This window comes from Electrona antarctica (assembly GCF_951216825.1).
Source record: "Electrona antarctica genome assembly, chromosome: 6".
NCBI classification, from domain to species: domain Eukaryota; kingdom Metazoa; phylum Chordata; class Actinopteri; order Myctophiformes; family Myctophidae; genus Electrona; species Electrona antarctica.
In genome coordinates this window covers 6,190,760-6,262,848 of record NC_136811.1, presented here as the reverse complement: position 1 = coordinate 6,262,848, position 72,089 = coordinate 6,190,760, and the positions used below count along the sequence as shown (strand labels likewise).

At 42.0% G+C, this 72,089-nt stretch overlaps 3 protein-coding genes across 7 annotated transcripts; all 3 read right to left on the bottom strand.

Moving 5' to 3' along the window:
• Positions 1-6,873: 6,873 nt before the first annotated feature.
• LOC306925724 (actin, cytoplasmic 1-like) lies at positions 6,874-8,001 on the bottom strand (the record flags this gene model as incomplete). Its single annotated transcript, XM_079504753.1, has 1 exon — positions 6,874-8,001. One exon carries the CDS (start codon positions 7,999-8,001, stop codon positions 6,874-6,876), a length of 1,128 nt encoding a protein of 375 aa, XP_079360879.1.
• Positions 8,002-44,371: 36,370 nt separating this feature from the next.
• khdc4 (KH domain containing 4, pre-mRNA splicing factor) lies at positions 44,372-65,974 on the bottom strand. 2 transcript variants are annotated; one of them, XM_079504739.1, is made up of 14 exons: positions 65,798-65,974; positions 64,247-64,448; positions 63,133-63,276; positions 60,276-60,355; positions 59,452-59,504; positions 58,682-58,869; positions 55,284-55,495; positions 53,924-53,984; positions 52,470-52,527; positions 49,815-50,020; positions 48,634-48,777; positions 46,670-46,779; positions 46,127-46,212; positions 44,372-45,092 (listed from the first exon to the last, which is right to left on the bottom strand). In XM_079504739.1, the coding sequence occupies exons 1-14, from the start codon at positions 65,824-65,826 to the stop codon at positions 44,821-44,823; spliced, it is 1,845 nt and encodes a 614-aa protein (XP_079360865.1). In that variant the 5' UTR covers positions 65,827-65,974; the 3' UTR covers positions 44,372-44,820. The 2 variants fall into 2 exon arrangements, with proteins under 2 accessions (XP_079360865.1, XP_079360866.1); XM_079504740.1 differs by having other exon boundaries at positions 46,127-46,209.
• A 1,019-nt stretch (positions 65,975-66,993) lies between these two features.
• On the bottom strand, positions 66,994-71,054 carry LOC306925721 (E3 ubiquitin-protein ligase TRIM39-like). 4 transcript variants are annotated; one of them, XM_079504750.1, is made up of 2 exons: positions 70,928-71,054; positions 66,994-69,007 (listed from the first exon to the last, which is right to left on the bottom strand). In XM_079504750.1, the coding sequence occupies exon 2, from the start codon at positions 69,003-69,005 to the stop codon at positions 67,404-67,406; it is 1,602 nt and encodes a 533-aa protein (XP_079360876.1). In that variant the 5' UTR covers positions 69,006-69,007; positions 70,928-71,054; the 3' UTR covers positions 66,994-67,403. The 4 variants fall into 4 exon arrangements, with proteins under 4 accessions (XP_079360876.1, XP_079360873.1, XP_079360874.1 ...); XM_079504747.1 differs by lacking the exon at positions 70,928-71,054 and adding an exon at positions 70,409-70,742; XM_079504748.1 differs by lacking the exon at positions 70,928-71,054 and adding an exon at positions 70,480-70,742.
• Between the last annotated feature and the right edge of the window lie 1,035 nt (positions 71,055-72,089).

The window sequence follows — 72,089 nt, the reverse complement described above, 5'->3', positions numbered from 1 at the left end:
ACGATCTCGACGACTAAAGCCATAGGAGCGAAAGACAATCTAGGCAGTGGGTGAGTTAAAGTGCAGTAACACTTGAAGGAAGATGTTTGACCTCCTTTGCCTTCCATGTTGTCCCCAGGTGTGGACAGCTCTGCGTTTCCTGGCGGGCCAGTGGCTCTGGGTGGACGGGGAACCACAGCAGTACCAGAACCTGCCACCGTGTCCGGCCTGGGGGCGGCACTGTGGAACCCTACCCAAAGACCACAGCACCCAGTGGCAGATCAGGGACTGCATGGAGAGAAGGAACTTCCTCTGCATCAAAACCCCAGCAAAACAGCCAGAGCAAGTTTTGATTTAGTTGTAGTCATATTCTTTAGAATAAAATGTCATTCAGGACTTACTCATATTTTAGTCATCTGACATAACAGAGGAGGCAAAATTGGCCGGCAGTTCAGCACAGCGGACTGACCGTCAGAACACAATGATAGATTACGGCAGGGGTGGGCAACTGGCGACATCACTTAATGCGGCACGCAGGTTAATATCAGAATAGGCTACCGTAATCCATGGGTGGGCAACTTTGACGATAGAGAGGGCCACTATAGTTCCACACTCACTCCAGAGGGCCACTATAGTTCCACACTCACTCCAGAGGGCCACTATAGTTCCACACTCACTCCAGAGGGCCACTAATATAGCTCCACACTCACTCCAGAGGGCCACAATAACTATAGTTCCACACTCACTCCAGAGGGCCACTATACTGTAGCTCCACACTCACTCCAGAGGGCCACAATAACTATAGTTCCACACTCACTCCAGAGGGCCACTATAGTTCCACACTCACTCCAGAGGGCCACTATAGTTCCACACTCACTCCAGAGAGCCACATTGCATATTACTGGCGTAGCAAAACGTGTCGGCTATTTTTGCTATATTTGAATTGAAATCCTGAATTATTTTTTGCTATTTTTGAATTGGAATCCTAGAAATGCAACCAAATGCATTTAGTTATAGTTGTGTTAACTTTATGAACTGAATACAAATATATTGGACGTAAAAAATATATACTAATACTAGTAATTAAGCTACATATAGACTGAAGCAATTAAAGCGGGTCATGTTTGCACGTTTGGATTTGGAACAGCTGAAATCAATAATATATCAGTAGGCCTATACCATTACCTGCTAATTACCCCTACTTGCCTGCACGGTCATGTAGATATCTCTGCTGTCGGGCAGACACCAGCAAACTCCAAAATGTTTTATTTTATTTCTATTATTTCTCAGGAAATGAAGAAAACCTTGTATTTTTAAAACAAAGCAATACCAGTTGGTATTGTGACTTTATATATTGCAAGAGAGGGAGGGGGTGGAGTTAGCTGCTTTAGCAGACTACTAGTTTGAGGGTCCAATGGAGTTAGCTGGTTTTGTCAGAAGCACTTTTTAATACTATTCATTGGTTCAATATTTTTTAACCTACACACAGACGCAAAGGGTGTAAAATAGCATTGATTCATGAAAAATAATGAAAGACCTGAAAAACCTGAAAAATGGAGATTTTTCTGGTTTCTGCCGGACAGCGATGATATACAATGTGTGATCATTTATACATTTATATAGTTGTGTCATAGATATGCTTTACATATCGTTGCTTATCTCCATATTTTAACTTTTAATGTTTTCATTCCTCCGTACATTAAAAACCCTATTTTGTCAGTGTCAGCCGACGCAACACATTTTGAGCTTTTGATCTGCTATTTTAGCATTTTGTTCCATTTCCTGAAAAGTAACAGTTTATAGTGTTGTAGCAGCAGGGCCTCTCACTCTGAGCACTAGAACTACAAGGATAATTATGTGAGCATCTACAGCTGGGATACTCAAATAGATGAACCTGTGGGACACATTACAACAATGAGAAGTGGCCACGGTTGATAAAATGACGACATTAACGATACTTTTGTTTGCTTTATTTCCACATAACGTATGAAAAGACAAGTGCAATGTGACAAGTGTCAATGACACAATTTGTAATCAAAGTAATTTGATACATTTTCAATCTAATTAGCACATTCAACACAAACAATGGTGTCCATAAAACAAACTAATGGAAATGTGTCTGATGTTTGTCAGTCTGTCTGCTTGCTATCAAGTGGGTTAAGATTACAGATAGCTGAGCTAGTACATCTCTCTTTCAATTGCTTCACAATGTAATTTATGACTTTTGCCTACATTCAACACAAATGGCTTTTTCCATAAAATAAAATTGGGAAAATAAATTGGTATATGGCTAAGGAAAATTACCAAGTGGTTAACATTAATGACACAGTAGTTAAGTAGAGCTACGGTACATCTATTTTGTTCTCCTTCACTGTAATCTGATCGTCTTGTCTGTTTTGTTTTAAGTTCTCTTTTTTATCGTGTTCACGTCCCCTTCCTTACATAATGAGTTTGGTCTTAATGCTCTGTGTCCGCCTTAATGATTGTTTTATGAAAAGCATCTTGACTTTCCTCGTTGTTTAAATTTGCTATACAAATAAACTTGGTTTCCTCTCAGGTTAATGCCTTTTAATTTGACCTTGCACTTGTAAATCTATCATCCTGGATGAGAGTGTCTGCTAGATGCCTAAATGTAATATACCATTACCCTCTAAAGCAGTTGGGGTCTTCAAAGACTCTTTAGCTGAGAGAGAGATGAAGCAGAGACCCCCACCACATATTGTATAGCTGAGAGAGACATTTTACGCAGAGCGGACCCCCATTTGAAAAGATATGCCAACAACCCCCATAAGAGCAGATTTTCACGGCTTTCCCAAACCTTTTCATGTCAAGGTCCCCCAAATTGACACTAATTAGCCCACAAACCCCCATTTGAAAAGATATGCCAGGGACCCCCATAAAGAGAAGGTTTTTACGGCTCTAGCAGTGATTCTCAACCCGTTCAATTTCAAGGACCCCCAGTTTGACATGCATATTAGTCTACAGACGCGCATTTAATGGCATTTCTATCTCTTCAGACCCCAATTTAGGAACCAAATGGACCCGTTCATGGTCCATTTAGTTCCATTTGTACACTCTCAGAGTTACAGACCCATAAGGGTCCATTTGGTTCCAAACTATCATTTAGCTGGGAGACCCCCTGGAACTCCCTCAAGGACCCCTGGGGGACCCCGGACCCCACTTTGGGAACCACTGGTATAGCACACAAGTGACAATTTAGGTTGCCATGGGACCAGATGAGTGCAGTCCAGCCACAGTTCACTGACTCTTAGGAGGACATCAAACTTCCATAGCAGATCTACAAGCTCACAGTGCGGCACTCGGTGCTCGCGCTATGAGCTTGTAGATCTGCTATGGACAAAAGGTGCGCACACCGTGCGTGATAATGTATTAACATGTAATATCGTTAATCATGGAGTAGGCCTACCGTCTGATGGTAAAAAGGTACAGATTTATCCCTAAGAAGAAAATAAAGGGCCGCCTACAAAACCACTACAATAAAAACACACCTGCGTGAAGTGAGGGGCTCTCTTATCATCGTATACATCATCATACGTCATCTCATTCCGGCCAATCAGAATTTGCGTCCTCACCTTTGTCTTCAATGTTTGTGTTACGCAATGTTTGTGTTTACACAAACACTCAAAATTGTCCATTCATTGTCAATGGCATTTAATGTTTGTGTTAGGACAAGGTTTGTGTTTGCAGTGCACACACACACACTAAAGGCTACATACTGTACATATAGGCTCCCCGCGTCACTGCCGGTGGCAATTCATAATTTTTCCCCTCACTGTATGTTTCTTTTTCCTTTTTACCTCCTTTATGATGAATTCCTGTTCTGTTCTGTTCTTTGACTATATAGAAGTGTCTATTTGTACGTCTCTAAATGTGGACGGTGGACCCTCTTGTAAACAAGTGTAATGCTTTATTGGGTCGTCCACTCACAGTTAAGTCTTTGTATTGAGTTTGTGCTTGAAATGTACTGCAAACTGTTAATAAATATTTCAATCAATCAGTCAGTCATGTTGTAGTATTTTTTAGTAGTAGTAGCATTGTTAGTTCTCAGTTGTTTCAAACAAACAAAATAATACTGATGACAAACGAGATCGAAGGAATCTAGAGAAGGTTTTTGACGGAGCGTGACCTGCTTCGCTTGATTTGCTAATGTAGCGTTTAACGCTACTTCCGGGTACCGTCACAGAATTAATACAATTTTCAAAAACAGACTTTACTTTTTATTTATTATTTTATTTGTTTTACATTTTTGGAACACTGTTCCTATATGGTATATGATTTAAAAATCACACCTGTGTGAAGTGAGTGGTGCAACTCCGTGTGGGGGTCACCGGAAGTTCCAGACCCACAGGACCACGGCCAGGGTGCCGGCCCGGTTGCGGCAAGCCGCCCCACATCCGAAATGGTAGAGAAATGAGAGTTAATGTGGGGGTCTCCGGGGGGGTACCCTGAGCATCCAGACCCCCAGGAACGCGCCCAGGGGGCCGGGCCGAATCCGGCGAACCGCTCCACGTCCGAAACGGTTGAGAAATTACAGAGTGACCGTGTGGGGGTCCCTCTGTACCCTCTACTGTACTGTACTGTCACTGTACTGTACTGGCACACCCGAAATCATATATACAGTTAATATGTGCGTGTGTGTTTGTGTGTGTTAGGTTGCGCACAGGTGGTGAAAAACAGTCAAGCTGTTTTCGTGCTCAGACCCAGCCACCTACCCACCCACATAGCTCTGTAAGGGAGTGGTTGCACCACTCAAAAACGTCTATGGGATTTGAATGGGAAAAAAACACATCCGTAACCCAGGGGGCATGGGTAAGACTGGCACTCGGTATAGATTCCATTATGGAGTAGCCTATACAATATAACTGGCATGTAGGCTACTGGAAAACAGGCACCAATTATGAGGTTTGTCACATCCATAATATATTGGAACAAAAAGGATCTCGGAACTCATGTCCAAAACATACTTCACAGGTCCATCATTTAAAAAAAAAGAAAAAAAGGAAATGACGGGACCAATAAGATCTCGGAAACAAATGTCACGGGTCCATTACTGTTGGGGGTCTGCCGTAGCCTGGTAGAACCACTCCCCCTGCTGGACAACATTTGTATTCTGCCAGAGGGTGAGTCTGGTGTCTCTCAGGCAGACACGATGTACTCCGGAGCGATATGCGGCTGTATGAGGCCGCTAGAGGCGGGATCAACGCGAGACTTAGGACATATTGAAGCTGTGCCACAGCGCAAATGTAAACACAACCCAACAAGACTACAACTCGAAATTATTATGGAGATATCAGATTTTTGTCCCGCTGCTTCTGGGTTCATCGTTTCTGCCTGAGAGATCCCAGATGCAGGCAGGAGGAGGGAACTTGTGAACTCAGTACTGCCGTAATCTGGCGGAGTCAGGAATTAGGTCTGTCGTGTTGTTTAAAAAAATGTCAGAACCAATCAGATCTCGGAACAAATTTCACAGGGTCATAACAAGGGTTTGGATCCGTCATTGTGGATTTGTGAAGGCCTCTACTTGAGCAAAAAACATCGTCTACTGGCGCTTATCGGCCAGCCAGCTGTTCTAACTTCATGTACATCACATTGTGAACATCCGGATGCACGGGGGTCCAGTAGAATCGTCAGCTACAAACCCATCAGAATCTTACCTGGACTGGACATGTCCCCTTTTGCAGTTAGGCATAGTGTACTGTACCAGCTCAGTGGCCTTGTGGTTAGAGTGTCCTCCCTGAGACTGGGAGGTTGGGGTTCAATCCCCGGCCGGGTCATACCAAAGACTCTAAGAAATGGGACCCAGTGCCTCCCTGCTTGACACTCAGCATCAAGGGTTGGATTGGGGGTAAGTCCCTGCGACATACTAGCGTCATGTCCAGGGGGTGTACTTGTACATCAAGCTGCCTCACGCTACAGAAACAGGAGATAGGCTCCTGCTCTATGGGCCTCATGGCTCGGCAAGGCTACTTACTTTACTTTATAGTGTACTGTCCCGGCAGTAAAGCGTGCACATGCGACAGTGGCTCAGGGGTAAGAGTGGCCGGTAGAGCAGCCGGATGGGAACCGTGATGTTCCCAGTTCGATCCCGGAATTCCCGTGTCAAAGTGTCCTTGAGCAAGACTCTGAACCGCTAATTTCTCCCGGTGGGCAAGGTTGGTACCTTGCATGGTTTCCTCTGCCATCGGTGTGTGAAATGGGTGAAATGCACAATCGATGAAGAGCGCTTTGGATAAAAGCGCTATTATAAATGCCCCATTAACCATTTACAGGGTGTTGGGGGGGAGGGGGCTTGAGCACCTGTCATGTTGCCCCGGTTGTCAAAAATAAACGTTGTAAAAAAAAAAGAAGAAGAAAATCACACTCGTGTGAAGTGAGCGGCGCTCTTATCATCATCATCATGCATCACATTCCATGCTCAAACGGACAGACGCACAAACACACAAAGCTGTGCCTAGGAGGACGGCTCAAAAAAGACAGAAATAAAAACATTTTCATGTTCAAGGCCTGTCGTGGCTGTCTGAAGTCGGTCAGTTTCGCCTTCGCCTGACGAAGTCGACATCATGTGCCCTCAGTGTTTCGTTTGTGTGATTGATAGTCCTTCACCCATCCATACGTTCTTGCTGTTACACTCAACTTCTTGTGCAGATTAAATAAATGAGGTTTGTTTTAATTTGTGAGAGTTTTTGTTAGCTTTGCACTGTACAGAGTCGGGCTAACCGTTTGCCCTCCCATCTCCAATCGACGTGATCAAACGAGTGAATTGGTCATCTCGTCGATGTCTACTGCCGAGCTCAACTGGCAGAAGCCTGGAGTGGAGCTCAAGGATGTCGTCGTTTCTGCGTTTGTTCAGGGAAGAAAAAAGACTAGGTCTATTTAGAAGCATTTGCGGTGGACAATAGAAGGTCCGGACTCATCGTATTCCTGTTTGCTGATCCACATCTGCTGGAAGGTGGACAGGGAGGCCAGGATGGAACCTCCAATCCAGACAGAGAACTTGCGCTCTGGCGGGGCAATGATCTTGATCTTCATGGTGGATGGGGCCAGGGCTGTGATCTCCTTCTGCATCCTGTCGGAAATTCCTTGGTACATGGTGGTACCTCCGGACAGCACAATGTTGGCGTACAAGTCCTTTCGGATGTCGATGTCACACTTCATGATGCTGTTGTAGGTGGTCTCGTGGATACCCGCAGTCTCCAAACCAAGGAAGTTAGGCTGGAAGAGAGCCTCTGGACAGCGGAATCTTTCATTGCCAATGGTGATGACCACTCCATCAGGCAGTTCATAGCTCTTCTCTACGGAGGAAGAGTTGGCAGCGGTGTTCATGTCCTGCTCAAAGTCCAGGGCGACATAGCACAGATTCTCCTTGATGTCACGCACAATTTCCCTCTCAGCCGTGGTGGTGAAAGAGTAACCACGCTCTGTCATGATCTTCATGAGGTAACCTGTGAGGTCGCGTCCGGCCAGATCCAGACGCAGGATGGCGTGTGGAAGGGCGTGGCCCTCGTAGATGGGCACTGTGTGGGTCACGCCGTCCCCGGAGTCCATGACGATACCGGTGTTACGACCAGAGGCGTACAGGGACAGCACTGCCTGGATGGCCACGTACATCGCTTGAGTGTTGAAGGTCTCGAACATGATCTGTGTCATCTTCTCTCTGTTGGCTTTGGGGTTCAAGGGGGCCTCCGTGAGCAGGATGCTGTAGTCTTCAGGGGTGATTCTCAACTCGTTGTAAAATGTGTGGTGCCATATTTTCTCCATGTCGTCCCAGTTGGTGACAATTCCGTGCTCTATGGGGTACTTCAGGGTAAGGATACCTCTCTTGCTCTGGGCTTCGTCTCCTACGTAACTATCTTTCTGGGCCATACCCAGCATCACTCCTTGGTGCCTGGCACGACCGACGATAGAGGGGAAGACGGCGCGAGGCGTGTCGTCCCCGGCGAAACCAGCTTTGCACATTCCTGAGCCATTGTCAATGACCAGTGCGAGGACGTCGTCATCCATGACTGAGCTTGGGTTAGGTGGGGTTCTGCTTTACGTGAAGCTGTTTCAGGGGTAAAGATTTTATTCTAAGGCTCTTTTATCTGCGTCCTATACAAATATCTAACCTGTGATGTGGGAGGACTTTAAATATACCTGTCGGTGACATCACCGTGGCGTCATGTGAATATCCAAGCTTGCCCGAGTTTGACATGCCAGTGCAGAAAATCACCATGCAAATTCACTAAATGAATTATTTTAACTGGGGCATTTGTAAGGGTTACCCCTGCCCCTGGGCCAATGAAGTGAAATATGTTTTCATAATTATTATTTACTAGCCCTTACCCGTTGTGAGATATTGCCCCCCACTTGTGGCCGCTGGGGGTACTGCACCCTGGGTGAGTTTTCATATTTTTAATTCACTAATAAATTCATTATTAATTTATAATTTGTTAAATTGGGAAAAGGGCTTCGTTAAGACCTCCATATTATTATGGTCAATGCCTGTGAAAAGTGGGAGCGATTGGTGGAGGCGGTGAGGAGATAACACAGTGTTTCTGACATTCAGACAGACAGACAGACAGACAGACAGACAGACAGACAGACAGACAGACAGACAGACAGACATTGACTGAATAGTATGATTTAAATAGATTATGTTGTAATATTCATGAAATGCAGAATTGTATGTTCCTTAATATAAAGAAAGATTGCCTGTTGATACATGGTACTGTACAAAGCCAAACTAAGAACATAATCGTCTTATTGAGAAAAATTATGGATTTGAACCATATGTCACACAAAAAGTATCCAAAGGCCAAATTTCTGGTACCATGCAGCTAGGGAGGTAAGATGGTAGCCTGGCTAATAAACCAGACTCAAATCACACTGTCGTGTGGTATTTGAGTCTGGAGATGCTGTGTATGGATCTTGTTTCCCGGGGGGGCGGGTTCAAACATTTTCTCTTTGACGCAATTGGTCAGAGCTACTGTCAGTCAAAGGTCTCAAGCATTGAACGTCACTGTACCAAAGCCCGCCCATATTGCATACCGTGTCCCGATTGGCCACACCAGTTCTCTGGTGTAGGAAATGGGCGTACAATTGAGCCTCTCCAGACCGTAATCCGCCGGCAGGCAATTTTTTTTTGCCAACGGCTGATTCGGTCTGGCTTATTAGCCAGGCTAGTAAGATGGGACCTCCGATCCAGACAGAATTTATAGGCTCTGGTGGGTCAATTATGTTGATCTTCATTATTTGTGAACGTAATCTCCCTCTGCATCCTGTCAACAATGTGTAAATGGTGGTACCCTAAAGGCCTATTCATACTCCAGTTTTAGGTGATAAGGTGACCACCGAAAACTACAACATGACGTCACACCGCGGTGGTAAGTGACTCACCTCTCATGATAAAATACCACAATTTATTTTCTACTCAAGTCTGTGTATCATTAGCCTGGAGGAACTCACCTATGCTTTTTATGGCATAGGCAGCTGCCGGCAGGATCCGCCAGCAGAAACTATGCGCAGCTGCTAGACATGAGACTAATTCATTAGAGCGACAGAGAGAGAGAGGAGTGTGTGTGTGTGTGTGTGTGTATATGTGTGCGTGTGTGCGTGCGTGTGTGCCGTGTGAACTGAGTGGTGTAAGGTCTTATATAACCTGTCTGACGTAATGAAATCATGTCTGACGTAATGAAATCACACCCGGGTGAACAGGGTGAACATAGCAACCATGCTCATTTTTTCTGCACTAACAAAGCCAGTTGTATAGGAGTGGTTTACACCACTCAAAAAATATCACTTACCCTGCTACCTTTATGTCAGAGTAATATTATAGTAAGACTGTAAGAGAGTGGCAACACTAGCGTTGACTCCCATTGTAACAATGGAATGCGGAAGTGCTCATTCTATCTCAATGGGACTTTGCATATCCTTGTCTTAATAGCTCCTAGGCATATAAATAGCACTGCTATTTATCTGCCCAGACCAAAACCACACTTTGACCAGTGGTGGTGTGACAGAAGCAGCTGATATTTCATCTACTGCTATTTGAAATTGGACACAGTAGGTGGGGAACTTACTCTGCAGTTTTTCTGCACATCTGTATTCCTTTTAGTAATATTTCTGTCTTTCTACTATTTCTGTCTTTCTGTCTGTTTTTCTTTGTTCGTTCCTAACCCAATCTGTCCTCTTGATCTGAAACAAAGGGCTAGCAGGATATACAATCACCATTAGGCTATAATTTCCCCCTCATGCCGTCCTAGTCACTACTTCCCCCGTCTCAGAAATCCCTCAAATCTCATCTATCCAGCTCGTTCACCCAGTCACCACATGGTGGTGGAGGGAGGCCTCTGGAACTGCCATGCAGCTACCAAAAAGAAAATGCCTGAATTCATTTCAGGCCACGCCTCCCTCAAGTCTCTGCATTTCCTTGCTCTGACTGAAACCTGGATTACCCCAGACAACACTTCAACCCCGGCCGCCCTCTCTGTTTCCCACAAGTTTACCCACACCCCTCGCCCAACAGGTGCAGGGGGTGGCACAGGACTACTAATGTCCCCCAAATGGAATTTCCGTGTCTTAAATCTCTCTCACCTTTCTCTGTCCACATTTGAATTCCATGCTATCTCAATATCACAACCAGTCCCCCTCACCCTCATTGTGCTCTATCGCCCCCCAGGAACTCTTGGGAACTTCCTGGAAGAACTAGATTCCCTGATTAGTTCATTTCCAGAAGATGGCACCCCCCTGATCCTACTGGGCGATTTCAACCTACCTACAGCAGAGAAGTATCTTCCCGTTACATCCCTTCTGGCCTCATTTGACCTCTCACTATCTCCCTCCCCTCCCACTCACAAGGCTGGTAATGTTTTGGACCTTGTGTTCTCCAGAGCCTGCTCTCCTTCTACACTCTCTGTTACTCCGTTAATTAGGTCTGACCACCACTTCATAGCCTTCTCCCTCTCTCTCCACCCTCCCGCCTAAACCCACTAACCCTCCTAACGCCACCACCCGACGCAATCTCAAATCCCTAAACCCCTCCTCCCTCTCATCCTCTATTCTCTCCTCTCTACCCTCCCTGGAGTCCTTCCTCTCTCTCTCACCTGACTCTGCAACCTCATCCTTCCTCTCCTCTATCTCATCTGCATTCGACCAACACTGCCCGCTCTCATCCAGGCCAGCTCGCTCATGTCCACCGGCTCCCTGGTTATCTGAAGCTCTCAGATCTGAACGAACACCTCTAAGGGCAGCCGAAAGGAAGTGGCGCAAGACAAAGCTACCTGATGACCTATCCCACTTTCACTCACTCCTCTCTGCCTTCTCCCTCTCACTAACCACTGCTAAAACCTCTTTCTACCACACCAAAATCCAATCCTGTACTTCTAACCCAAGGAAGCTCTTCTCCACTTTCTCCTCCCTCCTTAAGCCCCCTCCCCCCACCCAACCTTCATCCCTCACTGCTGATGTTTTTGTCAACTACTTCGAGAAGAAGGTTGACGATATCAGCAGCTCCTTCCCCCCTCTCCCCCATAAAGTGGCATCTGACTCAACCAACACTAACCCCAACACACCATGCATGTCCTCCTTCTCTCCTCTTTCCCCAGACGAGGTCCTACAACTAGTGACTTCCACTAGACCTACCACCTGTCCTCTCGACCCTGTCCCGTCCCCAATCTTCCAGACCATCGCACCTGATCTGCTCCCCTTCATCACCTCCATCATCAACACCTCAGTAACCTCAGGCTGCGTCCCATCTGCCCTCAAGTCAGCCAGAGTAACACCACTCCTCAAGAAACCAACCCTTGACCCCTCAGATGTCAAGAACTACAGACCGGTATCACTCCTTTCATTTCTATCAAAAAGCATTGAACGTGTTGTCTCCAACCAGCTCTCTCTCCATCTCTCACATAACAACCTGCTGGATCCCAACCAGTCCGGATTCAAAAAGGCCCACTCCACAGAAACTGCCCTGCTGGCAGTCACAGAAGCACTACATGCTGCCCAGGCTGCTTCCCACTCTGCAGTCCTGATTCTCCTAGACCTATCAGCAGCATTTGACACAGTGAACCACCAGCTGCTCCTAGACACCCTAGCGGATCTAGGCATCGGCGGGACAGCACTAAAGTGGTTCTCCTCTTACCTCACCGACCGGACCTACCAGGTCTCCTGGAAAGGTCTGTTATCATCCCCCCGAACCCTCCAAACTGGGGTCCCACAGGGATCCGTACTTGGTCCCCTCCTTTTCTCACTGTACACTAAATCCCTTGGCACTATCATCTCTGCTCACAACATATCCTATCACTGTTATGCCGATGACACACAACTGTTTCTATCCTTCCCCCCCTCTGCCACCCAGGTGGAAGAGCGCATCACTGCTTGCCTGGCTGACATCTCACAGTGGATGTCCTCCAACCACCTCAAGCTGAACCCAGACAAGACTGAGCTTCTCTTCTTCCCAGCTAAGTCCTGCCCGATGCGGGAGCTAACTATTTCCGTAGACAACGCCCTGGTAACGTCTGTCCCAACAGCCAGGAACCTTGGTGTTGTCCTGGACAGTCAGCTCTCGTTCAAAACTCACATCACAGCTGTCACTCGATCCTGTAGGTTCACACTCTATAACATACGACGAATTAGACCGTTCCTCACCCAGGAATCATCCCAGCTCCTAATCCAGACAACAGTCCTGTCAAAACTTGACTATTGTAACTCTCTCCTTACTGGCCTACCGGCATGTGCACTGAAGCCTCTCCAACTGATCCAAAATGCCGCAGCTCGCTTGGTCTTCAACCAGCCAAAATTCTCACATGTCTCCCCCCTGCTCCGCTCCCTGCACTGGCTCCCGGTCGCTGCCCGCACAGAATACAAAACTCTGATGTTGGCATTTAAAGCAACCAAAGGTATGGCTCCCCCATATCTTGCCAGCATGATTGAACCCTACAAACCCTCCCGCGCACTCAGATCAGCCAACGCAGGGAAGCTGGAAGTACCCTCACTAAAAACGCCGGGACAACGCTCCACACGTCCCAAACTCTTCTCCCTTCTGGCCCCAAAACTGTGGAATGCACTTCCCGTTGCAATCAGAACTGCAGCATCACTCCCGATCTTCCGCCGTAGTCTGAAAACCCACCTTTTCAGACTCCATCATGGCCCATAGCACTTACCCTACCCCCCTTAGACAGCACTTCATAGACTTATATAGCATTTGAAACAGACTTATAGCATGTCATGTAGACAGCACAATAAGTGCATTGTATGTAGTCATAGCACTTCATAGTATATATGTACAGCATAGTATAGCATATATGTGTAGTTTATATGTATAGTGTCATTATATAGATATGTTCTAGTTATAGTTTATATGTATAGTGTCATTATATAGATATGTTCTAGTCACGTTCTTAGCTTACGCATGTTTCGCGATAAATGCATTTTTTACATATGTGATGTATTCCCATGCTTTTTGTTCTTGCTTATTGTAAGTCGCTCTGGATTAAGAGCGTCTGCTAAATGCCTAAATTGTAAATTGTAAATTGTAAATGGGATAGTTCCAGTCATAGGAGCAATGTTTGGAACTGTAGCCCATAGGCACACGCTTTGCGGCGAGATCAAAGCGTGTCACTACTCTCCTACACTACACTCTGCTTTGGATGCATGCTTCTGTGGGATCAGCAGCATAGCAGAGTATGTGGATTGCCTGGCTCCAGCCCATTGACCCTGCCAATGCCAAACAGTCTACATCAGGGCCGGCCTGGGTCTTCAACAGGTGCGTGCGTGGCGTGCGCGAGTGTGTTTTATTTAACCAGTAAAAAGTGTGAACTGGCCAAAAGAGGCAACATAAGTAACACAGCTGTGCCAGTAACAATAAATACAAGACAAATAAGAAATAACATGGACAGACATATAAGCACAGACAGTAGGGGAGAGCCATAAGATGAGCCAGCGGGTAAGTTGAACCACCCCCTTTATCTAGAAAACTAGAAAACTGTGTTGCCAACTTGCCATGTTACCTTAAATCTAATAATAAGCAATTAAGCATCCATCATTTACACCTGGCTGTGAAGTTAGTTAGCACATGGGGAAAGTAGAAAACATTCTTTTACACAAAGAAAATTTCGACACATCATATAAAATGACAGAATGCAGAATGTACCCAGGTCTAAAGCATGTGAATAATTTAGCAAATTGTCTGAAGTATTATTCTAGTCATTGTTTTCCTAAATGGTGGCTGTGGGTAACCTGACTCCGCCAGATGGGGCAGCAGAGAGTACACTGGGTTCCCCCCTCCTGCTCTCATCTGGGAACTCTTAGGCAGACTTGATGCCCGGCCACAAAACGGCCTGGCCAATCAGCAGCAGCTAGAAGCTAGAAGCTGCTGCTATAAGCTGCTAGAAGCTGCTGCTGATAGGCCTATCTCACAGCCCGCTTTCCACGCCCACTTCCGGTAGATAGTGGTGTCATTTAACATTAGCATTTACAAGTTTCTTTCTCTGGAGAATCTAAGTACATTTCCTAATGTAAAAATGTGACAGACCAATATTATTATGAAGCAAACAAGATGGTAAATCAGCTCGAACAGATAGAACAAACCTTACCTTGAGAAAACAAAAGTTGTAGACTTCTTAAATAACGTCTGTTAACATGTAGTGTCTATGGAGTGACGTCACGCTATCACCACTAGTCCCGAAAGGGGGCGTAAAAAGGGGGCGGGGAAATTCTGTGAGATAGGCCTATTGGCCAGGCCGTTTTGTGGCCGGGCATCAAGTCTGCCTGAGAGTTCCCAGATGGGAGCAGGAGGGGGGAACCCAGTGTACTCTCTGCTGCCCCATCTGGCGGAGTCAGGTTAGGCTGTGGGTAAGATGAACCAAATGTCCGGGGGTAAATTGAGCCAATTGTCTTAATGTGAATCACTATTCATATTTTTTTATTAAGTCTTTGCTACTCAAATTATACTGAATGACCTTTAATTTGCATGTTTTCAAATGTTTGCAAATTTGCTATATTGTATTAACAATATTGCAAATGTTATAAGGTTCTGAATAACAAACTTTATTTAATTGTCTTTATATTGTTTAAATCTAAACACTATTAGATTTATTTATTAGATTTAACTATTTGCAAAAGGGAAAACTGTTATTAAATTAATTTCAATAAGTGAATACATTATCTGTTCAAGTTGAAGCTCTTTACATTAAAATATCATGTGGTTCAGCTTACCCCTTGACTTGGATCAACTTACCGCTTACCTGGGGCAAATTGAGCCACATGACCATATTTCATTGATAGAAGACATCCTGAAATATGTGTAGATCGTTAGATTTTACTGCCATCTCATTTTGCCTTGCTTCCAGGACAACTTAAGCAAAAAGTGGTTCATCTTACCCCGTTCTCCCCTACCCACTAGCCTACTAATTAATATTGCGACCAATAAAAGCTAATGTAAAAAAAGTGTGTGTGTGCGTGTGCGTGTGTGTGTGTGCGTGCGTGTGTGCGCGCGAGTGTCATGCCGGAGTCATCTGACAAACGGCATAAAAGGGGAAGTTGTTATTGTTCCGCTCTCTGGCACGCGCGAACACATGTATTTACGGAGAGACTCGCCTTCACATCATCAAACTAACAACTTCCAGTGAGAGTGAGGACCTACCTCCACAGCCATAGCAGATAATTATTACTTAGACTTGTTGCTGGAGTTTAACGCAACAGTTACAAGAAAGAACCAGGATTCACAGAGTGAAAGTAAACTTAGTGTTGCATTCTAGACAGGAGACCTCAGACAGACTCACCACGATGGCTTCTTCCACCCCCACAGCGCCTGTTCCAGAAGAGGATTATTCCTGTCCTGTGTGTCGAGACGTCTTTAAAGATCCCGTTCTCCTGTCGTGTAGCCACAGCTTCTGCAACGTCTGTGTGCAGGAATGTTGGCGAACTAAGAACACGGAGGAATGTCCGCTTTGCAAGGAAGTCCATATCACCACGGGTCACCCACCACCCCGTACCCTGGCGCTGAGGAACCTGTGTGAGGCCTTCGAGCAGGAGAGAGGTCGTCAGAGAGCCGCAAAATGTAAGAGAACTTCACCTGCGGGGCCTGAGGATCTCTGCGGTCTGCACGCCGAGAAACACAAGCTGTTCTGCCTGGAATGTCAACAGCCAGTGTGTGTCCATTCAGAGAAACACGCCAGCCACAGTTTCAAACCCATCGACAAAGCTGCTCTGGAGCACAAGAATGCAGCCCAGAAATCACTGAAGACCTTACGGGAAAGAATTAAGGTATTTAATGAAGTTAAAAGAAACAGTGACCAAACGGCATCACACTTTAAGGCCAAGGTCCGTCACACAGAGTGGCACATTAAGGAACAGTTTAAGAAGCTGCATCAGTTTCTACGAGGGGAAGAGGAGGCCAGCATCGCTGCACTGAGGGAGGAAGAGCGGCAGAAGAGTCAGATGATGAAGGAGAGGATTGAGGGTCTTAACAGAGACATATTGACGCTTTCAAACCACATCACAGCCACGGAGGAGGAGCTGAGAGCCGAACACGTCTCATTCCTGCAGAACTACAAGACCACGATGGAAAGAGCCCAGTTCACCCTGCAGGACCCACAGCCGGTCTCAGCACTGATAGACGTGGCCAAACACCTGGGCAACCTGGCCTTCAGAGTCTGGGACAAGATGAAGGACATGGTCTCCTACGCTCCTGTCACCCTGGACCCCAGCACCGCACAACCCTTATACACCCTCTCTGATGATCTGACCAGTGCGAGATGGGGAGAATGGCAGCCGCTCCCCGACAGCAGCTTTCCTTTTAACTTTATTAAGTTTGACCGCTTTCCCTTCGTCCTGGGCTCTGAGGGCTTTGACTCGGGGGCTCACAGCTGGGACGTGGAGGTGCGAGACAGTGCGAGCTGGTTACTGGGTGCCGCTCAGAGAAGGGGAGACCGCCAGGGGAACCACTGGGGAATAAGCTTGTTCAAAGGGAACTACGTAGCCCGCTTCTTCCGAGCACAGCCCGGAAGTGCAAAATGCACCGTTCTCTCAGTGAAGAAACAACCTCACAGGATCAGAGTCCAGCTGGACTGGAATGAAAGAACGCTGTCATTCTCGGATCCTGATACTGACACACACATACACACCTTCGAAGACAAACACACGTTCACCGAAGCACTCTTTCCATTCATTGCCACTGGTCATGTCCCTCTGAAGATGCTACCAGGGAAGATCAGTGTAACTGTGGAACAATGCAGTTAGTCATGATGATGGATATCTTGTTGAGATAATGACCGACTACTGTCTATTTTCATCAATAATAACATTTCAATGTACGTTAGTAGTTACATTTCTTGATACTTTATTGTACAATAAAGAGAACTTATCCATATTTCCACTTATTTGGTATTTTTCCTAAATGAATGCCCTATGGGATCATTCTACACTACAGCATCACACACAAGTATCAAAGGTAGCAGATCTGCAAGCTCGAAATGTGGTGCGAAGAGACACATTTTGAGCTTGTAGATCTTATGTTTGCTATTTTGTATTTTGAAATCCTGAAACAGTTTTGGACATATATCAGTGTTGGGTCAGCTACATTGCTGACCCAAGCTTAACCAGTGTTTTAGCTTAACTTGCTTAAAACACTGGTTTTAATTAATTGTTATCTGCAGTGTTGGGCAAGTTTAGCTACATGTAGCTGACCCAACACTGTATATAATCAATTATATCAGTGGTTTCCAAACTTTTTCATGTCAAGGACCCTCAAATTGACACTAATCAGGCCACGGAAAAGATATGCCAGGGACCCACATAAGAAGATTTTTACGGCTCTAGCAGTGATTACAATTTAGGCATTTAGCAGACGCTCTTAATCCAGAGCGATTTACATTAAGCAAGAACAAAAAAGCATGGGAATACATCACATATGTAAAATGCATTTATCACGAAACATGCGTAAGCTAAGAACGTAACTAGAACATATCTATATAATGACACTATACATAATGCTATACTATGCTGTACATATATACTATGAAGTGCTATGACTACATACAATGCAATTATTGTGCTGTCTACATCACATGCTACGTCTGTTTAAAATGCTATCTAAGTCTAAAAAGTGCTGTCTAAGGGGGTAGACAGGAGACAGGATGTGAAGGAGGCCTACTATACTGGGGGGCTGCCATACTGTGTGTCATAGGCTCAATATGTCAGTTTGACACATTCAGTAGATCCTGTGATCTTTTGTGGCCAGATGTAATTTCCTGGGGTCTAGTAGGACTATAGTAAATAATAAAATAAATCGCTATAACATTTTGTAAAAACATACATATTTAGCCCCATGCTCGAATGCCCCCGCCCCCTGTCAAAAACAGCTAAAATCCCTAAAACGAAAGAAAGCAGCAAATGAAAAAAAGATTAACACTCATCTTTTACTTTCCCTAAGGTTCACCTAAAACATGAACCTTGGTTGAAAAAAACTAAAGTTGTCCTTTAATGGCATTTCTATCTCTGGGACCCCAATTTATATTGTAAAATCAATGTTAATTTAACTCTGAGTGTACAACATGTTTGTACACTCAGTTACTCTGAGTTACAGACCCATATTAAGGGTCCATTTGGTTCCTAAATATCATTTAGCTGGGTACCCCCTGGAACTCCCTCAAGGACCCCACTTTCGGAACCACTGCCCTAGGAGAATGTGACAGCTGCTGAAAGTTGGGGTACCATTAATAAAATTGTTCTGATAATATTCCCATCATAATAATATAGCTACTGTTGTAAATGCAGACAGCTGATGTCTCCCAAATGTCATGTTGTTTCAACTTTAAACTCCTAAAATTAAAAGGGCAGGCGCCGAGTCTAGGAATAGGCCTGAGATACTGTAGCTCTCTGACATCAGGAGTCGGGGGTTCGAATAATAGTTATATCTTCAATGCTCTGTTTAGCATGTATTTAAATTCTTTCCTGTGGTTTCAAATTACCACCTGGAGTGTTCGCTTCTGAGAGCTGTTCTCTGTCCGGGGGTAAATTGAGCCAATTGTCTTAATGTGAATCACTATTGATATTTTTTTATTAAGTCTTTGCTACTCAAATTATACTGAATGACCTTTAATTTGCATGTTTTCAAATGTTTGCAAATTTGCTATATCGTATTAACAATATTGCAAATGTTATAAGGTTCTGAATAACAAACTTTATTTAATTGTCTTTATATTGTTTAAATAAAAAATAAACAAATAAATAAGACTATTTGCAAAAGGGAAAACTGTTATTAAATTAATTTCAATAAGTGAATACATTATCTGTTCAAGTTGAAGCTCTTTACATTAAAATATCATGTGGTTCAACTTACCGCTTACCTGGGGCAAATTGAGCCACATGACCTTTTTTAAAGGTCATATTTTCATGGCCCTTTGTCATAGATCATGCTTACTCATCATTTCAATTGATAGAAGACATCCTGAAATATGTGTAGATCGTTAGATTTTACTGCCATCTCATTTTGCCTTGCTTCCAGGACAACTTAAGCAAAAAGTGCTTAATCTTACCCCGTTCTCCCGAATACGAGACGGCTCGCCCCTTTTCCAACTCGCCCAAAGCGGCGAAGATCGGTCGCCTCAACAGGAAGAACGGTCGCCCCAACGGGAAGAGCGGTCGCCCCAACACGTGGAGAATTCGCCCCCAAAAGTCTGGAGAATTCGCCCAAAAAACCGGAGAAGTCGCCCCAACAAAGAGAGAGAGAGATTTTTTACATGTAGCTGTTATGTCTCACTGACAGCTGTTTGATTGTGCTGCGCTCTTGCATATTCCTGTGTTGTTTGTGATGATTGGGGGGATTATCTGGGATCGACTACTTCAGTCTTGACATACAACATGATGTGTGATGATGTTGCTTTGCCTTATTATTGACTCTGAGTTTTGAAAGTAAAGAAGAGTTGTGTTTAAGCTGTCATGGTCCACTGATTCACAATAGTAGCCTACTTTTAAACAGAGAGAGAGAGAGATTTTTACCTGTACTATATTTGTACATGTACTTTGAGATTTTTCCTGTACTTTTAAACAGAGAGAGAGGGGGGGGGGGGTATGTGTCTAGTTATAGTGAGAGTGGAGGGGGCCCAAGGGGGGTCATCAGCCTCTTTTGTTTGAGTGTGCTGGGTCGTTACAAGAACAACAACAACAGATCAACTGTAGGAATGTAACCATTTATTTGAGAGAAATAATATATACAGATGCCACTTTAAAAAATAGTTGAACAAAAAAATTATATACAACGCTTCTTCAATACTAGAAGAAAAAAAGTTGAACAAAAATATATACACAACGCTACTTCAATACTAGCAGCAAAAAACAAATTTCAAGTACTGTACTTATGTAAACATGAGTGCATATAATTTCAAGTACTGTACTTGGAATGGGATTTCCAGAACAATGGAGGGGAGTAAGCCATTCATTATCCATGCATAATTTTAATTTGACCAACAACAAACGAACGGGTTCTAACTGGTTCTAAATGTTCTCCTTTGACAAACAATGTTCTAATATGATAAATAAGGTAAAATAAACATGAAATAAACACGGGGCGAGATATCCGTGCGTTGGGGCGAGATATCCACGCTGTGGGGCGAGCTGTCCACACTATGGGGGCGGGCTCTCCACGGCTCGGGGCGAGCCGTCATCACTTTTCAAAATTCTGTGGCGAGCCGTCTTCACTTTTCGCGAGGGCGAGTTGGAAAAGGGGCGAGTCGTCTCGGTACCGCCTAGAATGTGTGAAATGATGATGGCTCATTTGCAATTGCTTGGTCTATAGTTTTACTTTTGAGATGTAAGTGAGTCACTAACTTAGTACTAGAAGTTTAAATGATATGGTTTGTGATCAATATGCAATAAAGGCCTACATGTCACTAACTTAGGGTACCAGGTCATCTCGCCCCTTTTCCATCTCGCCCCCGCGAAAAGTGAAGACGGCTCGCCACAGAATTTCAAAAAGTGAAGACGGCTCGCCACAGAATTTCGAATAGTCATAGCACTTTATAGTACACATGTATACTACTAGAATTTCCGCTCATCCTAGCGCCATGCGATACGCAAATGGGAAGAAGGCAATGGCAACCCATGATGTTTTCATTTATGCATTTGCTTGGAAAGCGCAAAGTTGCCAAGCTGGCTGAGTGACCTTGTTTGGTTTTGTGTATTTGTGTATGAAAGCGAGCATGGCAAGGCGCAGGAACAGTATACTGTACTGTACTGTGCTGTACTGTAAGTCTTTGTACTGTACTGTACTCATGTGTACTGTATTGTTCTCTGTACTGTTGTTATTAGTGTTGTGTTCTTATTTTTTATTATTATGATTATTATTATTATTATTACATGGATTAATATTCTGATGTACTGTACTGTACTCTGTACTGTTGATATTATAGTTGTTATTAGTGTTGTGTTCTTATTTTTTATTATTATTATTATTATTACATGGATTAATATTCTGATGTGAGCTTTCTTTCTGTACTGTACTGTAGTCATGTGTACTGTACTGTTCTCTGTACTGTTGATATTATTGTTGTTATTAGTGTAGTGTTCTTATTTTGTATTATTATTATTAGCGTTTTGTGCCATTTGCGCTGCATCGCGAGGCGATCCAAAATCCCCCCCCCCCGCGCACGCACGCACGCACGCACGCACGCACACACACACACACACTGTACGTAGCTGTTTTGTGTTGCAGCGCGTTGTTGCAGCGCGTTGTTGCAGCGCGCGCGTGTGCGTGTAGTGTTGGTGTTGTTGTTGTTATCCATATATGCGCCTCGGTTCGTCCCGCTTGTACCACGCCAGGTGTCGACGCGGTCGTGTTATTTTAACTGTGTATGTATGTAATCGCAGCGCTCTCCGTCCAAGTTAGAATCAGTGTGTGCGGTGTGTTGTTGTTCTTCTTCTTCTACTTTTGGTATGTGTGTGTGGGTCACGTGGTGGGCTTTGAGCAAATGGGAGAGGGAATGTAGTGTTGCCAGGTCCGCGTATTGTAAGCGAGTGGTAGTGTGTGTAAGTAGCGTGTTGAATGGCATTTTTTCTGTGCTTGTTTTCATAGACGTGGCAACAAATTAGGCGGGGGTGTCGGTGCTTGTGGCGTGTTTGTGTTTGTTATTGATATTGATATTGTTTGTGAGTCTGGACGGGAGGCGGCTTTAGTGGCAGTGCAATGACAATTTTTACGCGGGTGGTGTTGAGTGTGGGCGTGCTGCGCGACATGAGGAGATAGCCGTGGATCGACGCGGAGGGTAAGTCTGTGACGTGTTAGTGTATTTAGTGGGTTGTTGCAGTGTGTGTTGCAGTGTGTCAGTGACGTAGTAGCTGGTGACTTTTTTTCCTGGGTTGCGTACAGCTTTTTGGGTACACCTTTTCAATTGTATAATAGATATAATATAGTATAGTATGTATAGTATAGTATAGTAGTAGGCTATTATCTGTACATTATGCTATAAGTCTAAAAGGGGGTAATAAGTCTAACTTCTAAGGTTTTAAATTCTCGGTCCGTTGGGGCGACCGCTCTTCCCGTTTGGGCGACCGATCTTCGCCGCTTTGGGCGAGTTGGAAAAGGGGCGAGCCGTCTCGTATTCCTAACTTAGTACTAGAAGTTAAAATGATATGGTTTTTTAATCAATATGCAATAAAGGCCTACATGTCACTAACTTAGTAGTAGAAGTTAAAATGATATGGTTTGTGATCAATATGCAATAAAGGCCTACATGTCACTAACTTAGTACTAGTAGTTAAAATGATATGGTTTGTGATCAATATGCAATAAAGGCCTACATGTCACTAACTTAGTACTAGAAGTTAAAATGATATGGTTTGTGATCAATATGCAATAAAGGCCTACATGATTGAGAGTGAGAAACTTGTCCTTGTTCATCATGTTCCTCTCCATGAACAATCCTGTTGGATTTTACAGTAGAATATTTATTGAATCTCCACCACTTTAGACCTACGCAGGGTATCTGCACATTTCTACATTTAAGACCTTTTTAATACCAAATGGACAAACATTGTGTATGAAAGAGGCAAACATGAAAATGGCAGATCTACAAGCTCAGAACTGAACCCTTACCCGATGCAAACAATGTCACTACATTGAACGAACACCATAATTATGCTCTTACAAGACCGACGTTCAATAAGTAAAATATGTTATGATAAACTATGACCTACTGTTTATGCCATTCTTAAATCTGTTCAAGTCTATTCCTACTGTAACTGTACAACAACTATAGAATGTAGTGTTTTCTTGCATTCTGTGGTTTGGTTTATGGGTGAGCTTAGTGAGGGGAATATTGGGAATGGAAGGAAAACATACAAAGCCAAATCCAACAAAGGCACAGTGAGCTTTACCTACAGCCATGGTGGCAAAATGTTTAGCTTGTTTGAGTAAAGCTGGTATTGACAAAAATGTGATCTATTATTCTGCATATTCTGTTGTGAGTTACATTTGGATTACATTTAAACCCATATTCATGTCCTTGTCTGAGTCTTCCTCACGTTCCACTTGCTATTCAAGCAGAACCATTCAGATAGATGTGACAATCAAGTACACATAGAAACCTAATTTGCACTTGATTGCTCCAAATGAAGCTGTTACATTGTGCTCATAGTAGGTTATTGTTCAACAGCATCTTCATTTATCTTGCTGTTACATGGTGTGTTATTGCCTTCTAAATGGTATTTCATGTGATTGACTGGAATTACCACACAGTGCAAAAAAGTAAATAACAAACAAACAAAAGAAAAACAGAAAACACCTCTGACTTGTTTGCCTTTATTTGTGACTGCACAACCATTATTTATGCTAAGTTTACTTAACATTAATCAAAAAATACATCATCATGCAACACTTTTATGTAGATGTGCTGATATGTACTGGAATATTGACTGGAATTACCACAGTGCAAAAAAGTAAATAACAAACAGAAAACCCCTCTGACTTGTTTGCCTTTATTTGTGAGACAGTTTTCTGGTTTCACAGGACTTTGTGTTGTTTTGTACAGAATATCATAAAATGACTGCTTAGCCCACATACAAGACAGTGAAGACTTGTACACCATGTATGAGGAAATAAAAGCTACAATTAAATTAGCAAACATGTTTCAGCATTTACTCAAATCAGCAAGGAATGCACAAGACCAATACTTTATAGCAGAGGAAATTAGATTGAAAATCACATTCATAGCAAGTGGAAATATTTCAAACATGAATCTGTTTAATGTATAGTTTGCCTGCTATTTCACCATTTGACCCAAGTTACACTGATTCATTGTTGATGTGTGTATGGGCGGGGGGTCTATATGGCTATGCTATAGAGATTCAGTCAGACCATTGACTCATTGAGAATAAAGTAGTGTTTTACATAGCTGTGTGTATGGGACAGTAGCCTATAATTGTGTGAAATGATGACGGCTCATTTGCAATTGCTTGGTCTATAGTTTTACTTTTGAGATGTAAGTGAGTCACTAACTTAGTACTAGAAGTTAAAATGATATGGTTTGTGATCAATATGCAATAAAGACCTACATGATTGAGGGTGAGAAACTTGTCCTTGTTCATCATGTTCTTCTTATAAAATCTCCAGTGTTTGTTATATGTTGATCATTTCGCAACAAATCCAACAAAGGCACAGTGAGCTTTACCTACAGCCACGGTGGCAAAATGTTTAGCTTGTTTTAGTAAAGCTGGTATTGACAAGAATGTGATCTATTATTCTGCATATTCTGTTGTGAGTTACATTTGGATTACATTTAAACCCATATTCATGTCCTTGTCTGAGTCTTCCTCACGTTCCACTTGCTATTCAAGCAGAACCATTCAGATAGATGTGACAATCAAGTACACAGATAAACCTAATTTGCACCTGATTGCTCCAAATGAAGCTGTTAAATTGTCTTTATAGTTCATAACAGCATCTTCATTTATCTTGCTATTACATGGTGTTTTATTTCCTTCAAAATGGTATTTTAAGGGATTGACTGGAATTACCACACAGTGCAAGTGTAGTAAGTGCAGTGTTACCGGTAATAACAAACAAACAAAATAAAAACAGAAAACACCTCTGACTTGTTTGCCTTTATTTGTGACTGCACAACCATTATTTATGCTAAGTTTACTTGCAATTAATCAACACACATAAATCATCATGTAACACATTGTAGATGTGCCGATATTTATCGGCCTCTGTTTAATCAGATTGTTTATGGATACTGTTCACACTAAACATTATGTATATGGTATGTGTACAGCTGTACAACATGACATTTTCAGTTTGCTTGAAGTAGTAAAACTATTTCCACATTGACCACAAGGGAACAGTTTAAATACATTGTGTACAACCTTGTGAAAGTATCCAAAATGTGAGCAACTGAACACTTTTCTACTCACATATAGGGTTTCTCTCCAGTGTGAATTTTCTGGTGCCTTTTAAGGTGGGACATTCTAGAGAAGTGTTGTCCACACTGATCACATCCATAGGGTTTCTCCCCAGTGTGAATTTTATGGTGCCTTTTAAGGCTGGACAATTGTGAGAACTGTTGTCCACACTGATCACATCCATAGGGTTTCTCTCCAGTGTGAATTGTCTGGTGCTTTTTAAGGCTGGACAATTCAGAAAAGTGTTGTCCACAATGATCACATCCATATGGTTTCTCTCCAGTGTGAATTTTCTGGTGCTTTTTAAGGCTGGACAATTCAGAAAAGTGTTGTCCACAATGATCACATCCATAGGGTTTCTCTCCAGTGTGAATTCTCTGGTGCTTTTTAAGGTGGGACATTCTAGAGAAGTGTTGTCCACACTGTTCACATCCATAGGGTTTCTCTCCAGTGTGAATTTTCTGGTGGCTTTTAAGGCCTGCCAATAGAGAGAAGTGTTGTCCACACTGATCACATCCATATGGTTTCTCTCCAGTGTGAATTTTCTGGTGCGTTTTAAGGCTGGACATTTGAGAGAAGTGTTGTCCACACTGATCACATCCATAGGGTTTCTCTCCAGTGTGAATTCTCTGGTGCTTTTTAAGGCTGGACAGTTCAGAGAAGTGTTGTCCACACTGATCACATCCATAGGGTTTCTCCCCTGTGTGAATTCTCTGGTGCGTTTTAAGGCTGGACATTTCAGAGAAGTGTTGTCCACACCGATCACACCCATAGGGTTTCTCTCCAGTGTGAATTCTCTGGTGCTTTTTAAGGCTGGACATTTCAGAAAAGTGTTGTCCACACTGTTCACATCCATAGGGTTTCTCTCCAGTGTGAATTCTCTGGTGTCTTGTAAGGTTGGACAGTTCAGAGAAGTGTTGTCCACACTGATCACATCCATAGGTTTTCTCTCCAGTGTGAATTCTCTGGTGTCTTGTAAGGTTGGACAGTTCAGAGAAGTGTTGTCCACACTGATCACATCCATAGGGTTTCTCTCCAGTGTGAATTATCTGGTGTCTTTTAAGGTGAGATTTGTAATGGAAGCGTTGTCCACACTGATCACAGTCGTGCTGTTTCGGTTTAACCAAGCCTATATGTTCATTTACTGTTGGTAAGACAGGGAGGCCAGACTGATGATGCAACACTGGATTGGAAACAAAGATAAAGGAAAAACACATTGAGAGGTTGAAAGACAGACTTGTATGGACATATGTGACCACACGCGATATAGAGACTGCCATCGCGGGGGTGGCAACTGTCGAGGACAGCTGAAAAACTATTTTTTTTGTCCTTTTTTATTTTTCTGTCTAAAATAATCTGAAGCTATATTATTATTCATGTCATGTTAGAGCAGGTCTGAAATAAATGTCAGAGCTGATATCGACATATAAATATGAAATAAATGCTTAAACATGTCACTATGTCTAATGTTATAACCATTGGGTTAACCAATGCTAACTAGACATACGGCTTCCCTGCTATAAGTATGCAAATTCCGCTAAAATCCGCCTTTTTGTACACAATCGTTTTGGAAGATAATACTAGTCTTTTACTAACTGGCTAACAGAAATAGCACAGAAAGAAGTATTAACAACGTTATTTTGTAAAAAGTGTGTTTATTTTGGTCCGCCTAAAGCTAATTCATGCTAATGTTCCAGCTGGGGGCACTGCTGACCACAACAATGGAAAATGCGTAAATGGCTTCCTATTTCCAATAGTAGAAGAAGAAGACTCGAATGAATGTATTGTAAACATTGTAACATTATGTCACCATAACGTGGTTATTATTAGTTGCTTTGGAATGTACCTGCCATGAAAATTAAGGTCATAATAACGCAGATCGCATCGATATGTAATATAGCGCGATAATGTACTTGTTTTAGCTACACGATTGATATCAATATATTAGCTAAATGTAGCTAACGGCTATCATTGCGGTGTTGCGAGTTTCTGCGAGAGAAATAAGCAACCCGGTATATGAAAACAAGCCCAAAATAAGCGATCTACATGCATACAAACAACACAAATCTTGTGTCTGGCATAAATTATTTACAAATGGGGGTCTGCAGACAAATAATAATAATAACAGGCTAATGAAACAGATTAAGAGAAGAGCCAAGAGGGCACAATTTGTGGGTTTGAGAGCAAACTGTCCTGTTGTCTGTTGGTTACTGTTTTTTTAATTATGTGTCCATAATCAACTACACTTTAAAAACAAGCCCAAATAATCAACTACACTTTATTTTTGTCAAATACATTTTTATATAGCCTAACAGGTTATACATTATTATAAAATTGGTACAGTAGGCCTATGCATTATTTTTCTTTAGAAACAAGGCCAACTAATTATAATAAGCAGACATGGCAACACTGCTGGTTGACTAATGGAGGAATGAAGGGAAAACAGCGCCCCCTAAAGTCACAGATCACTGAACTAAAGCTTAGAAGTCCATTTTCTCTGCTTGGTCTTTTTTCCACTACTCCTGCAAGACATTTTTCTATAAGCCATATCTCCAAAACTGGTGGGTCAAACTGAACAACCAATATGTCAATTTGAAGCTATGATTCCCTGCTTTCATATGACATGAAAAAACGAAAATTCAAAAAAATCCAATGGCAGTCCTTCGATCAAATCTAGTCACATATAGTACATCTAGTTCCCTAATTAATACCAGCAAATGAATCCCAAAATTGTATTTAAGAAATAGTGTGTCAGCTGTCTATTTATTTCTAAATACCAAATAATAATAATCTAAGCTATGTTCATTGCACAATGCATATGGTACATACCATGGTCTTTGGGTTCCTCCTGTTCAGCTGAGTTGAGGTTGATCATCTTCTCAGAGTTCATCTTCTCCTGAAGTCTGGAGTCCACAGTCAGATCTGATCAGAAATGATTGATATCCTGGAGCAGTTGTGGAGAAGTGACACAGAGCAACTCTTCTTATACTAGAGAGCCTGAGGTGGAGCCACTAACTGCTTGGATTGATAGGCCGAAGAGGAGAACAATAGAACCATCTCTCAGCCAATCACAACCTAACAAACTTCTGCATGCCCCACCCCTCCCTCCTCCCCCAGGCATGCTCTGTCTATATCAAATACATATATGTATGGACATTAGGTACATAGTATTAAAAGCATATATGTATGGACATTAGGTACATAGTATTAAAAGCATATATGTATGGACATTAGGTACATAGTATTACAAGCATAAATGTATGTACTTTAATCAGTACAGTGAATTGTTACTGAAGCAGAGACATATTCCTTCAGTCACAACAGAACCAAGTAGAACCAGCTCTGATGAAGAAACAACTGCTCCTTATACTGTGATATTCATGTATCTTACAAAATGTTATATGCTTTAATATTACAAAGTTTACTATTGACTCTATTTTATGTTACTCACTAAATGTGTGAACACACAGCACTCCTACAAACCACAGATTAACAACAACTCTTGACTCTGAACATTTAACCAAGATAAATACATCACAAGTAAAAACAATGAGTCTACCAGTCATTTGTTTTCCAAGACACAAACTGCCACCCACCCCTGCACTAAATAGTACACAAGTCACACACATTGACTTGTAAACGATTCTACATTATTATAATTAAGTTGCTTTATTATCTAGAAACAGTTTTCTAGTTTCAGCATTTACTCAAATCAGCAAGGAATGCACAAGTCCAATACTTTACAGCAGAGGAAAAAAGACATTAGATTGAAAATCACATTCATAGCAAGTGGAAATATTTCAAACATGAATCTGTTTAATGTATAGTCTCCCTGCTATTTCACCATTAGACCCAAGTTACACTGATTCGTTGTTGATGTGTGTATGGGCGGGGGGGGGGGGGGTGTCTATATGGCTATGCTATTGAGATGCAATTCAGTCAGACCATTGACTCATTGAGAATAAAGTAGTGATTTACATAGCTGTGTGTATGGGACAGTAGCCTATAATGTGTGAAATGATGATGGCTCATTTGCAATTGCTTGGTCTATAGTTTTACTTTTGAGATGTAAGTGAGTCACTAACTTAGTACTAGAAGTTAAAATGACATGGTTTGTGATCAATATGCAATAAAGACCTACATGATTGAGAGTGAGAAACTTGTCCTTGTTCATCATGTTCTTCTTATAAAATCTCCAGTGTTTGTTATGTGTTGATTTCGCAACAAATCCAACAAAGGCACAGTGAGCTTTACCTACAGCCATGGTGACAACATGTTTAGCTTGTTTTAGTAAAGCTGGTATTGACAATAATGTGATCTATTATTCTGCTGTGAGTTACATTTGGATTACATTTAAACCTCAGATTCATGTCCTTGTATGAGTCTTCCTCACGTTCCACTTGCTATTCAAGAATATCATAAAATGACCGCTTAGCCCACATACAAGACAGTGAAGACTTGTACACCATGTATGAGGAAATTAGATTGAAAATCACATTCATAGCATGTGGAAATATTTCAAACATCAATCTGTTTAATGTATAGGGTCTATATGGCTATGCTATTGAGATTCAGTCAGACCATTGACTCATTGAGAATAAAGTAGTGATTTACATAGCTGTGTGTATGGGACAGTAGCCTATCATGTGTGGAGGTGTGGAGGTGCGAGACAGTGCGAGCTGGTTACTGGGTGCCGCTCAGAGAAGGGGAGACCGCCAGGGGAACCACTGGGGAATAAGCTTGTTCAAAGGGAACTACGTTGCCCGCATCTTCCGAGCACAGCCCGGAATTGCAAAATGCACCGTTCTCTCAGTGAAGAAACAACCTCACAGGATCAGAGTCCAGCTGGACTGGAATGAAAGAACGCTGTCATTCTCGGATCCTGATACTGACACGCACATACACACCTTCGAAGACGAACACACGTTCACCGAAGCACTCTTTCCATTCATTGCCACTGGTCATGTCCCTCTGAAGATGCTACCAGGGAAGATCAGTGTAACTGTGGAACAATGCAGTTAGTCATGATGATGGATATCTTGTTTAGATAATGACCGACTACTGTCTATTTTCATCAATAATAACATTTCAATGTACGTTAGTAGTTACATTTATTGATACTTTATTGTACAATAAAGAGAACTTATCCATATTTCCACTTATTTGGTATTTTTCCTAAATGAATGCCCTATGTGATCATTCTACACTACAGCATCACACACAAGTATCAAAGGTAGCAGATCTGCAAGCTCGAAATGTGGTGCGAAGAGACACATTTTGAGCTTGTAGATCTTATGTTTGCTATTTTGTATTTTGAAATCCTGAAACAACAGTTTTGGACATATATCAGTGTTGGGTCAGCTACATTGCTGACCCAAGCTTAACCAGTGTTTTAGCTTAACTTGCTTAAAACACTGGTTTTAATTAATTGTTATCTGCAGTGTTGGGCAAGTTTAGCTACATGTAGCTGACCCAACACTGTATATAATCAATTATATCAGTGGTTTCCAAACTTTTTCATGTCAAGGACCCTCAAATTGACACTAATCAGGCCACGGACCCCCCCATTTGAAAAGATATGCCAGGGACCCACATAAGAGAAGATTTTTACGGCTCTAGCAGTGATTACAATTTAGACATTTAGCAGACGCTCTTAATCCAGAGCGATTTACATTAAGCAAGAACAAAAGCATGGGAATACATCACATATGTAAAATGCATTTATCACGAAACATGCGTAAGCTAAGAACGTAACTAGAACATATCTATATAATGACACTATACATATAAACTATACATAATGCTATACTATGCTGTACATATATACTATGAAGTGCTATGACTACATACAATGCAATTATTGTGCTGTCTACATGACATGCTATATGTCTGTTTAAAATGCTATCTAAGTCTAAAAAGTGCTGTCTAAGGGGGTAGACAGGAGACAGGATGTGAAGGAGGCCTACTATACTGGGGGGCTGCCATACTGTGTGTCATAGGCTCAATATGTCAGTTTGACACATTCAGTAGATCCTGTGATCTTTTGTGGCCAGATGTAATTTCCTGGGGTCTAGTAGGACTATAGTAAATAATAAAATAAATCGCTATAACATTTTGTAAAAACATACATATTTAGCCCCATGCTCGAATGCCCCCGCCCCCTGTCAAAAACAGCTAAAATCCCTAAAACGAAAGAAAGCAGCAAATGAAAAAAAGATTAACACTCATCTTTTACTTTCCCTAAGGTTCACCTAAAACATGAACCTTGGTTGAAAAAAACTAAAGTTGTCCTTTAATGGCATTTCTATCTCTGGGACCCCAATTTATATTGTAAAATCAATGTTAATTTAACTCTGAGTGTACAACATGTTTGTACACTCAGTTACTCTGAGTTACAGACCCATATTAAGGGTCCATTTGGTTCCTAAATATCATTTAGCTGGGTACCCCCTGGAACTCCCTCAAGGACCCCACTTTCGGAACCACTGCCCTAGGAGAATGTGACAGCTGCTGAAAGTTGGGGTACCATTAATAAAATTGTTCTGATAATATTCCCATCATAATAATATAGCTACTGTTGTAAATGCAGACAGCTGATGTCTCCCAAATGTCATGTTGTTTCAACTTTAAACTCCTAAAATTAAAAGGGCAGGCGCCGAGTCTAGGAATAGGCCTGAGATACTGTAGCTCTCTGACATCAGGAGTCGGGGGTTCGAATAATAGTTATATCTTCAATGCTCTGTTTAGCATGTATTTAAATTCTTTCCTGTGGTTTCAAATTACCACCTGGAGTGTTCGCTTCTGAGAGCTGTTCTCTGTCCGGGGGTAAATTGAGCCAATTGTCTTAATGTGAATCACTATTGATATTTTTTTATTAAGTCTTTGCTACTCAAATTATACTGAATGACCTTTAATTTGCATGTTTTCAAATGTTTGCAAATTTGCTATATCGTATTAACAATATTGCAAATGTTATAAGGTTCTGAATAACAAACTTTATTTAATTGTCTTTATATTGTTTAAATAAAAAATAAACAAATAAATAAGACTATTTGCAAAAGGGAAAACTGTTATTAAATTAATTTCAATAAGTGAATACATTATCTGTTCAAGTTGAAGCTCTTTACATTAAAATATCATGTGGTTCAACTTACCGCTTACCTGGGGCAAATTGAGCCACATGACCTTTTTTAAAGGTCATATTTTCATGGCCCTTTGTCATAGATCATGCTTACTCATCATTTCAATTGATAGAAGACATCCTGAAATATGTGTAGATCGTTAGATTTTACTGCCATCTCATTTTGCCTTGCTTCCAGGACAACTTAAGCAAAAAGTGCTTAATCTTACCCCGTTCTCCCGAATACGAGACGGCTCGCCCCTTTTCCAACTCGCCCAAAGCGGCGAAGATCGGTCGCCTCAACAGGAAGAACGGTCGCCCCAACGGGAAGAGCGGTCGCCCCAACACGTGGAGAATTCGCCCCCAAAAGTCTGGAGAATTCGCCCAAAAAACCGGAGAAGTCGCCCCAACAAAGAGAGAGAGAGATTTTTTACATGTAGCTGTTATGTCTCACTGACAGCTGTTTGATTGTGCTGCGCTCTTGCATATTCCTGTGTTGTTTGTGATGATTGGGGGGATTATCTGGGATCGACTACTTCAGTCTTGACATACAACATGATGTGTGATGATGTTGCTTTGCCTTATTATTGACTCTGAGTTTTGAAAGTAAAGAAGAGTTGTGTTTAAGCTGTCATGGTCCACTGATTCACAATAGTAGCCTACTTTTAAACAGAGAGAGAGAGAGATTTTTACCTGTACTATATTTGTACATGTACTTTGAGATTTTTCCTGTACTTTTAAACAGAGAGAGAGGGGGGGGGGGGGGTATGTGTCTAGTTATAGTGAGAGTGGAGGGGGCCCAAGGGGGGTCATCAGCCTCTTTTGTTTGAGTGTGCTGGGTCGTTACAAGAACAACAACAACAGATCAACTGTAGGAATGTAACCATTTATTTGAGAGAAATAATATATACAGATGCCACTTTAAAAAATAGTTGAACAAAAAAATTATATACAACGCTTCTTCAATACTAGAAGAAAAAAAGTTGAACAAAAATATATACACAACGCTACTTCAATACTAGCAGCAAAAAACAAATTTCAAGTACTGTACTTATGTAAACATGAGTGCATATAATTTCAAGTACTGTACTTGGAATGGGATTTCCAGAACAATGGAGGGGAGTAAGCCATTCATTATCCATGCATAATTTTAATTTGACCAACAACAAACGAACGGGTTCTAACTGGTTCTAAATGTTCTCCTTTGACAAACAATGTTCTAATATGATAAATAAGGTAAAATAAACATGAAATAAACACGGGGCGAGATATCCGTGCGTTGGGGCGAGATATCCACGCTGTGGGGCGAGCTGTCCACACTATGGGGGCGGGCTCTCCACGGCTCGGGGCGAGCCGTCATCACTTTTCAAAATTCTGTGGCGAGCCGTCTTCACTTTTCGCGAGGGCGAGTTGGAAAAGGGGCGAGTCGTCTCGGTACCGCCTAGAATGTGTGAAATGATGATGGCTCATTTGCAATTGCTTGGTCTATAGTTTTACTTTTGAGATGTAAGTGAGTCACTAACTTAGTACTAGAAGTTTAAATGATATGGTTTGTGATCAATATGCAATAAAGGCCTACATGTCACTAACTTAGGGTACCAGGTCATCTCGCCCCTTTTCCATCTCGCCCCCGCGAAAAGTGAAGACGGCTCGCCACAGAATTTCAAAAAGTGAAGACGGCTCGCCACAGAATTTCGAATAGTCATAGCACTTTATAGTACACATGTATACTACTAGAATTTCCGCTCATCCTAGCGCCATGCGATACGCAAATGGGAAGAAGGCAATGGCAACCCATGATGTTTTCATTTATGCATTTGCTTGGAAAGCGCAAAGTTGCCAAGCTGGCTGAGTGACCTTGTTTGGTTTTGTGTATTTGTGTATGAAAGCGAGCATGGCAAGGCGCAGGAACAGTATACTGTACTGTACTGTGCTGTACTGTAAGTCTTTGTACTGTACTGTACTCATGTGTACTGTATTGTTCTCTGTACTGTTGTTATTAGTGTTGTGTTCTTATTTTTTATTATTATGATTATTATTATTATTATTACATGGATTAATATTCTGATGTACTGTACTGTACTCTGTACTGTTGATATTATAGTTGTTATTAGTGTTGTGTTCTTATTTTTTATTATTATTATTATTATTACATGGATTAATATTCTGATGTGAGCTTTCTTTCTGTACTGTACTGTAGTCATGTGTACTGTACTGTTCTCTGTACTGTTGATATTATTGTTGTTATTAGTGTAGTGTTCTTATTTTGTATTATTATTATTAGCGTTTTGTGCCATTTGCGCTGCATCGCGAGGCGATCCAAAATCCCCCCCCCCCGCGCACGCACGCACGCACGCACGCACGCACACACACACACACTGTACGTAGCTGTTTTGTGTTGCAGCGCGTTGTTGCAGCGCGTTGTTGCAGCGCGCGCGTGTGCGTGTAGTGTTGGTGTTGTTGTTGTTATCCATATATGCGCCTCGGTTCGTCCCGCTTGTACCACGCCAGGTGTCGACGCGGTCGTGTTATTTTAACTGTGTATGTATGTAATCGCAGCGCTCTCCGTCCAAGTTAGAATCAGTGTGTGCGGTGTGTTGTTGTTCTTCTTCTTCTACTTTTGGTATGTGTGTGTGGGTCACGTGGTGGGCTTTGAGCAAATGGGAGAGGGAATGTAGTGTTGCCAGGTCCGCGTATTGTAAGCGAGTGGTAGTGTGTGTAAGTAGCGTGTTGAATGGCATTTTTTCTGTGCTTGTTTTCATAGACGTGGCAACAAATTAGGCGGGGGTGTCGGTGCTTGTGGCGTGTTTGTGTTTGTTATTGATATTGATATTGTTTGTGAGTCTGGACGGGAGGCGGCTTTAGTGGCAGTGCAATGACAATTTTTACGCGGGTGGTGTTGAGTGTGGGCGTGCTGCGCGACATGAGGAGATAGCCGTGGATCGACGCGGAGGGTAAGTCTGTGACGTGTTAGTGTATTTAGTGGGTTGTTGCAGTGTGTGTTGCAGTGTGTCAGTGACGTAGTAGCTGGTGACTTTTTTTCCTGGGTTGCGTACAGCTTTTTGGGTACACCTTTTCAATTGTATAATAGATATAATATAGTATAGTATGTATAGTATAGTATAGTAGTAGGCTATTATCTGTACATTATGCTATAAGTCTAAAAGGGGGTAATAAGTCTAACTTCTAAGGTTTTAAATTCTCGGTCCGTTGGGGCGACCGCTCTTCCCGTTTGGGCGACCGATCTTCGCCGCTTTGGGCGAGTTGGAAAAGGGGCGAGCCGTCTCGTATTCCTAACTTAGTACTAGAAGTTAAAATGATATGGTTTGTAATCAATATGCAATAAAGGCCTACATGTCACTAACTTAGTAGTAGAAGTTAAAATGATATGGTTTGTGATCAATATGCAATAAAGGCCTACATGTCACTAACTTAGTACTAGTAGTTAAAATGATATGGTTTGTGATCAATATGCAATAAAGGCCTACATGTCACTAACTTAGTACTAGAAGTTAAAATGATATGGTTTGTGATCAATATGCAATAAAGGCCTACATGATTGAGAGTGAGAAACTTGTCCTTGTTCATCATGTTCCTCTCCATGAACAATCCTGTTGGATTTTACAGTAGAATATTTATTGAATCTCCACCACTTTAGACCTACGCAGGGTATCTGCACATTTCTACATTTAAGACCTTTTTAATACCAAATGGACAAACATTGTGTATGAAAGAGGCAAACATGAAAATGGCAGATCTACAAGCTCAGAACTGAACCCTTACCCGATGCAAACAATGTCACTACATTGAACGAACACCATAATTATGCTCTTACAAGACCGACGTTCAATAAGTAAAATATGTTATGATAAACTATGACCTACTGTTTATGCCATTCTTAAATCTGTTCAAGTCTATTCCTACTGTAACTGTACAACAACTATAGAATGTAGTGTTTTCTTGCATTCTGTGGTTTGGTTTATGGGTGAGCTTAGTGAGGGGAATATTGGGAATGGAAGGAAAACATACAAAGCCAAATCCAACAAAGGCACAGTGAGCTTTACCTACAGCCATGGTGGCAAAATGTTTAGCTTGTTTGAGTAAAGCTGGTATTGACAAAAATGTGATCTATTATTCTGCATATTCTGTTGTGAGTTACATTTGGATTACATTTAAACCCATATTCATGTCCTTGTCTGAGTCTTCCTCACGTTCCACTTGCTATTCAAGCAGAACCATTCAGATAGATGTGACAATCAAGTACACATAGAAACCTAATTTGCACTTGATTGCTCCAAATGAAGCTGTTACATTGTGCTCATAGTAGGTTATTGTTCAACAGCATCTTCATTTATCTTGCTGTTACATGGTGTGTTATTGCCTTCTAAATGGTATTTCATGTGATTGACTGGAATTACCACACAGTGCAAAAAAGTAAATAACAAACAAACAAAAGAAAAACAGAAAACACCTCTGACTTGTTTGCCTTTATTTGTGACTGCACAACCATTATTTATGCTAAGTTTACTTAACATTAATCAAAAAATACATCATCATGCAACACTTTTATGTAGATGTGCTGATATGTACTGGAATATTGACTGGAATTACCACAGTGCAAAAAAGTAAATAACAAACAGAAAACCCCTCTGACTTGTTTGCCTTTATTTGTGAGACAGTTTTCTGGTTTCACAGGACTTTGTGTTGTTTTGTACAGAATATCATAAAATGACTGCTTAGCCCACATACAAGACAGTGAAGACTTGTACACCATGTATGAGGAAATAAAAGCTACAATTAAATTAGCAAACATGTTTCAGCATTTACTCAAATCAGCAAGGAATGCACAAGACCAATACTTTATAGCAGAGGAAATTAGATTGAAAATCACATTCATAGCAAGTGGAAATATTTCAAACATGAATCTGTTTAATGTATAGTTTGCCTGCTATTTCACCATTTGACCCAAGTTACACTGATTCATTGTTGATGTGTGTATGGGCGGGGGGTCTATATGGCTATGCTATAGAGATTCAGTCAGACCATTGACTCATTGAGAATAAAGTAGTGATTTACATAGCTGTGTGTATGGGACAGTAGCCTATAATTGTGTGAAATGATGACGGCTCATTTGCAATTGCTTGGTCTATAGTTTTACTTTTGAGATGTAAGTGAGTCACTAACTTAGTACTAGAAGTTAAAATGATATGGTTTGTGATCAATATGCAATAAAGACCTACATGATTGAGGGTGAGAAACTTGTCCTTGTTCATCATGTTCTTCTTATAAAATCTCCAGTGTTTGTTATATGTTGATCATTTCGCAACAAATCCAACAAAGGCACAGTGAGCTTTACCTACAGCCACGGTGGCAAAATGTTTAGCTTGTTTTAGTAAAGCTGGTATTGACAAGAATGTGATCTATTATTCTGCATATTCTGTTGTGAGTTACATTTGGATTACATTTAAACCCATATTCATGTCCTTGTCTGAGTCTTCCTCACGTTCCACTTGCTATTCAAGCAGAACCATTCAGATAGATGTGACAATCAAGTACACAGATAAACCTAATTTGCACCTGATTGCTCCAAATGAAGCTGTTAAATTGTCTTTATAGTTCATAACAGCATCTTCATTTATCTTGCTATTACATGGTGTTTTATTTCCTTCAAAATGGTATTTTAAGGGATTGACTGGAATTACCACACAGTGCAAGTGTAGTAAGTGCAGTGTTACCGGTAATAACAAACAAACAAAATAAAAACAGAAAACACCTCTGACTTGTTTGCCTTTATTTGTGACTGCACAACCATTATTTATGCTAAGTTTACTTGCAATTAATCAACACACATAAATCATCATGTAACACATTGTAGATGTGCCGATATTTATCGGCCTCTGTTTAATCAGATTGTTTATGGATACTGTTCACACTAAACATTATGTATATGGTATGTGTACAGCTGTACAACATGACATTTTCAGTTTGCTTGAAGTAGTAAAACTATTTCCACATTGACCACAAGGGAACAGTTTAAATACATTGTGTACAACCTTGTGAAAGTATCCAAAATGTGAGCAACTGAACACTTTTCTACTCACATATAGGGTTTCTCTCCAGTGTGAATTTTCTGGTGCCTTTTAAGGTGGGACATTCTAGAGAAGTGTTGTCCACACTGATCACATCCATAGGGTTTCTCCCCAGTGTGAATTTTATGGTGCCTTTTAAGGCTGGACAATTGTGAGAACTGTTGTCCACACTGATCACATCCATAGGGTTTCTCTCCAGTGTGAATTGTCTGGTGCTTTTTAAGGCTGGACAATTCAGAAAAGTGTTGTCCACAATGATCACATCCATATGGTTTCTCTCCAGTGTGAATTTTCTGGTGCTTTTTAAGGCTGGACAATTCAGAAAAGTGTTGTCCACAATGATCACATCCATAGGGTTTCTCTCCAGTGTGAATTCTCTGGTGCTTTTTAAGGTGGGACATTCTAGAGAAGTGTTGTCCACACTGTTCACATCCATAGGGTTTCTCTCCAGTGTGAATTTTCTGGTGGCTTTTAAGGCCTGCCAATAGAGAGAAGTGTTGTCCACACTGATCACATCCATATGGTTTCTCTCCAGTGTGAATTTTCTGGTGCGTTTTAAGGCTGGACATTTGAGAGAAGTGTTGTCCACACTGATCACATCCATAGGGTTTCTCTCCAGTGTGAATTCTCTGGTGCTTTTTAAGGCTGGACAGTTCAGAGAAGTGTTGTCCACACTGATCACATCCATAGGGTTTCTCCCCTGTGTGAATTCTCTGGTGCGTTTTAAGGCTGGACATTTCAGAGAAGTGTTGTCCACACCGATCACACCCATAGGGTTTCTCTCCAGTGTGAATTCTCTGGTGCTTTTTAAGGCTGGACATTTCAGAAAAGTGTTGTCCACACTGTTCACATCCATAGGGTTTCTCTCCAGTGTGAATTCTCTGGTGTCTTGTAAGGTTGGACAGTTCAGAGAAGTGTTGTCCACACTGATCACATCCATAGGTTTTCTCTCCAGTGTGAATTCTCTGGTGTCTTGTAAGGTTGGACAGTTCAGAGAAGTGTTGTCCACACTGATCACATCCATAGGGTTTCTCTCCAGTGTGAATTATCTGGTGTCTTTTAAGGTGAGATTTGTAATGGAAGCGTTGTCCACACTGATCACAGTCGTGCTGTTTCGGTTTAACCAAGCCTATATGTTCATTTACTGTTGGTAAGACAGGGAGGCCAGACTGATGATGCAACACTGGATTGGAAACAAAGATAAAGGAAAAACACATTGAGAGGTTGAAAGACAGACTTGTATGGACATAGTACATCTAGTTCCCTAATTAATACCAGCAAATGAATCCCAAAATTGTATTTAAGAAATAGTGTGTCAGCTGTCTATTTATTTCTAAATACCAAATAATAATAATCTAAGCTATGTTCATTGCACAATGCATATGGTACATACCATGGTCTTTGGGTTCCTCCTGTTCAGCTGAGTTGAGGTTGATCATCTTCTCAGAGTTCATCTTCTCCTGAAGTCTGGAGTCCACAGTCAGATCTGATCAGAAATGATTGATATCCTGGAGCAGTTGTGGAGAAGTGACACAGAGCAACTCTTCTTATACTAGAGAGCCTGAGGTGGAGCCACTAACTGCTTGGATTGATAGGCCGAAGAGGAGAACAATATAACCATCTCTCAGCCAATCACAACCTAACAAACTTCTGCATGCCCCACCCCTCCCTCCTCCCCCAGGCATGCTCTGTCTATATCAAATACATATATGTATGGACATTAGGTACATAGTATTAAAAGCATATATGTATGGACATTAGGTACATAGTATTAAAAGCATATATGTATGGACATTAGGTACATAGTATTAAAAGCATAAATGTATGTACTTTAATCAGTACAGTGAATTGTTACTGAAGCAGAGACATATTCCTTCAGTCACAACAGAACCAAGTAGAACCAGCTCTGATGAAGAAACAACTGCTCCTTATACTGTGATATTCATGTATCTTACAAAATGTTATATGCTTTAATATTACAAAGTTTACTATTGACTCTATTTTATGTTACTCACTAAATGTGTGAACACACAGCACTCCTACAAACCACAGATTAACAACAACTCTTGACTCTGAACATTTAACCAAGATAAATACATCACAAGTAAAAACAATGAGTCTACCAGTCATTTGTTTTCCAAGACACAAACTGCCACCCACCCCTGCACTAAATAGTACACAAGTCACACACATTGACTTGTAAACGATTCTACATTATTATAATTAAGTTGCTTTATTATCTAGAAACAGTTTTCTAGTTTCAGCATTTACTCAAATCAGCAAGGAATGCACAAGTCCAATACTTTACAGCAGAGGAAAAAAGACATTAGATTGAAAATCACATTCATAGCAAGTGGAAATATTTCAAACATGAATCTGTTTAATGTATAGTCTCCCTGCTATTTCACCATTAGACCCAAGTTACACTGATTCGTTGTTGATGTGTGTATGGGCGGGGGGGGGGGGGGGGGGGTGTCTATATGGCTATGCTATTGAGATGCAATTCAGTCAGACCATTGACTCATTGAGAATAAAGTAGTGATTTACATAGCTGTGTGTATGGGACAGTAGCCTATAATGTGTGAAATGATGATGGCTCATTTGCAATTGCTTGGTCTATAGTTTTACTTTTGAGATGTAAGTGAGTCACTAACTTAGTACTAGAAGTTAAAATGACATGGTTTGTGATCAATATGCAATAAAGACCTACATGATTGAGAGTGAGAAACTTGTCCTTGTTCATCATGTTCTTCTTATAAAATCTCCAGTGTTTGTTATGTGTTGATTTCGCAACAAATCCAACAAAGGCACAGTGAGCTTTACCTACAGCCATGGTGACAACATGTTTAGCTTGTTTTAGTAAAGCTGGTATTGACAATAATGTGATCTATTATTCTGCTGTGAGTTACATTTGGATTACATTTAAACCTCAGATTCATGTCCTTGTATGAGTCTTCCTCACGTTCCACTTGCTATTCAAGAATATCATAAAATGACCGCTTAGCCCACATACAAGACAGTGAAGACTTGTACACCATGTATGAGGAAATTAGATTGAAAATCACATTCATAGCATGTGGAAATATTTCAAACATGAATCTGTTTAATGTATAGTTTGCCTGCTATTTCACCATTTGACCCAAGTTACACTGATTCATTGTTGATGTGTGTATGGGCAGGGGGGTCTATATGGCTATGCTATTGAGATTCAGTCAGACCATTGACTCATTGAGAATAAAGTAGTGATTTACATAGCTGTGTGTATGGGACAGTAGCCTATAGGCCTAATGTGTGGAGGTGTGGAGGTGCGAGACAGTGCGAGCTGGTTACTGGGTGCCGCTCAGAGAAGGGGAGACCGCCAGGGGAACCACTGGGGAATAAGCTTGTTCAAAGGGAACTACGTTGCCCGCATCTTCCGAGCACAGCCCGGAAGTGCAAAATGCACCGTTCTCTCAGTGAAGAAACAACCTCACAGGATCAGAGTCCAGCTGGACTGGAATGAAAGAACGCTGTCATTCTCGGATCCTGATACTGACACACACATACACACCTTCAAAGACAAACACACGTTCACCGAAGCACTCTTTCCATTCATTGCCACTGGTCATGTCCCTCTGAAGATGCTACCAGGGAAGATCAGTGTAACTGTGGAACAATGCAGTTAGTCATGATGATGGATATCTTGTTTAGATAATGACCGACTACTGTCTATTTTCATCAATAATAACATTTCAATGTACGTTAGTTACATTTCTTGATACTTTATTGTACAATAAAGAGAACTTATCCATATTTCCACTTATTTGGTATTTTTCCTAAATTAATGCCCTATGTGATCATTCTACACTACAGCATCACACACAAGTATCAAAGGTAGCAGATCTGCAAGCTCGAAATGTGGTGCGAAGAGACACATTTTGAGCTTGTAGATCTTATGTTTGCTATTTTGTATTTTGAAATCCTGAAACAACAGTTTTGGACATATATCAGTGTTGGGTCAGCTACATTGCTGACCCAAGCTTAACCAGTGTTTTAGCTTAACTTGCTTAAAACACTGGTTTTAATTAATTGTTATCTGCAGTGTTGGGCAAGTTTAGCTACATGTAGCTGACCCAACAATATATAATCAATTATATCAGTGGTTTCCAAACTTTTTCATGTCAAGGACCATCAAATTGACACTAATCAGGCCACGGACCCCCCATTTGAAAAGATATGCCAGGGACCCACATAAGAGAAGATTTTTACAGCTCTAGCAGTGATTCTCAAGGACCCCCATTTTGACATGCATTAGTCTACGGACCTCCTTTTAATGGCATTTCTATCTCTGGGACCCCAATTTATATTGTAAAATCAATGTTAATTTAGTGTACAACATTTTTGTACACTCAGTTACTCTGAGTTACAGACCCATATTAAGGGTCCATTTGGTTCCTAAATATCATTTAGCTGGGTACCCCCTGGAACTCCCTCAAGGACCCCACTTTCGGAACCACTGCCCTAGGAGAATGTGACAGCTGCTGAAAGTTGGGGTACCATTAATAACATTGTTCTGATAATATTCACATCATAATAATATAGCTACTGTTGTAAATGCTGATGTCTCCCAAATGTCATGTTGTTTCAACTTTAAACTCCTAAAATTAAAAGGGCAGGCGCCGAGTCTAGGAATAGGCCTGAGATACTGTAGCTCTCTGACATCAGGAGTCGGGGGTTCGAATAATAGTTATATCTTCAATGCTCTGTTTAGCATGTATTTAAATTCTTTCCTGTGGTTTCAAATTACCACCTGGAGTCTTCAGCATGTATTTAAATTCTTTCCTGTGGTTTCAAATTACCACCTGGAGTGTTCGCTTCTGAGAGCAGTCCTATGCCACAGGTCGGTGACAGACGGTGTATACATTGATTTAGAATTCTTTTGTTAACTTAGTTTGGTCTTTCTCTCTCACACACACAGAAAGTAGGGACCCTTTTCAGGTGCCACCCACTACTACATGAAGTTTAGTATAAAATAAAAGATGTCACTGAGAGAGGAACAGAGAACCTAGCAGGCTCTGCCCAGGAAGGCCTCTGCCTTCATCTTCTGTGGTCACTATGGAACAAAGTGTCATATTTGATGGAACTAGTGAAGCCGTGTTGACGATTAAAATTCTTGGATGGACAAAATGCCGCCAACGATATTGCAGTATTGACTATTGATACTTTTACGTACGTACCTGGTGGAGGGATCATCCCCAGGCTGGCCATCGATAGGATCCCTGTCAGAGCAGGCTGGTTCATCAAAGAACAATAATGGGATATTCAGAGAATATCAATGAATCTTAATAAATATTTTACTGCAACGCATGAATGCAGTAAACAGTAAAACGTAAAAGCCCACATTGGTTATTAAAGCTGCGCTATGTAACCTTCATATTCGACCCCAGATTTGAAACTGGATTTCTGAGCAAGTACCGATTTGTTTTTAAACCATTGAGCTAGCCTGGGAGGCAGACCATTTTGGGTTTATGATCTCATCATCTGGTCGGGAGTGGATGATAACTTTAACAGTTTCAGCTTAAGCTGTAAATGACATTGTGTGTGTGTGTGTTTTAACATGGCTGTCATGTCGGCAGAAACGGCAGTAAATCAAGCAGCAGGTGCTCCAAGGGTTTGATTAGGCATCGGTCTGTTATAGAGCAAAGATTATCCAGAAATTGAATGAAAGAATTTGGCGAGATCAGAATCAAGCATTCAACAAAGCCGTCACCGTGTAATAAATTGTATTAACATACCACACCATACAGAGTGGCCAAAATTACATTTTATTCGTTAAAAAAAAAAAAAAGTTAGTGCCGCTTTAATTTCCTTATAATCATAAGAACAATTAATGCAGACAAAAACCACACCATGCCAGAGATTAAAATGCAGCAATAAGTTACGTTTATTCCACAAAAGTCAGTCTTCTACATAGAAGTCCAGTCTGATATGTACAAAAACACTAGGTGACGCTTAAGGAAATGAGAGGTTCTAGAGATAAGAAGGAAAGTTAACAGATGTACAACATCGTGTTTGGACTTCTTTCTTTCAGCTTTGCGCTTTCCTTTATTATTCAAAAACAAAAAAAACTAGTCTAGACTGAAACCAGCTTCTAAATCCTCGACACAATTGTTTAAAGTGGTTCGACCAAATGCCTGCGTTTGAGAATACAGAGGTGCTTTCCAATGTCGCGGTTAGGGTTCATCATCATCATCATCATCAGGGCGCCATCCAGAAAGGCATGGGCTGCTGCTGCTGGGGGAGGTTGTGCGTTTTGGGGCGGGGGTGCGGCGGAGGAGGCGGCGGGGGGCCGCGGTAGCCTGCGGTCCAGGCTGAGGAGGAGGAGGTGGGGGGAGGAGGGGGGGCGTGCCCCCTCCTGGGTAGCAGTGGGTTACCTGACCCCCCCGCCGCCGCCATGGGATCCTCCTCCTCGTCGGAAGAGTCCCCGGTGTACGCGACCAGGCCCGCCTTCATCCTCTTGGCTGACAACTCTGAGAGAGAGAGAGACACAGAGAGAGACAGAGAGAGAGAGACCGAGAGAGAGACACAGAGAGAGAGAGACAGAGACATAGAGACAGGGGAGACAAAAACCAAACGGACAACGGACAACAAAACAAACAGAGCATGGCGTTGTGGGAGAAACGGGTTCCGTTAATGATCAAAACATTCAATCAAAACGTTAATTAAATGTCACAAAGGCGAGCAGCCAATTGGTCGGTAGGGGCGGCCGCCGTCCAATGGGGCGTGTGGGCAGGAAAGGCGTCGCGTAGGGGCAAGCGCAGGCCCCGCCCCCATGAGGTCACATGGTGTCCACAGAGAGAACATGGAAGAGAAGGAGAAAACACAGAAGAAAGAGAAAAACACAAGAACAGGAGAGAGCCTGTGGTTAGCGAGGAGAGGAATGCACACTGATGATGTCATCAGAGAGGACGGTACGGTGCGGTACGGGGGGGGTGGAGGAGGGGGTCCGACCGAAACCAAAGTCAAGGTCCTATTTTGTCTTTGTCTGTTTATTTTTTATTAAACAGAATAACAGAAAAATGTGTAATTATAGTGCAAACTTTTGCTTTACCTATTTTTTTTTTACTGCAATTGTATGATTTGCTTTATTTTTGTTTCATGCAGTACGGTGCGACTTTATATTTTAGTATGGTATGATTATGTTTTAATAGCTGGATGCAATTGCATAGAATACAAAAAAATATTAATATATATACACCGGATGATTCATATATTACATACATATTTACAACTACCAATGTATTCACATTATTACGAGTATATTTACAACTACCGGTACATTAATATTACCAGTAGATTTGCATTACCGACATACTTTTACAACAACCCCAAACGTGATTTAGATCTTGTTTGCTAAGCATCTTCCAAAAGTCGTACAAGCGAAGCAGACCTTTCTGAAATGCTAACGGCACTATACGAGGACTGATTTTATGGACTCTGTCTGGGGTCGGGTTTGAGGTCAGAGGTCAGAGGTCAGACAAGGCCAAGGACATGAGGCCCTTACCCAGAGGGCTTTGCAGAACCCTCCTGTCGTCCATCTTGGGTCTCACTCCTCCACTCCCAGGGATGGGAGGAAGCATCATCTGTCTGCTGCAGGAGGAGGAGGAGAGAGATTAACAATTACCTTTTGTAAATCCATTTGAAGATAAATGGATCACTACATTACAAATAATAATAAATATTTGTATAGCACCTTTCATGACATGAAAAGCACATCAAAGTGCTTCACAGAGCAAATAAACATTAAAATAATAGCAGTGATTAAGGCAATACAGTGAGGACATGAATAACTAAGGATTTTAAAAGCTCAACTGGAGTGTAGAAGTAGGTCTTGAGCTGTGCTTTAAACATGTCTACAGAGGCTGCCTGTCGAAGGTGTAGTGAGAGTTTGTTCCACGCCGTCAGCCCGCAGAAGCAGAAAGCTTCTTCCCCGTGTTTTTTATTTATTTAGGCACATGGAGTAGGCGAGCAGTGGAGGACCTGAGGGGGGGCGGTTTGGGACATAATCTAGGCAGGCAGTCATGTAGGTTGGAAGGTTTGAACTGACCTGTCCCTCTCACTCGGTGTGCCAGAGGAACTCTGTGTCGGGGGTCCTGAGGCCTCAGGGCTGACCACTGGGAAGCCTGCACCTAAATGAGTCATATGAATGGGTCCATGCTATGAGCAAAAAGACACACAGGCAGGATTAGCACACAGCACTATCCACGCACCGAATATAATTATACCAGCCTAATTAATGTTTGATAAGACCACAACATACAACTATTAACCCATTTTGGGCGGGAACCCCTTTTGGTGTTTTAAACATTATGTTATAATTTAGCTATTGAAAAATAGCAGATCTACAAGCTAATAGCGCGCCACCGAGTGGCGCGCTACGAGCTTGTAGGTCTGCTATTTTTGAAAAATCGTGAAAATATTTATTTCAGAAAACTGGAGGATTTAGAATAATTGTTTTTAAATGTTGAGGTCAGGCCTAAATGGGTTAAAGTCATTATTATGCACTGAATATAACCAGCCTAAACCAACTTGATAACAACACAACATCGACTTAAATATCCGTGTAATTGTTGCAAAAACATATGATCTGTTCCTGAAGCTTCCAGATTGTAGAGCTGATTATCAGTAGGGTGTAATCTTGGTAACTTGGTAAAGTCTACAACATTACGTCTCTATTGGAGGAAGAATGACACAGGGTTTAACTGTAGACAAGGCAATGGACCAATAAGAGGATAGAGGAGAGGAGGGAAAAGTGCAGGAAAGAACAATATGAAGAGTTTCTTTCTAAAATCAGAGATCAGCCTTTAGTTTAAATAGTTCAATTTACAACATTTGGACCATTATTATGACCTAGCTAATGGTTAGAATCCCATCTACACAGCATTAGCAGTTAAGACACCCTTCTCAGCTCATCAAACGATCCAAGTTACAAAAACTATTACACATTTTTACACTATTACAAAAACATTAAGCGGCTTTCAATAATTAATTCTGTACCAACGATAATCACCCATGTCCGCATCGCGATTAACCTATGAATCGATTTTGAGTGGTGCAACCACTCCAAGGAACAGCTATGTCCCTAGTACCAACAGGGGCCACTGTTGCACCACTCACTTCAGACCGGTCTGATTTTTATGTTCCACCCTTTAACCCATTTCGGGCGGGAACCCCTTTTGGTGTTTTAAACTAAAGCATTATGTGATACTTTAGCTGTTGAAAAATAGCAGACCTACAAGCTCATAGCGCGGCACTATGAACTTGTAGGTCTGCTATTTTTGAAAAATCGTGAAAATGTGCCTCAAATCTTTGAATATATATTATTACAGAGTGAACATTTTAACTCAAATCTTTGCTTCTGGGGAGGTCCCTGGAACAACATATTTTCACATATGGGGGGGGGGCGGAGGCATATTACATATCATTTCTGGGGTGCTTGACATGAAATATTGAGCACCACTGATACAGAAACATAAGGTTTTTCAGAAAACTGACATTTTTTAAATTTCGATGTCAGGCCTAAATGGGTTAACCCATTTAGACCTGAGGACGCATCTGTGTCATATTATAGCTTTTAACCCATTTTGGGCGGGAACCCCTTTTGGTGTTTTAACTAAGCATTATGTTATACTTTAGGAATGTATATTCTTTCAGAGCGAACGTTTTTTAAATTTTGACGTCGGGCCTAAATGGGTTAAGGGAAAGTGTGCTATCGTATAATGAGCATTAGTGAGGACCAATTAATTGAATATGAGGTTGAGTGAAGCAGAGTGTGGACGGTTTTGGACGTCAGTGAGAAAAGGTCAGGTCAGATGTGATGAATCACAATTATGAATTATTGTTATTTTTTTATATTGTTTTAATGACGACGATAACTGTGGGGGGAGGGATGGGGTGAGGGAGAAAATGGAAAAAAAATGGTATGTTCAAACTAAACTTAAATTGTTTAAACCCTGCTACCAATAAACATTAAAAAAAAGAAAAAGAAAAAAAAAAGATGTGATGAATCACCTGATATCCCAGAAGTCCACTGTCCTTCTCGTCGTCGTCCTCCTCTTTGAAACGTCTCTTCTGAGTGGCCAGGGCCGGTGGAGGCGGGGCTTTAGCCAGGGACGGGTGCACGGGACCGGACGGAGGGAACGGAGGAAGAAGAGCCTGAGGGGGGGAGGGGGGAGAGAGAAAGGAAACGGAAAGGGTGTCATAAAAACTCTCCTTGTTGTTCCAAGTGGTTTACTAACTAGTAATAACACCAAATATTAATAACCTAAATTCATATATACATATATCCCGTTCACTTCCCTGTTTACCGCTCAGAAAGAAAGGCTCGTATCTCCTAATCTAGGGAGCTCTCCGTGGTTTTGACCAGATGGATATACTGAGGTCTTCATTTCTGACTTCAACATGCCTCTCGTTCAAAATATGAAGGCGACTTTATCGTAATGATAACGAGGTAAGCGAGCAACAATATTTCTCCCGGCTTTCAGAGTAAAAGCTGCCATATCTGCGCGGCACCCCGAGCTGCTATTTTTCAAAGAAATCCCGGCGCTGATTGTGTTAACGGTCCATGCTTCATTGAGCCATTTCTAAAATGCAGCCAAACTAAACTGGATGCATCATTAACATTGTTCAGCGCTCTAAGTGCGTGCGAGGATTTAAAAAAGCCTAACCCGGTACCCATGTCTACAGATAGTAAGTAGAAATGCACTCCGACGAGCTGCCAACTGGCGCTTCGCACACACAAGTTGGCCACGAATGGCCTACTTGTGCGCGAGCAGAGCACGCAACTTACCTCAACCAAGTTATTGAAACATCCGAGTTATGTGTCTATATAGATCCCGTTCCAGATATCCACGACAACGGGTTCTAAATGTTTTAAGTGTTCTATATAGAAGTTTGAAACTCAAATTGGTTATGTCATCCACATAATGTATACATATTGTGTATTTTTGGTGGCCCCCTCTGCCAATCAGGGATTGGCTGATGACGTAACCATGTATGTAAAAATGATGGTTGCTGTTTGGCCGAGGGTGTCAACCAAAAAAAAAAATCACAATCCCCGATTGGCCGAGGGTGTTAACGAAAAAAAAAATCACAAACCCCGATTGGCCGTGGGCGTCGCCGACATACGCAGCCGAAAACGGTACTTGCACTGCTATGCTCGCTCGCAAGTAAAAAAAACAAGCGGGTATTACCTGTTGCAGGGCAGCCGCCGAGACCGGAGGGCCTGGGAGGGAGTACTGGGGCGGGAGGGGAGGGGGGACAGAGTAAGGGGGAGGTGGGGCAGGTTGGGGCTGTGCGGGGGGAGGAGGGGGCATGGGGAAGCCTTGCTGGTAGCCGGCGGGGGGGTAGTACGGAGGCTGGGGGGGCATCCCGTTCAACACCGGGGGCTGCATGAACCCTGAGGAGGAGGAAGAGGAGGAGGATGAAGGGTTGCTCTCAAAGACACTCATTTTGACCCGAGATCAGATTCTAAAAATGTCTTCTACATCCTGACAGTTTTCTGAAAAAGCTATGTTTCTATGTCAGTGGTTCTTCGATTTAAAAAAAATAGCAGACCTACAAGTTCATAGCGCGCCACTCGGTGGCGCGCTATGAGCTTGTAGATCTGCTATTTTTCAATAGCTAAAGCATAACATAATGCTAACACCAAAAGGGGTTCCCCGCCCAAAATGGGTTAACCCATTTAGACCCGAGGATCAGATTCTACAAAATAATGTCTTCTAAATCCCGACGGTTTTCTGATAAACCTCATGTTTCTGTGTCAGTGGTTCTCACAACTATTTCATGTCAAGGACCTCCAGAAACTATATGTAATTGGCCGCCGACCCCCATCTGAAAATATGTTGTTCTCAGTGACTCCAAGAAGCAAAGATTTGAGTAAAAAACGTTCGCTCTGAAATAATATATATACACACACACACACACACATACACAATGATTTGCGCCACATTTTCACGATTTAAAAAAAATAGCAGATCTACAAGCTCGTAGCTTGTAGATCTGCTATTTTTCAATAGCTAAAGTGTAACATATTGCTTAAAACACCAAAAGGGGTTTAAACACTTGAATATGATTAAGGATTACTGTGATTATGGTCGCTAAGATCACATTTCATTTCACACACCATACAGTAAGAACTCCTATATAACATAGTAAAAAAAAAATCACACTCGTGTGAAGTGAGCATCATCATTTCATCATGATGATGAATGTTGTATGATGTACGTCCTTCCAGCCAATCACAGCGGACAATTCCGTGCTCAAACGGACAAACAGGCATACATAATGATAATAATATATACACATGAAATATACATAATAAAATAAAAGAAACATTCAATATAAATATATAAATTCAAAAAATGACACCGATATTTTCGATGTTAGATTGTTATGCTATTATCGGCCGATAATATCAGGTGGGCCAATAATATAGGACATCCCTAGGCAGAATGTTTGAACTCGCTTTAATTTAGTAATGCACTGAATATAAAATATTCGGCAAAAAATGGCTAAAAATGGCTAAAAATAAATTCGGCCTATTCGGTTTCGGCCCGAATAGGCAGAATATATATCACAGAATAGTGTATGCAATTAATGCATTCAATAGAGCTGAATAAATGTTTTATGGACCCATAATAGTGATTATTTTTAAAGTTTTGCCATAACCATTTATTTAGCCATAAATCAGGTAGCTTTAAGGTACGGCCATGACAGCAATGGTAGGAAAAAGATATATAATATTAACCCATTTTGGGCGGGAACCCCTTTTGGTGTTTTAACTAAGCATTATGTTATACTTTGGCTATTGAAAAATAGCAGATCTACAAGCTTGTAGGTCTGCTATTTTAGAAAAATCGTAAAAACGCAGCACAAATCTTTATTCTTTCAGAGGGAACGTTTTTTTATTTCGACGTCAGGCCTAAATGGGTTAATCATTCGGACATTCAGCATTCGGTTTTCAGCCAACTGTTTCCTATATTCGGTATTCGGTTTCGGCCAAGAATTTCCCTTTCGGTGCATCCCTACTTTAATTTAGTTATTTAGGAAGCCACAGTACTCTTTATGAAGACCAGAAAAAGACAAGAGACCAAAATGAGAGAAAGACCAGAGCAATAGTTCTCAAAGTGGGGTTGGTTCCATTTTGTACATTCTCAGAGTTATGGAGGTTCCTTGAAAGATGAAAGACTGAGAACCTCCGGACTAGAGAAAGACCTCACAGGACAGGAGAGAGAAGACGACAGACACATACTAGAGAGAGACCCCACAGGAGAGGAGAGAGAGAAGACGACAGACACATAGAAGAGAGAGACCCCACAGGAGAGGAGAGAGAGAAGACGACAGACACATACTAGAGACCTCACAGGACAGGAGAGAGAAGACGACAGACACATACTAGAGAGAGACCCCACAGGAGAGGAGAGAGAGAAGACGACAGACACATACTAGAGAGAGACCCCACAGGAGAGGAGAGAGAGAAGACGACAGACACATACTAGAGAGAGACCCCACAGGAGAGGAGAGAGAGAAGACGACAGACACATACTAGAGAGAGACCTCACAGGAGAGGAGAGAGAGAAGACGACAGACACATACTAGAGAGAGACCCCACAGGAGAGGAGAGAGAGAAGACGACAGACACATACTAGAGAGAGACCCCACAGGAGAGGAGAGAGAGAAGACGACAGACACATACTAGAGAGAGACCCCACAGGAGAGGAGAGAGAGAAGACGACAGACACATACTAGAGAGAGACCCCACAGGAGAGGAGAGAGAGAAGACGACAGACACATACTAGAGAGAGACCCCACAGGAGAGGAGAGAGAGAAGACGACAGTGTCTGTACCTTGTGGTGGCATCATTGGACTCATCTGACTGAGGAAGCGTGAATACTCTGCATGGACCTGGAGAGACCACATGAAGAATCAAACGTGAAAACTTTCATTTAAATAAATGTTAAGAGTGTATTCACCCAGACTTTAGCGGAGTTTTGCGGGGTCTATCAGTCCAATATCAGCTTGTTAAGACATTCCGAGTTCAGTCAAAGGACCTTTGCCTGCTATTTTAACATTTATTTGGCAGTGCAGAAAGTGTAGGAGACAGTGTAGGAGAGACAGACAGTAGAACTGCTGAGAGGGAGACAGTGTAGGAGAAACAGACAATAGGAAAGTTGAGGGACAGTGTAGGAGACAGTAGGACAGCTGAGAGTGAGACAGTGTAGGAGAGACCGACAGTAGGACAGCTGAGAGGGAGACAGTGTAGGAGAGACAGACAGTAGGACAGCTGAGAGGGAGACAGTGTAGGAGAGACAGACAGTAGGACAGCTGAGAGGGAGACAGTGTAGGAGAGACAGACAGTAGGACAGCTGAGAGGGAGACAGTGTAGGAGAGACAGACAGTAGGACAGCTGAGAGGGAGACAGTGTAGGAGAGACAGACAGTAGGGAGGCGGAGAGGGAGACAGTGTAGGAGAGACAGACAGTAGGACAGCTGAGAGGGAGACAGTGTAGGGGAGACCGACAGTAGGACAGCTGAGAGGGAGACAGTGTAGGAGAGAGACAGTAGGACAGCTGAGAGGGAGACAGTGTAGGAGAGACAGACAGTAGGGAGGCTGAGAGGGAGACAGTGTGGGAAAGACAGACAGTAGGGATGCAGAGAGACAGACAGTGTAGGAGAGACTGACAGTAGGGAGGCTGAGAGGGAGACAGTGTAGGAGAGACAGACAGGACAGCTGAGAGGGAGACAGTGTAGGAGAGACAGACAGTAGGGAGGCTGAGAGGGAGACAGTGTGGGAAAGACAGACAGTAGGGATGCTGAGAGGGACAGTGTAGGAAAGACACAGTAGGAAAGCTGAGAGTGTAATGACTAGCTGTTAAAATATCGTTTAAGTCAATGCTGCAGGTCGAGATGATTCGTGGTTCACGTCTTGTTGAGTACACCCGGCAGACTGGGTTTAACCCATTTTGGGCGGGAACCCCTTTTGGTGTTTTAAACATTATGTTATAATTTAGCTATTGAAAAATAGCAGATCTACAAGCTCATAGCGCGCCACCGAGTGGCGCGCTATGAACTCGTAGGTCTGCTATTTTTGAAAAATCGTTAAAATGTGCCTCAAATCTTTCAGAAAATTGTCATGATTTAGAAAACATTTTTTTTAAATTTCGATGGGTTAATGAAGGTCTGTCTGTCACAGTGATAACTGGGCACAGTTTATATACATTTTGCATTATTATTATTATTATTTTTATCTCTCTGAATCATCTTCTAGTTTGAGGGCGTCAGAGATGAATTCTAATCCTCACCGTCTGTAGCAGGTTCTCACACAGAGTCTTGGCTGCTGCCAGTCCTTCAGGTTTAGGATGACTGCGGGGGGAGAGAGGGGGGAAAAAAAAGCACAAATGTAACATTTACATGGATTAAAATAATCCTTATGTTTAACTACTAACTTCCTTTTATAAGCCAAAACCTGCCAAAGAAAAAACGTCTGTAGACCGAATATTATTATTATTATTATGGCGGATCGCCACAGTACATAGGTTTAAAGTCATACTGTGTATGGTTCATTTTAGGAGACACCTCACACAGCTACCGGTTGTCATCAGGTTTGTCTATACAAGGAATGCTGCAGGCTGCTAGCTCCCGAGAATATTTTGGAGCGCAAGAACAAGTTGTCACAATTTTTTTATTAATGTTAAATAATAATAATTTTATAGCGCTTTTCCAAGTGCTCAAAGCGCTCATTCATACATTGGGAGGTGAAGCGGCGAACAGTCGACGCCAGCGTCCTCACTTCCCACATTCACACACCAATGGTGGCAAGCTCACACCGACCAACTCATTGGAGGCAATATGGCGTTCAGTGCCTTGCCCATGGACAGGAGAAGCCGGAGATTCGAACCGCCGACCCAGGGATCATTGGACGACCTCCTGAGCCACGCCCAATACATGCATAAATACATTTCCGGTGCCTACGTAATTTTGGCACCAGTGTCGGTGGGCAGATCGACACTCACAAATAAAAATAAGAGTTTACTAGTGTCTAGAGAAGTTGTAAAAAATAAAATATAACAGATTCATGTGGAATGGTTATTGTGGAAAAATGACCACTGAAAGATTAAATGAAAAACCTTTTGTTCAATTGGCCCAATACGACTGTTCCAATACCCCACCTGATGCAGTGTTGTTTTTGGCAGCAAATTTTGATTTTAGTTTTAGTCATAGTCTCTTCAATAGCTTTCATTTAGTTCCAGTCACATTTAAGTCACCTGGAATGTTTTAGTGTAGTTTTAGTCGACTAAATATAATAAGATTTTAGTTGACTAAATCTAGTTGATTTAGTCGACTAAAATGTATTTTGGCAGGCCTTGATGCCGTCGTAATGACTGTTTTTACACTTGCTGAAAATAGCCGATCTACAAGCTCACATGTGAGCTTGTAGATCGGCTATTTTCAGCATGCAACCAAGTGAAAAATGACTTACACTGGATCTCTTGTCCACTAGTCCCTTCCTAACATTTTAGTCTAGTTTTTATTTGTTGACGAAATTGTCAGTATATTTAGTCTTAGTTTTAGTCATCATGGGTTAGTTTCCATTTAGTTTCTGTCAGTGAAAAAAGGTAGTCGACGAACGTCACAGTTTTAGTCGACGAAAACAACACTGACCTGATGTAGATGTACATGGGCTCGAAGGCCTCCCGTCCGGAGGTGGGCTCCAGACACCCGGAGCCCTTCCCCCTCAGGAAGACCTTGGCGCCGGTCTCGGCCTGGATGTGATGCAGGTAGGAGCAGCCCGGTCCCTCCACGCGCTCCTTCACCGCGAAGCCCGGGATGGCGTGTTCCAGGCCCACAAACAGCTTGTCCTGGACGTAGTGCATCTGACCACACACAGAACACACACAGTTAGGGCTGTGAAACTATGGGTGTCCCACGATTCCATTCCGATTCTTGGCGTCACGATTCGATTCAACTCGATTCTCAATCCGATTCTCAATCCAAAAACGAAGGTCTTATATTCAAAGATTTGTGCCGCATTCACGATTTTTCAAAAATAGCAGATCTACAAGCTCATAGCGCGCCACACGGTGGCGCACTATGAGCTGGTAGATCTGCTATTTTTCAATAGCTAAAGTATAACAGTTAAAACACCAAAAGGGGTTAAATTCAAAAGCATTTTTTTTCCAGATTCAAAACAATGCTCTATTCAAAATTATTCTTGATCCAATACATAGGATTTCATCACAATCTACTCCAGTCTTGAACTGAAGTGACTACAGTAACTTGAAAATGACTGAAGACATGTTTACTGTGATTAGGGTAAGCTTACATTTCATATCACAAAACACCATGTAGTGAAAACTCCTGTAACTGGAAATAAAAAATAAAAATAAAAAATGTTTTGGAAATTATGAATCGATTTTGAATCGTTCATAACGGGAATCGCGATTCTAATTCGAATCAATTTTTGTTGACACCCCTACACATCAGGGACGTGCAGAGTGTGTTTAGAGAGGCAGGGGCTGAAATTCCGTAAGGGGGCACTTTTGGAAGAAAATAGCTGATCTACAAGCACTCAACGCGTCGCGCTGCGACACGTTGAGAGCTTGTAGATCGGCTATTTTCCGGGCACGACGCCCCCGCACTCGTTGGCTACTGGAGATGCGGCGATGACATAGGATTTCTAAAAAAACGCGTTCAATGCAAAACGCTGAGTTCAAGATCGGGAGAGTTTAGAAAAGAGCAATTCTCGCATATGGCATGGAAAGGAGAGGGAGGGGCATTTGCATCTCTTTCACCATGTAGTAAATGCTGCATTCGTGGTCTGGAGAGGGCAGTTGTTTTACAGACGGGTAAAAGAGCAGGGGCTGAAGCCCCCTTTGATGTCTATGTGTGCATGTCGCTGACGCTCATGAAAAAACATTACATGTACACACATTTGGAGCGAGTAATAATGTGAGTGAGCAGTCAGTGATGTGAAATACATATTTTAGACAAAACTGCATCATTGACTAATTCATAATGGATCTTTTCGCATTCATCCAATTCATGATCTTTATATTCTGACATACACCTCCCCCTACCGTACCGTCTTATAAACAACAGCTAGCCTAGAGCAGAGCAAGCCATGAAATACATTTTTAAAAAGTAAACTTTTTATTCCAAAATCTCTCTCTCTAGTGGATATTTAAACCCCATTTCATTTATGGCAACATTAAAGGAGCACTAAGCAATTTCTGAGATCCCCCAAAATGTATGTCTACTGTATGAACTTGCAGACCCTGATTTCATTGTAAAATAAGTAACTAATATCCAAGAATGGGCGATCTGCAAGCTTGCGTTCATCGTGAGCATGTAGATACCAGTGTTGTTTTCGTCGACTAAAACTAAACAAAAAATGTTCGTCGACTACCTTTTTTCATTGACAAAAAATAAATAGAAAGTAAATAAAAACTAATCTATGATGACTAAAACTAAGACTAAATATATCGACAATTTCGTCAACAAATAAAAACTAGACTAAAATGTTAGGAAGGGACTAGTGGACAAGATATCCAGTATAAGTCATTTTACACTTGGTTGCATGCTGAAAATAGCCGATCTACAAGCCCACAACGCGTCGCGCTGCGACGCGTTGTGGGCTTGTAGATCGGCTATTTTCAGCAAGTGTAAAATCTGTCATTACAACAGCATCAAGGCCCGCCAAAATACATTTTAGTCGACTAAATCAACTGTAGATTTAGTCGACTAAAATCGCATGACACTTAGTCGACTAAAACTAGACTAACACTAAAACATTCCAGATGACTAAAATATGACTAAAACTAAATTAAGCTTCAGTCCAAAGACTATGACTAAACAAAAATAGAAATTTGCTGCCAAAAACAACACTGGTAGATACAGTGGGCTACTGTCAGTGTACAAGATGCTTCCATTGACCACTTCTATGGTGACTGAAATCAGTCGTGTGACTGAGAACTTTAACCCATTTAGACCAGAGTTAAAAACACTCACTTTGAAAGAATATATATATATTCAAAGATTTGCGCCACATTTTTACGATTTTTCAAAAAATAGCAGACCTACAAGCTCGTAGCGCGCCACTCGGTGGCGCGCTACGAGCTTGTAGATATGCTATTTTTCAATAGCTAAATTATAACATAATGTATGTAACACCAAAAGGGGTTCCTGCTCAAAATGGGTTAATCCATGAGCCCCAGATTCCGACATGTGGGGGTTGCCAGGTTGGAATCCCGGGTAGGATGAAAACGTTATGGATTGTAAGCTCTTTAAATAAACCAGTGGTTCTCAACCTTTTCAGGCTGGGCCCCCCAAAATAAATCACATTTGAACTGGGGACCCACACCCAGAGAAGCACTTTAGGAGGGCCATTCAAGCCTCAAGCGGAGTCTGCGGCACCACCAAGGGCAAGGTGGAGCCTGCGGAACCGTTGCGGCTCGAGAATCCACCATTCCTGAATAAAGTGCCTGGTGCTGGGACTCTGGTGCAACGCACAGGGGCTGACCTGGTGAGAGCAGGAGTGGACCTGGTGAGACATAGGAGGGGCCCAGACAGGAGTCAACCCACAGAGCCTAGTCCTTCCACGCACCAGAATGGTACCTCCCAGTCCCGGCAGAGTAGTTCAGGAGGAACGGATTGTGTGGCCCTGGTTTTTCCCTAATGGGACTGATCGAGGGTAGCTACTGGGACGTAAGTCGGGACTTGATCACCCCGGCTGGGTCACCTGAGTGAGGGGTATGATGTCGGGAGACCCGAAACCCCGATGACCTTGGGATACATCACTGAGGATACGTCCCAGGTGCATCCATGTATGTATGTATTTTGTTTTAGGTGATTACTTTGGATGCAGGAATGGATTGTCTTTTCTTTTTTTGAGGTATTAAAAAAAAAAAAGGTCTTGAAAGTCCTTAATAAAATGGTCACTTCACTGTCACCCGGGGACCCCCCAAACTATGTGGAAACCCCCACAGGTTGAGAACCCCTGAAATAAAGCATACTACTACTCCTCCTCCTAAACACGAACACAAACAAACAAAGGTTCTCACTCCAGAGTGTCCGTGTGGTTTATGGTGGTGTGAGACGGGAGGAGGCATGGAGGAGCCGATGGAAGGAGCGTTGTGTTGGTGGACGGACAGCATGCCGCCTCCTCCTCCGCTGGGACCGTACGGCGAGGAGGCCGTGGCCGCCTTCACCACCCCGTTGGTTATGATCTCCTTTATTCTGTTTACTGCTTCTGGAGAGAGGAACAAAGACAAACTTCATTTGACCCATTTAGGCCAGACCTCAAAATTTTTAAAAAAATCTTCCAAATCCTCCAGTTTTCTGAAATAAATATTTTCACGATTTTTCAAAAATAGCAGACCTACAAGCTCGTAGCGCGCCACTCGGTGGCGCGCGATGAGCTTGTAGATCTGCTATTTTTCAATAGATAAATTATAAACATGTTTAAAACACCAAAAGGGGTTCCCGCCCAAAATGGGTTAAAAATATATATATTAACCCATTTATAGGCCTGACGTCGACATCTTTAAATCCTGACAATTTTCTGAAAAACCTCATGTTTCTATATCAGCGGTTCTCAATATTTCATGTCAAGGAGCCTAAAAATTGCCGCCGACCCCCCCTATGAAAATATGTTGTTTCAGGGACCCCCCCCCCCCCCCCCCCCCCAAGAAGCAAAGATTTGAGTTTAAAACGTTCGCTCTAAAAGAATATATATTCAAAGATTTGCGCCACATTTTCACAAATAGCAGATCTACAAGCTCGTGGCACGGCACTCGGTGCCGTGCTATGAGGTAGATAGATAGATACTTACTGTCCACTAGTTGTCTGGTCTGTCCCTGAACATGCAGGTACAGAGGTCTGTCCCTGTGTGGGGAAACACACAGCATTAAACACTGTACCAACGTTTGGCAGGTCAATATAGACAAACCCTTTTGTGTGAAACTGGACAATCTAAAAGCTCACGATGCATTGCATCGGAAATTGGGGAGAAGTGGGGTTTACAAAAATCAGGCTAACCGACGTAGGTCGGGTTATGTGTAGATTTCTCAAATTATGCCCGAAACCCGACCATACACGACATTTTCGTGGTGGGCCCGGGCCTGAAATGTATGCTAATTAGTTGGGGCGTGCCTCCGGTTCTGTGAAAAGAAGGGGAAAGAAATCTACTACACCCAAGAAAGACATTTCAACTGCCCCTAGCGGCCTAACGGTAAGGCCAACGATGTCGATGTGTTGGATGCAGCTCAAAGTGAACTTTACTCAGGTATGTGGTTTGTCGCCGTCCGACCAGTTCCTACGGTAGCCCGTGTTATTAAAGAAAACCGGGCGACAATGGCCAAAACTCAATCGAAAATCAACGATCGAAAATCGACAAAAGTGTCCGTTTTCATATGTTTTGGCCATTATCTCTGGAAGGGAAGGTCAATTCTTTTTCAGGTTTACAGGCCTTTAAAGTATGGCAATCGTTTGTGCCTAGCCTTGGGCTGGCCTAGTGGCCCCTTACTTTTCAGGCCAGCTGAGAACTCTAGTTATGGGTATTCAACGTTGTTTAGTAAACAAACACAAGTGATTCCAGTACCACTGTGCACACAGGTGTAATAATGAGACAGGATTCATCATAATACAAAGACTCACCCTGACAGGGCTTTGCCCTTCTCCTCTGCTGCCATATACCGCCCCCTGGTGGACACAGCGGCGCCACTCACTTTACTGATCTGTGCAAAGACAGTAAAATACAGACTTTACTGGAAACTGTCCAGAAACATCAGAAATAACTATATTTAAACATAATCCACCCATATGACATAGAGCACCGAAGTCTGATGTCAATATTGGTAGAGGGCGCAAATCCACGTGTTCATGTACCTTACTTTTTATTTGCATTGTAATCCCCATAGGGGGATTTTAGACCGCCTCATATAAGAACTGTGATTGAAAAATGTCATCCTGGCCGTTTCACTCATATGGATATGAAGAATCAACCGACAGAGAAAACGCTATTGTTACTGCTGCTGAATTAGTTACATTTTCACTAGAAACAGACAGACACACTATTCATATACGAGTGACTGACTGTCACAAACGATTACAGAGACACCTCCCTGACAATAACACCGATACAGCTCGTTTATTTTTGGACCACAATGCTTATATGAGACGATTTTAAGATGACCCCATGTTATTCTCCATAGAGAAATTACTTGCGTGAACCAGGGGGATGTCACGGGATGAGCGAGTGACGTCAGGACTCCGGCGCTCTAATGCATTTGCCATTACTAGTGTACAACCATTGGAATATACTGGGCAATATGAGAATACATATTGACCAAAATACAGATGGATATGAAACGCAAGGTTCCCAAGTTTGATAGTTGTCCACTCTCACAAAGATGCTGTCCTTGAATGGTCTCATATTCTCTGTATAGGCATGTTACAGTGATGTAAATAGGTTTTCAATGTAATGAGTCCCGGGATGCAGGGATGGTCTTTTAGATGAGTCCCAGGGATGGTCTTTTAGATGAGTCCCAGGGATGGTCTTTTAGATGAGTCCCAGGGATGGTCTTTTAGAATGCCAGGGACATTTTATGAGTCCCACTTCAACGACGTTAGGAGCCATATTTTGCCATTTTCACAAATTGCAGCATTTAACTCCCATTTCATTTTTATATGGTTATAATGTGGTTATATTCATGTAGAAAACCGAAGAAGAAATGATTATTATAACTAAAGCTAGCAAAAATAAACTAGAATAAAAACGGTACAGTAGTGCATCCCGTGGATGCAGAGGTCGTTGTTTTATTGCACCCCTTAACTATAAACTGCGTTTTGGGATGCAAAATGCACCCTATTTTAACCCATTTTGGGCGGGAACCCCTTTTGGCGTTAGCATTATGTTATGCTTTGGCTATTGAAAAATAGCAGATCTACAAGCTCGTAGCGCGCCACCGAGTGGCGCGCTACGAGCTTGTAGGTCTGCTATTTTTGAAAAATCGAAGAACGACTGACATAGAAACATAGCTTTTTCAGAAAACCGTCAGGATGTAGAAGACATTTTTAGAATCTGATCTCAGGTCAAAATGGGTTAACTATAAACTGCGTTTTGGGATGCAAAATGCACCCTATTTTAATCTCTGATGTTACACTTCTAGACAGCATCAATGGTATTGCTGATCCTGGATAGAAGGAATAGTGTCCTGGGAACAGCTGGGTCTATGGTCCAAATGGAATTAGAACAGAAATGATTCTGCACAGATTGGCAATCTAACAATGACCAGGTCAGTAGGAGATTCAATTGAGTCTCTTCCACCGGAGATCACATTATTGGCTAAGGAATGCGACAAAAACAAAACAATCTCCATGAATACCATGAGGTGTGTATTGTGTAATAAGACATTTTTGTGGGGTGAACTGTAGGGGTGGAAATCTGTACCTGGTTTGTATTTTTGTATATTTAAATGTTTATTATTATTATTATTGTGATTTTGGAAATTGGATAATTGGTTTGGGCTTAGGTGGCATTAGTCACCACCCATCGTTATAGAGCGTCGCAGTCCCGCCTCCTACCCTGGACCAGGAAATGAATCCCAATGCATTATTCTCATAGACATTTCTTAAAGTATTTATTTAAAGACGGTTACGCCGCGGACAAAGCCAACTCGAGTCGTGACAACTCATGCCAACACAAACAATATTTTGGACCAAACAAATAATTACAAAGAAGAAAAACAACAAAAAAAGTGTTGTAACCGGCCGTTTTTTTCTTCTTTGTAATTATTTGTTTGGTCCAAAATATTGTTTGTGTTGTCATGAGTTGCCACGACTCGAGTTGGCTTTGTCCGCGGCGTAACCGTCTTTAAATAAATACTTTAAGAAATGTCTATGAGAATAATGCATTGGGTTTCATTTCCTGGTCCAGGGTAAGAGGCGGGACTGCGACGCTCTATAGCCAATCAGCTGTACCTTTCCTGTATAAAGGTGCACACCCATTCCCTGTCACACTATTCCTGAAGACGTTGGATCAATAAACCAGTGGAGCTGAGTTTTTTTCTACCAGTGTTGTGGACTCTATTTCTTCCTCTTGTACTGCCATTTTGCTCTATTGCCTTTGGAAATCTGTAGGTACCTGATGATTCGATTCCGACTCAGGGCTACGAATCGATACAGGATTTATTTTAAACAAAAGTGCTCTCTATAGATCCATAATGAAAACAGATTATTTTCTTTTATACACCACAAAGAAAAACATGAGCCAGCTTTCTTTTTTAAAAAATAGTTCTGTACCAACATAGAAAAAATATAAACAAAAAGATAGTTTTTTGACATTTGTATTTTCCACTCCTAGTGAACCTAATGAGTCTTTTTAAAAGGTCCTGTTGTTCTGACACGTTTGTGACCTAACTGTGTGAGCGTTGTTGTGCGTGCGAGACCAAACTGTGTGAGCGTTGTCGTGTGTGTGTGTGTGTGTGTGTGTGTGTGTGTGTGCGTGCGTGACCTCGTCCTGCGTCTGCCCTCGGGTCAGAAGGTTCCGACAGGTCAGAGGAACGTCGTTGATCTCCACCTCGGCCACCACCAGGTCGTCTTTGGCTTTGGTCAGAGCCGGAGCCTTACAGACGCCGGACAGGTCAACTCCTAGGACCTGGACACGAGATATCACAGGTTTATTAATACATTAAAGGTCAACTCCTAGGACCTGGACACGAGATATCACAGGTTTTATTAATACATTAAAGGTCAACTCCTAGGACCTGGACACGAGATATCACAGGTTTTATTAATACATTAAAGGTCAACTCCTAGGACCTGGACACGAGACACATCACAGGTTAATCATGGCTGCCACACACACAGCATGTATTTAAACTAAAGCAACCCAACGTCACAGTGACGTGTCCACAAGAACATGTAGAGCGGCGATGGATTCCATAAATCACTGACCATCATCACATCCCTAATAGTGTGTGTGTGTGTGGATGTCACCATTACAAAACAGTCACACTAATAATTGAGATTAATGATTTAATTTGTGCTTCCATTTGCCTCGTGATATGACAAATAACTGATACATTTATTCATTTTACACATTAAAAAAAAAAGGTACAATTTTTTTTTGAACAATGAACATTTTGAACATGTAGAGTGTATGGATATAGTATTATACAGCATGTTCATGTTGTCGTGCGTTTCTATGTGACAAAAACAGGAATATATACCCATTGTTGTTTTCGTCGACTAAAACGAAAAATGTTTGTCGACTACCTTTTTTCACTGACTAAAACTAAATGGAAACTAAATGAAAACTAAGCTATGACTAAAACTAAGACTAAATATACTGACAATTTCGTCAACAAATAAAAACTAGATAAAAATGTTATAAGGAGGGACTAGTGGAGAAGAGATCCAGTTTTATGCTATTTTCAACATGCAAAACAAAGTGAAAAATCTGCCATTAAGAAAGACATCAAGGCCTGTCAAAACACATTTCAGTCGACTAAATCAACTGTAGATTTAGTAGACTAAAATCGTATGACATTTAGTCGACTAAAACTGGACCAACACTAAAACATTCCAGGTGACTAAAACGTACTGACAAAAACAGTGATGCATACCATAGGGTGTCTGATCTTGTCCGGGTGTCCTCCGGGGGTGCCTATCTGGGATGGTTTGAGCTTCCCCTTGGCCACCAGCATGGCGTTGATCTTGGCCGCTACCGCTGCCGCCGCGTCCAGCGCCCCGGTGGGGGCCTCCGCCTCGCCCATCCCGCCGGCAGCGCCCGTCCCTGGACCGGGCTGGTCCCATTTACTGCGGCGGCTACGAGCCGGACACGAGCAGGACATTGGTCAGAGAAACTAATATTGGTCTGACAGTGTTGATTTCGTCGACTAAAAACGAAGACGAAAAATGTTCGTCGACTACCTTTTTCCCACTGACAAACTAAATGAAAACTAAGCTATGATGACTAAAACTAAATATACTGACAATTTCGTCAACAAATAAAAACTAAACTAAAATGTTAGGAAGGGACTAGTGGACAAGAGATCCAGAATAAGTCATTTTACACTTGGGTGCTGCATGCTGAAAATAGCAGATCTACTTGTAGATGGGCTATTTTCAGCGTGTGTACTAGTGTAAAATCAGCCAATCAACTGCAGATTTAGTCGACTAAAATCATATGACATTTAGTCGACAAAAACTAGACTAACACAAACATTCCAGGTAACTAAAATGTGACTGAAACTAAGTGAAAACCATTCAAGAGACTGACTAAAACAAAAACAACACTGTGACAACACCACATATAGAGGGTATGCGGACTATGCGCGTGACATCATCATCATAGCCGAAGTTATGCTGTAACGCTTTAGTACTGACCGAGTGGCAAAAAACTAGTTTTTGACCTTGAGAGCCCATACATCCAAACAGAAAAGTCCTATCTGATTGCATTAAACAACATTAAACTCCCTTTGCCTCTCGATTTGCCACTCACTTTATGCATGCGCATAGCCTCTATAGTCTAATATAATATAATGCTGTGCCTAAATGTACTGTTTGAATGGATGTTGTGTCTAAATCAGTGGTTCTCGACCAGTGGTCCTTGAGAAGGTTCCAGGTGGTCCCCAGCAAAATGGAGAGTTGGAAACCAAATGGACCCTTATAGATCATTTAACTCTTGAGTGGAAATTGGTACGCTCCCAAAAGTTAAATTATTGTTAACATCCCTACATTACTTACTTTACAAGAAGTCTACACAATTACAGAAAGTTTGCCCTATATGGTATGGTACCAACATCAATTCACATTGATTTTACAATATAAATTGGGGTCTCAAGAGATAGAAATGTCATTAAATGGGGGTCAGTAGCCTAATGAATGTCAAACTGGGGGTGCTTGAATTTATACGGGTTGAGAATCACTGCTAGAGCCGTAAACATCTTCTCTTATAGGGGGTCCCTGGCATATGGGGGTCGGCAGGCAAATAAGTGTCAATTTGGGGGTCCTTGACATGAAAAGGCTGAACCACTGCTTTAGATAAACCATGTAACGTTACATAATCATGTAAAGACAGCATGCTAACGCTAGCCAGTTAGCTAGACTAGGCTAGTAGCACTGGTTAGCCTCGGGGGTGGCTATTTGTTACTTTTATTGCAACAGTCACTCACCCGCCGTTTTGCGTTCCACCAAATGACATCAATGTTACTCGATTTAAAACTTTATGGCGCACATAAAACTTCTAAATGACTATTTAAAACAGCGCTGCTCAGTGTGTGTTGCTGCTAGCTCGCCCTGCTAGCTGCTAGCCGCTGTTTATCCGATTCTAAACAACTTCCGGTTAAAAGTATTCTTTTACGTCCGTGTGTCAAACGTGGCGAGAGGATGAGATCCACATAGCGCCACCTGCAGGCTCGGGGATTAGGGCGCGAGGCATTAACCATTTTCAACCTAAAATACATTTGGTGGAAAGCCTGGTGAGGCGAGATTAAAAAGAAATAAATAACAAAAAAATAAATAAACATTTTCAGTATATAAAGAAGAAACGTCAATTTTCAAACCATTTCAACAAATGTCACAACATTTCAACAAAATGTGCATGGCCTGACAGTTGTGTACTGTGCGTACACTGTGCGTACACTACAGGGATGGTACACGGACCCTCACTGTTAAAAGTCAGTGAATCTGATGTGAGTGATGTTGAAATAAGCAATCTGTTGAAATGAAAGTAAAAGTAAGTAAGTAAAAAATAGTAAGTTGTAGAAACACAACCTGTGCACAACCTTCGGAACACCGGCCCGTCGGGGGGTCCCCCTTGGCTTGAAGGTTTTCCAGAGATGACCCGTGTTGTGTCACTGTGCACGCACCATGTAGGCTATTAGAAGTTGCAGTGTGAGTTTAATTAATATAATGTTTACAATTGACATAGAACAACTCATAAAACGTTCATACATGAATAGTCCACTTTCCAGAATATGAACTAAAAACGGACAGAAATGTGACGAGGTTCAAATCAAATCAAATCAAAGTTTATTTGTATAGCACATCTACATTGACCGAAGACAAACCAAAGTGCTGAACAAGAGCATGTAAACAAGAACAGAGCAACAACAAGAGCATGTAAAGAAAATAAAAAGTAAAGAAAAGGTTGTGTCAAGTGGCCGTTTTTAGCCCAAGGAGTGTTTTTTTGTGCAAAACTAATGCACATCCGGCAGTTTCTAAATGCTGGGGACCCATACTCAACATTTCTAACATAAAACGTTGGTGTACTCAAAATGCCCGAGTTCATATTGGGCTCTATGGCAAGTAGACTAGAATGTGGTGAGCCCATCAGTAACCTTTCAATGCAACAAAAAGCCAAAGACCGTACATCAACATGGATTTTATTATTTTAGTTTCAAATTAACATTTGACAATTTACCAAGTCCTCCCTCTCACCCTCATCTTGTCATTAGGGCCATACTGCCTCAACATCATCACCTTAATCATTGTCATGCATTAATGTTCACAGTAACTGACTAGAAGTAGTCCATTGGAAACAAAACTCTTCACATTGATGGATCAGATCTGGACATACTTCACATAAAAACATAATGAACTCTAGATTAGACATCAATCCATTACAGTACTTCAAACACAGTATTCTGTCTGATTATTATTTAGTTGAATATTATTCTTTTGTTTAATAAACATGAATGAATATCTTCCCACAATTTAAATTGACAATAATCCATTCTAATCGATGACATTTAAGAATGAGAGTGATACAGAAGGTTTTCATTTTTGAGAAACAGCAGAGATGATCAGAGAACCAGCATTTTCATCACCTTCAGGAATGAGTGGGGAGACAATTGGGAGGGTTTTCTTTAGGCTTACGTTTAAAGTGTTGCGGTAGAGAAGAGCCCTGGTTTCAACATCATAAAAGGAGACCTGCTTTCCCTCATAATCCACAAACACACCAATCTTCTGGACATCAATTCTTACAGAGCCGGGCGTCACACATTCATGCCTCACTGAGTAGTTTCCTCCATTGACCACCTGCAACAGCTGACCTGAATTCACATTTTTACTTTTTCTGTTGATGGACTGATCAACCGTCCCAATGATCCACGCAGCCTTCCCTTTAAGCTGAACCTCGTAATAAACTTTCCCTGAAGAAAATACCTCTTTTCCCAGCACACAGGGAACTGTATCAAATCTCTCTGTCTTGTCAGGAAGAATCTTTCTCACGTTTCCATACTTCACTTGCTTCCCGTCCAAAGACAGGATGAGGTTGGGGTGTGCTGTGTCAGGGTCCAGAGTCACATCTACTGCATACTGCTGCTGGATCTTTTTCAGCATGACTTCGGGGAGCTTCTCCATTTCTTCATCCAGTGTCTCCTGCAGCTGAGCGATAGCTGTGTGTATATTCTTCACACTCACCTCACAGGACAGCTTAATCTCACTCAACTTGCTCAGGTGTGCTATGCTGTAGCGAGACGGGAAGCTCTGCAGAAGGTGGAGGTGGTCCTCTGTGTGCGAGAGCTGCTCCAGCTCAGTGCTTTTCCTCTGGAGCTCAGTGACCTCTTCCTCCAGCTTTCTGATGAGACCCTCGGCCTCGCGTGTTGCCGATCGGGACTTCAACTCTATCACCTCGATGAGCTCGGCCTCTGTTCTCTTAATGGAAGACACCAGAGCAGAACAGACCTGAACAGTGTCCACTTTTTCATTCTCTGCCATTATATTGTTCTTCTCTACTGTGACTCTGAACTGCTGAATCTTTTCCTGTCGCTCCCGGATCATCTTCTCTAGCTCAGCCTTTGTCTTGTCTAGCTGCGGACGCTTCTGTTCATACTCTACCTCTACCAGGACTGTATCGTGAGCTTTATGATCCGTCTTCAAACATGTGACGCAAATGTACTTTTGGTCTCTTCTACAGAAAAGCTCCAGCATCCTGCCGTGTTCTTTACACAGCCTGTCCTCCAGTTTTACAGGGTCGACTAACTTGTGTGTCTTCTGGGCTGCAACTCGTTGATGAGGCTCCAGATGCGTCTCACAATAAGAGGCCATACATGTCAGGCAGCTCTTCACAGCTTTAATCTTGGTGTCAGAGCAGGCATCACAGGACACCTCCTCTGGGATGGGAGCATCTAGGTTAGACTTCTTGAAATGAGCAGCCAGCTCAGAGATCAGCGTGTTGACACAGAGATCTGGTCTCTGGTCAAAAGCTTTTTTACACATGGGACAGTGGCAGACGTCACTGCTGTCCCAGTACTTTGTGATGCAGGCTTTGCAGAAGCTGTGTCCACACGGAGTAGTTACAGGCTGACTGAAGAGATCCAGACAGATGGAGCAGAGAAAACTTTCCTCCGATATCGCACTGGCACTGGCAGAGGCCATAGCTGTAGGAGGAGAGGAGATGTTTTAGTAACCCAAAGATGTCATACCTAAACGTTTTAAGATTGACTGTAAAGCACCTTGAACACACAAACTAAATGGCTGCCATATACTGTATGATGGAAATAACATTTGCTGCAGTCAAAATTATAGTCTGAAAAGTGGGTGCTGTTGTATTCTAAGGGCAGATTCACACTGAGTCTGTTTGATTCAAACTGTTCCCGAATACGATTGCCTGGTCCCCGCTGGCCATGATGATTCACATTGGCCTTGATTCTTCCGCACCCGAGTACACTTCATTCCACTGTATTTAATGCTTCATTTCGGGGTGCATACTTAGTTTAGACTAGTCATTGGTTAGACATGCGTTAAGGTTAGGTTTAGGTGTGCTGCCCCGTGGGAGGTTTAGGGTGAGGGTTTGATATTGAGGTTGTAGGACTAATGACTGGTCTAACCAATGACTAGTCTAAACCAAATACTGTCTAAACTAAGTACTGCACCCGAGTACACTTGTATCGGTCCCAAGACTACAGTACCTCAATGCGGTCCCGGGGACGGTTGGGTGATCCACTCCCAGGAACGGTATGCAGCATTCACACTATCGCAATATGTGCCAAGTGGCCCCAAGTGCGCAACCATAGTGTGAATCTGCCCTTAAGGATTTAATAAGAAGAATAGACAAGGAAAGCACTCCCAAGTTACGTATGAATTGTCACACATTTTGTGTTTACTGGCAATTTCCATTGGTTGACATGGACAGTACATGAAGCTGTAAGTTTCATATAGTACTCGGTCTTCAAATCCACTCTCCACGCCAAGACAAAAGTGTGTGTGTGTGTGTGTGACTGTGTCAGCACCGTTTACTTGTAATAGAGTCATATAGTGAACTATACTGAACTTTGACTCAAGTAATCTGGAATTGTCATTGTGTACATTGCCCACGGCTGGTTAGTTTACAACCAACTAATACAAACGTCTGGGTTTCCAAAGGCTAACAACCAACTGACACAGGTTAATGACTGGGCATCAGGCGGAGTCACAATCTAGGTTACAATTTCACATAAAACCAACCTACCAAGTACTGCACATCTTTTAGTAGCACACAAGTCAAAGAGGACATATTGCTGCAAGGTTAATATTAATGGGGCCATACAAAGCAAAAAGCTGCATATTTGAAAACAAAGTTAACTGTGTACTTGAAACCCAAACGTCTGTGTGGCAATTAAAGTAACATTGTAAATTTTTGCTATAATAATGTAAAATGCAAACACAAACAACTCAAGTCTATAATTACAAAGTGTACTTATGGAAGAGTCAAGAGTGGTGTGGACAATTAAGCAATAATCAACAAACCACTCCATGTGACCTGAATACAAACAAGAATGACATTCTGAATCTGAACTAACCTGTTTGGATGTAAAATGCTGTGAAAATCCTTACGCAGACTATAGCCTATATATATTTATTTATTTTTCACCTTTCAAAAGATGTGCAACGCTCTTCCTCTGATGAGAATATCCTTTAAGACCAGTTACAGACAGCTGAGGCTTCAGTATAGGCTACAGAGGTTTCGTTTCTGCAGAATGACTTAAGTTTTGTTTATGTGAAATGGCACTATATGCTCCTCCCCGCTCCCTGGTCTTCTCTGAGTTAACTCTTTAGGAGGGACAAATCATAGAAAAGAAGCACACGAGTATCCTGTCAGACTTCAGTTCAGTTCTCCATGACGTTCTCACTGGGGGTGTGGTCTATAAATGTTTGGTGGTAATAGAGGGTATGCGTGTGACATCATCATCAAACCAGGAAGTTATGCAGGAACGCCTACTGAGTGGCAAAAACTACTTTCTGGCCTTGACAGCCCATACATCCACACAGAAAAGTCTTATCTGTTTGCATTAAACAACATTAAACAATGTTAAACTCACTTTGCCTGTTGCTTTGCCACTCGATTTGCCACTCGATGTGCCATTCACTTTAAGCATGCGCACACTCTCTATTGTGCCCTGTATAGAGCGTCGTAGTCCCGCCCCCTACCAGGGACCAGGAAATGATTCCCTGTTCATTTTCCTCATAGACATTTCAAAAAGTATTTATTTAAAGACCTTTTAAGCCTCGTACAAAGCCAACTCGTGTTGTGACAAATCATGACAACAAACACAATTTTTCGGGCCAAACTAAATAAGAAAAAAGAAGAAAATGGCAGGTTACAACACTTTTTTGTTGTTTTTCTTTTTTGTAATTATTTGTTCGGCCCAAAATGTTGTGTTTGTTGTCATGATTTGTCACAACTCGAGTTGGCTTTTTCCGTGGCGTAACCGTCTTTAAATAAACACTTTTTGAAATGAAAACACTTTGTGTTATTTATTGTGAGCTTCTTTTGTGTTGATTTTAACACAAAAAATATTATAATATTATATTGTTATATTCAATACAGTTAGCAAAGCATTGCAAAGCAAAAAGCAAAGTAAAGCAAAGTAAAGCAAAGTAAAGCAAAGTAAAGCAAAGTTACTATATTTACCCAGGGTAACTGGACTAAGCATCAGATACTTGTTTACAGCCAGGCCCTGCTCATAGAACATTTCATGGTAGTGGTTCAATGCCTTGCTCAAGGGCACTTTAGCGGTGGTAATTTTAACGTGCCGGTCCGGGGATACGAACTGGCGACCTTCCGGTATCACGACCGCTCCGCAAACCGTTCGGCCACCGCTGCCATAACTAAATATTACTCACAATGTAATAGATTGATGAGATACAGTGCATCCGGAAAGTATTCACACTCCTTCACCTTTTCCACATTTTGTTTTGTTACAGCCTCATTTCAAAAGGGATTAATTTTGGGGGGTTTTCTCATCAATCTACACACAATAGTCCATAATCACAAAGTGGAATTTTATTTCTAGCATTTCTCTCAAATTTATTAAAAATAAAAAACTGAAATCTCACATGTCTCACAGTATTTTCACACTCTTTGATATGACACTCAAAACTGAGCTCAAATGCATCCTGTTTTCACCGATTGTCCTTGAGATGTTCCTACAACTGTGGCAAATTCAGTTGATTGGACTTTATTGGGAAACACACCTGTCT

Coding starts and splice junctions, on each gene's coding strand:
- khdc4 (XM_079504739.1), bottom strand. CDS start 65,826: ATGTCATTTGGTGGAACGCAAAACGGCGG. Junction 64,449..65,797: donor GGTGGAACGCAAAACGGCGG/GTGAGTGACTGT, acceptor TCCGGCTCGTAG/CCGCCGCAGTAAATGGGACC. Junction 60,356..63,132: donor GAGGGCAGACGCAGGACGAG/GTCACGCACGCA, acceptor GTCTTTGCACAG/ATCAGTAAAGTGAGTGGCGC.
- LOC306925721 (XM_079504750.1), bottom strand. CDS start 69,005: ATGGCCTCTGCCAGTGCCAGTGCGATATCGGAGGAAAGTTTTCTCTGC.